Here is a 67,182-nt window from a genome sequence, read left to right on the forward strand (position 1 = left end):
GCCCTGTGCCATATTCGAATTTGAAAGCTGCCGCTCTCACTGCAGCTTCTGCATATGGCCTTTGGATGGCGCCACGGGTACCGAGAAAATCGCTCTAGAGAAAATCGCCCAGGACGCCATGTTGAATACAAACGACTAATGAGAGTCAGTGAGTGAGTTGCGGTCATGTTGCTTCTCCTGTTGGTTTGCCGACTTATAGGGTCACACTTCGTCCTCGCAGGTATGGATGAAGCCGAGTCGAGTGTCTTGAAGAGAGATTCTTGATTCTCTTATTTGACGCCATAGCCCTACTCGATGTGAATATTTCTAGGGATACCGAAAATTTCCCCCTTCGGCTTCTCGGAGACGACAGTCGGAGCCGAAGTCAGAATAGCTTGCATTTCTTCTGCAAAAAGTGCGCTCGCGTGGTTGGTCGACGGTCGCGAGATACGCGACGGCCATGACGGTGTGCACATCAGCGACGTACAGGGTATGCTCGTTCTGACGATACGCGACTTACGCCCGGAGCACTCTGGCAACTATACCTGCACCGGATCGAACACTGAAGGCGTCGGCAGCTTCAGCGCTCCGTTGTTGGTGCCTTATCCTCCTCGATGGGAGGAAACGCCGAACGAACACGTCGTAGTGGCGAGAACATCCAAGACGAAAACTCTGAAGTGTTCAGCGCTCGGCTCTCCTGAACCACAAGTTACTTGGTTCAAGAATGGAGGTAAACTCAATCGATTCATTCGCGGATTCGTAATCTCGGAGCGAGGCTCTATTCGTAGACTGTAGTCTTACCGTGATCTCTGACTTGTTTAAGCACTCATCCATGCTGGAAATAACTTGTCGTTCCGGATCGACAGCAATGACGTATCCGGTTCCTACGTTTGTCGAGCGTCCAATGAACATGGAACCATCGACCGCGAATTCCGAGTGTCGGTTTTCCGTAAGCGTAAACCATTCGATGGTTTTGCATACCTGATGGATGATTTTGAAAAGGCCGCCGCCAAGTGTGTTTCCGCACATGGCCGATACATGGCGCCACATGTATCACCGGAGACGGGCATAAAGACCTCTGTCTATGACGCCATGTTTGGATTCAGATATTGGTGTCAGGTTGAACCCTTGAATATAAGTTGTGTGGCACGGAATGGGGTTAAGAACAATCGTGCTCTCCATCATCGTGCTCGTTCCCCAAAAATGTCATGCAGGTATTTTCACGCAATTTCTTGGACAATCTTCCCGCATCGCTGGAGCGTGGGACGCTCATGAGCGACTATCTGCGAGCTTATGAGGTGTTTTTCAGGCACTCCGAAAATCGTCCCATTCTCTTTCGCCGAATCTACGGCCGGCGGCGAAACGAAGGTAGTCTGCGTTTCCATGGGGCGTAACAGCTTCTCGTGGACGAAAGATGGGGACTATCTCGCTGACGGCTCCGGGGATTTCCACATCCAGGAGCTTCAGGGGATGTCAGTGTTGACCATACAGAATCTGAGACCCGAACACTCCGGTAGCTACACATGCACTGCTCGAAATGTTGAAGGGAGCAGCAACTATACAGCTACCTTAGAAATCGCGTCCCCGCCAATGTGGGTCGAAGTGCCCGCAGATATGAGACTACCCGTCGGAACAATGAAAAAACTAACCTGCAATGCATCCGGTTTCCCCGAACCTCGGGTGGATTGGGTATATAACGGAGGTTCGTGCATTTTCAAAGAGATTCCGGACAGGGAGGGAGCAAGCAGGTTGAACCTCCCATACGAATTTTGGATTCCAGATATCATATGGACAGGTCATCTTTTTCAAATCAGCATGATCTCTAGAGCCAACGGCGGGTCGTATATGTGCAGGGCAGAAAACATTCATGGTACCATAAGTCACAACTTTCTTCTCACGACATTCCGTGAGTTCGCGCTCTCATGTTCAGAGAAATGGAAGCTGCATTGGAGTCCGATGGATGGCTCCAGGCATCGCGTGATGAGAATGGGATGGAAATTCCGAGAACGTACCTAGGTAGCTCATGGTAGCGGGTCACAGCTCTCTTCTCCTTAAATCCTGCAAGAGAGGATTCGAATTTCGTGATGATGCCGCTGCGGATTTGAACCCGACTGGCTCACCTGGTGGAGCTTCTCCGCTCAGCAGTCTCCTGATTCTCACTTCGCCGAGAGCTAGGCAATCGGCTCATTGCCGACTGGGCATCCCGATGTTCGAGCTCGGAGCAGAAATCTCTTTGAGAAAAAGCCCTTGCGGAAACCGTCACGCTATCCCGATGAACTTCACTCTCACCAGAAGTCGTTCGGCCGAGCAACTCGCTAGATGGAGATTCATTGAGGGAACCAGGTTCGGAATCTAATAAGCCACCTCGTCCTTAAAAAGCTCCCCCATTCGTGACCGTGTTCTATCTGATGGAATCGAAATGCCCGCTTTCCGAGGGTGATACTTGAAATGGCCGATGGGTGGCGCCACATGTACCGCTAACAGGGCGAACCTCGTGAAGCAAGTCGCCATGTTGGCAGCGTCCAGCTCGGAGCCTATAATCTGTATTCGTATGCAGAGGGGGAAATTTCGTCTAGAACGATGGAAGTCGGTGTTGTGATCATCTGCTTGCTGTTATCGGCGATAGAGGGTATGTAACCAATATGGACGGAGACGGAGCTCTTCTTTGGGATCGATCACGCCCGAGGATCACCCTTGATTCCGATCCTTGCAGGGAAACCTCCCATTTCCCCCTTCGCTTTCCCTGATAGCGTAACGATCGGGAGTCCCGTCAAAGCAACGTGCGTCTCAGGATCTAATGTCCGTCTGGAATGGCTCAAAGACGGGCGACCGCTACCAAATGGGCATGGAATCGAAATCAGAGATGTTGAAGGCATTTTAATATTATTGATAGCCCGAGCGCGACCCGAACATTCCGGAAACTATACCTGCATCGCGAAGACTCCCAAGGGATTCAACTCCTACACTTCATTGTTGAACGTCGCTGCTCCCCCGGAATGGCTGACGGTCCCAAAAGCTACATTAGTATACGACAGACAGGGTCCGAAAGAATTGACGTGCGATGCTTCAGGCTTCCCTGTGCCCAACATAACATGGGTTTCGGAAGAAGGTGGGGGCCGTCACCTCATTGCAATTTTTCCGGAGGATATTCGCACAAGTTTCAAGAATCCCGATCATTGCAGAGATCTTGCACTCCGGGAAACACTACGTCTTCGAGGGAGACCATAAACAGCGAAGGAGGAAGTATTCTTGCATAGCCAAGAATTTACACGGGACGATACAGCATGATTTTGAGCTTTCTCTCTTCTGTGAGTTCTTCCATTGTGGAATCCATAGTCCATAGAACCGCTGGGAGTCTCGTTCGAGAATAAGGGATGGCACCACATGTATTTCCGTTCAAAAATTTTTGGAGACTCCCGTATCGATCTGGACACTGGTGTTTCGAAGCGATACCCGTCTCCAGAATGCTGTGTGAATAGTTCCTCGGCAGATATTGTACGACAATATCCGGAGAAAGCGGTGCACGGGCCTATTTATGTCACCGGTCTCCGACCTTCGGTAGGGGCCTCGACGGATGTTGAGCGTCTCGAATCGAAAAGAGCGCCGTGCTCGTAGTTACATGGGATGGCCGGTGAATGGCGCCACATGTATCAGGAAGAAGTTTGGGTCGAGAAGCCAAATCCATCCTGAAGGCTGCCATTTTTGTTTGAAAACAGAGTGTCAGAAAGGATCATGATCCGCTGGTTCGCTCGAGCTCTATTTCTCGCCACGCTTGGCTTCGCCGAAGCAGGTATGAATCCGATATGCACATTCACGCTGAACACGGAGACAACAGTCTTCAGGTCTGCGAATCTTGGCCTAAAATTGTGGATGCTTTTAGGCTCGCTCCCGATAACGCCCTTCAGCTTCCCCGAGAGGAATATCGTCGGATCCCAAGTCAAAATAACTTGTTTTGCTGGAGGAGGTGGGAAGCTGAGTTGGCTCAGAGACGGAGTATATTTGAAAGACGGCTCGGACGATTTGACCGTGCAGTACTTCGATGGACTCTTAATTCTGTCGATCGACTCCGTGCAGCCGAAGCACGCAGGGAACTATACGTGCCTCGCTCAGGGACCGGACGGTAGCAGCAGTAGTCACAGCTCTTACTTGGCCATTTCTGCACCCCCTGAGTGGATTTCGGTCCCGGGAGATCTCGTGATCACGAAGTGGTCGAGTGATCAAGAACTGGAGTGCCGAGCTTCAGGTCATCCCCGGCCAAACATCACTTGGGCGAAAGGAGACGGTCAGTTGATTATTTCAATTAGTTTCGATGATGTTTTCCGACGATGAGTCTCAAGGATGTATCGGTGATTTGCAGAACCTTTTCATTACGGAACCGTTGTGAGACTAGATGGAACTGCGGGGCAAGGTCCCTACTCTTGCGAGGCGACCAATCGCCATGGAAGTATCAAACATGACTTTAAAGTCTCCGTGTCCAGTGAGTTTTTAGTCGCGAAATGTATTTAACTCGCCGAATGGCTCAAACTTGCCGCCTATCCCGAGTAGTTTGGGAAAATGGACGACGGATGGCGCCACGTGTACTGAGTCAATGATGGGAAGCTGCGGAGGTCGCCATGTTTTCTAAACCAAGCCGTATTAGTAATATCTGATCGAGAACCATGCGGTGGTGTGAAGTCTCATGGTCAGTCATTTGTTTCTGGCTTTGCGCGGAATCTACGAGTTCTGGTACGTGACGCCTCCTGCTTTCGAGCGAACATCAAGGATCCTATCTCGAAGCTCAATCGGAGCCAGAGTGCGATGTTGAGGCTTATTCTAGGGAAGCCCCCGATATCTCCTTTCGCGTTCCCCGATATCGTGTCGATCGGCGCATCGGTTAAAGCAACATGCGTTTCGGAGTCTCAGAGCGTGCTGCAGTGGTTCAAAGACGGAACGCCGCTGAAATCTAGGACCGAAGGTATCGACATCAAAGATTTCGAAGGCATCCTAGCGTTGATAATCAACAAGGCGCAGCCAAATCATGCCGGGAACTACACCTGCCTTGCCCGCAATAGGGAACGATCGAATTCGTTCAGTGCATTGTTGAGGGTCGCGGTTCCCCCATCATGGATTTCAATCCCCAAGAACGCCACGCTCGGTGACGTCATGAGCGGTAGGGGATTCATTTGTGAAGCTTCAGGATACCCGGAGCCGAAAGTTCGGTGGTTTGCGGAGGGGAAAGGTAAAATTAGCTGAAGCTTTGTCGTGGCGCAGAGGAGAGACGAGATCTATCTTGACGCGAATTCTCTCGCCGTAGAGGTTTTTTCCGGAAAGCGATTCGTCCCTCTGAAGTCTTCGCGTTCTAAGCCTCTGGAATATACCTGTGAGGCGGAAAATGCCTACGGAAGAATTCAGCACAGCTTCGATATCGACGCTTCCTGTAAGTTGTAAGGCCTTGCTGGATTATTGATTCCAGCGAGTTCCATGAGATTCTACATACATTCGGGGATCTGTGCTGTAATGATTCGCGACTCGGAAAGAGTCAAGACCGATGGATGGCACCGGTCGTTCTATGTTGATTCATCGTAAACCAGGGTCTCCGGACGGTCGTGGGGCGGAGGTCAGCGAGCCCAGATTTCCGAAGTTGACCTCGCCGTGGCCTAAAGTTGGGAAGAAATTGTCTTGGAAATCAAAGTGTCCTCAACGTATTGGAAATGTACGAGATCCCGTATGCCTCCTGGTTTTCTGGCACGTGCTTTTCATGTGGCCAGATATAGGCCGCGTATCACTTAGCCGCGGCCCGCAGTGTACTGACCACTGGTTCGGGGTATCGGCAGGCTATATCGAATCGAGCGACGCTTCCGAGTTAGCCCATGGCTCTCGAAGCGGGTGGGTCGCAGTTTATATTCGTGAAACTTTCTTGCGTCAATTCGATCGTGGATCACAAACGGCAACGCGTAGGAACAACTCAATATGCATACTACCTAAGCCATGAAGTGGAATTTCGAGTACGCCGCCGCTTCTCGAACATCGGCAAATGGCCGACGGATGGCGCCACCGGTATCGCGGCTCCGGCTAGCTCTTGAACACGAGCGGCGCCATGTTGGCATCCATTGCATTGAGAATGAGCTGAGCTCGGTGTCTGCATCATGTGGTGGTTCTCGATACCCTTCATTATTCTGTACTCGACTCAATTCTCAAGAGCAGGTAGATATTCGACGGATTTCACCTTTCCCATCTGACGGTGTATGAGGCATCCCTTCACTTATCGCGACAACTCTATAGCGAGGCTCTTTCAGGAGTCCCGTCGATATCGCCATTCGGCTTCCCCGACCGGAATGAGGTGGGGAGCGAAGTCAAAGCTACGTGCATATCGAATGGCGCGAAGACTTTGACGTTATACAAGGACGGCTCTCTCTTGCGGAGTGGCGTAGACGGAGTTGAGATCAAACGCATAGAGGGTATCCTGGTTCTCGCAATCGGCTCTGTCGACGTGAGGAATATCGGGAACTACACCTGCCAGGCTGAAAATACGGACGGAGTGAACTCCGTGAGTGCCTTTCTGAACGTCGCAGCTCCTCCGAGGTGGATTTCCAAGCCTCTGGGAAAAATCATTGTGTCAACAGCGACTGAGCAAGGCCTCCTATGTGAAGCCTCGGGTCACCCTAGACCCCACGTATCATGGATCTACAACGGAATCGTAATCCATCGCGGTGTTCATCTACCTTTCGGCAAGAAAGTAAAACGTCAGCCTGGCGCTTACATTTGCGTAGCTGAGAATCAGCACGGGAATATCAGTCAAGTCGCTCATGTATCGATTCAAAGTGAGTTTTGTCGGTCCCGGGAGGAACGATTGGAAACGCCTAGTTGTCATTCGAATCGTTCGATGGTAGATAATTGTGGTCTGCCAGCTTCGGCAAGCGAGGGAGTTTGCGATGTGACATTCGAAAAGAACCGCCCGAGCGAGAACCTATAGGAATGGCCGGTGGATGGCGCCACTAGTATCGGAGAAAACGAATTGACTCAAAGCTGGCTGACTAGCTTCGGCATGGGAAACGCCATTTTTGATCTGGATCCCGAGTCCCCTCTGTCCTGAGGACATGTCTCCGAATAGAGCATTCGGTTTGATGATGGTTTCGATGATTCGAATGATTGCCTCAGGTACGTGAGCTCGCGACATACACCATACCATTCGGAAAGGGGAGTAAAGCCGATATGGACGTCGAGTTTCTCTGCTGAGCGGCAATCTTGGTTGTGGTATTTCAGAGAAGCCATCCATAACTCCCTTCGGATTCCCCGATAGGACGAGCGCGGGCAGTTTGATCAAAATCTTCTGCTATTCAAGTGACGCCGAGCGGCTCCTGTGGCTGAAAGATGGGACTCCGCTCCAAGATGGCTCCGAGGGCGTGGAATTGAAAACCTTTGAGGATTCCCTCATTCTCATCATATCACGCGTTCAGCCTGAGAATTCAGGCAACTACACCTGCATCGCTGAGAATCGAGACGGGCAGAGCTCCCACAGCGCCGCTCTGTTCGTTCCCTCGGCGCCGGAATGGAAAAAACGGCCTCCGGATCGGAAGATAGTGTCTTCGAAGGAAAGTGTCGGTATTCAGTGTGAGGCTTCGGGATACCCTCAACCCGTGGTCGAATGGCTCAAGGACGGGCAACGATTCCGAACGGGTATTCAAATTGAACTGCAATTCGATGCCCACAGCCAGAGGAGTGTGGCAGGGACCTACTCTTGCATCGCGAGCAACGATTACGGTCGAATCCAACACGACGTACAAGTATCCATCGAATGTGAGACATGGTGACTTTTCAAGAATTGCGCGTCTGGGGACTTTGAAGCAAATGGCCGGTGGATGGCGCCACATGTACCGCTCCGATGGGAAGTTTTCCAAGTTGTAACAGAGCGGTGGTAATCGCCATATTTGTTTCTCGATGCCGATTTATCGAGAGACATGTCTTGTGGCATGGAATATCTGATGTTGGTCGTCGCAGTAGAAGTGGTTTACGCAGGTTGGTTGGTTTCCGCTTTATGAGCGTTCTCGCGACAAAATTCTCGCATGGCCGGCCGATGGATGCCAATATCGACCTCCCGTTTCGGAATCGTTCTAGGGAAGCCTGTCATCACCCCGTTTGGATTCCCAGAAACGAGCGCCGTGGGTAGCGTGGTGAAGGCGACATGTTTCTCGAGCAATGCCGACACGTCGATGTGGTTGAAAGATGGAACGGAGCTCAGGAGCGGCACGGATGGAGTGGAAATCGAGAATTTCAAGGGAGTCCTCCTCCTCTCGGTCGGGAGCGTTCAGCCCGAGCATTCCGGGAACTACACATGTAGGGCGAGGAATCGTGACGGATACAGTAGTTGGACTGCGGCTCTAATTGTACCGTCGATACCGCGATGGAAAAGGAGACCTCCGGATCGAGTCATTCTATCTGCGGCGAATGCTTCAGAAATCCGCTGCGAGGCTTCGGGTTATCCGCCGCCGCAGATAACCTGGCTCAGAGACGGAGACGCGTTCCAGGACGGGGATACGCTACTGCTCGGCAGGATCGACGGTTCCGCAAGAGGGACATACGCTTGCATCGCAAGTAATGCGAACGGGCGCATTGCGCAAGAAATCGCGGTTTCCGTCCAGAGTAAGCTCAGAGAGTAGTCGGATTCGAAGTTTTGCGGGGGACAGCACGATGCTGTAAATGGCCGATGGATGGCGCCACGGGTACTTCGGTTTCAACCCTGAAGTTTATCTCGGACTTCGCGACGGCGGCCATGTTTCTCATCGTTCGAACTTGACCAGGAAGATGCTGCTGCATATATTTGGAGTGTTTTTGATCCTGTTTGCACCTCAGGCGTGCTTGTCAGGTTTGTGTCGATGCGTCTGGGGACGAGACTATCAAGAATGATGCAGAATGCGGCGCATAGATCGGAACGCGTCGGAACTGATCGCGCTTTTTCCAGGCGTGCCCTCAATATCCCCTTTCGTCTTCCCGGAGAAAAATTCGGTGGGGAGTCTGATCAAAGTCACATGTTTCTCCGCTCAAGCCCAGTCTCTGACGTGGTTCAAAGACGGGAGACGACTCGTCAGCGGAATTGGGGGGGTCGATCTGAAAGACGTCGAAGGTGTTCTTCTCCTGGTCATTCAGAATGTGCAACCGGAGAATTCTGGCAACTATACATGCGTTGCCCGAAATCAGCACGGTACCGCGAATTACAGTGCCCTTCTAAACGTGACGGCTCCCCCGAAATTTCGGAACATTCTCAAAGACAGAACTATCACATCTCCGGATGAGTTCAGTCTGGAATGCGACGCCTATGGCTTCCCAGAACCAGAAATCACCTGGCGTAAAGATGGGAAAATCCTCAAAAGATCGAGACTCCTCACTTTCGGAGGGGACCTTCGATCGCCAGCCGGGCGGTACAGCTGCTCAGCAACCAATGAATATGGGTCAATCGAGCAAAGTTTCACCATATCGGTATCAAGTAAGACAGTTCCACATTGAATTGACGCGCTCATTTTGACTTTACCTCAAACGGCCGGAGGGTGGCGCCACATGGACCGTTGTTCCTGGGGGGAAATCTCATAAATCGCAGCCATATTGATGCGAATCAAAACACTTGAACATTGTTGGACCTCTGAGTGGAGAAAATGCATTTTATGATTCATGTGCTCATGCTTAACTTCTATCTACGGAGGACTCGGGCAGGTCAGTGGCCCGAATTCACTTCGATCCGACATGTTTCCCGTTCAGATTCAGTGTGGAAGAACGATCATGAAAATGACTTTCCTCCTTTTTGTCAGCTCCCCCTACGGTCGCCCCATTCTCGTTTCCCTCTGACGTCCCCGTCGGAACGAAAATCAAAGTCATGTGCTCTTCCCTCGAGGAAAGTTCTCTCTCGTGGAGGAAGGACGGCCAGAACATTCAGAATGGAATCGACCCCAGTATTCGCCTGCAGCACGTCCAAGATGTGTTATTGCTATTCATAACTGAGGTACGGTTGAAACACGTCGGCAACTACACGTGCTCAGCGCGGAATCGTCTCGGCGTCTCCGAATTCAGCGCGTTCCTCTCGGTCGCCTCCCCTCCTGTGTGGAAAGTGAAACCCTCCGACCTGAACGCGAGCAAAATCGGTCAAGTCGCTGTCTGTGAAGCTGAGGGTTATCCGCCACCCCAAGTGGTTTGGCTCAGAAACGGAGGTTGGTCTTTGAATTACTCCCGAGTGGTCACGAGTGGCATCCCGCCTCCACGGTACCAACTGGAAGACGGAATGAATGAACTGGATCATATTTCCTCTCGTTCCGAGCGGTCGTTGAGCAGAGCAAAATCGAATTTACAGAAGTCGTACGCAACGGCTCAGAGCTCATCTTGACGGATCTGAGCTCGCGGATTGCAGGGACGTATACGTGTAACGCGAAAAACCGATACGGATCCCTGAGTCATGACGTGGAGATTTCGATGACCTGTAAGCATACCAGGATGAGAAGCAAGAGACGTTGCTTTCGAAACGGTGGATTCAATTCAAGCGGCCGATATGTGGCGCCACAGGCATTGCTGGACGATTTCATGCCGGGGGCTCAGATAGTGTGCTTGCACAGACCTGAATTTCCGTTGACGATGGGGCTCCCTGCCCTGATCGATGATTCGGATAATTTTCATATTTCGATTCGACAATAACTAACCCCAAGCTCAAGAATGATCATCGTATTCCGAAAGATAATTAGGCAGAATTTGTCCCATAATGACTGATTTTGAGCTGATCGCTTCTGTAGATAAAGAGGTAGGCTTTTGGCTATGACATCATTTGTCTGATTTGAATGTGATGGTGAAACGTGCATTCATGAAAGGAAGGATTTGACCGAGCGAGCGGGCTTGCCATCGGATGCCGGTAGAGGCTCTCCACCCTGAATCGCGAAAACTGGGAGCGGTGGTAAGTGCGTAGTTTCACAGTCCAAATACAGCGAATCGCAAGCTGAGAGCATGATGGGAGGAAACACGGTGACCGAAACTTCATTCCTTCCAGGCAGCGATCAGTCAGTCCCGCTCTCGCAGGGAGGGGTTGGAGACTGGAGACGACGCGACGCGTGCGGTGTTCCATGCAAATAGGCCTTATGATAAGAGTTTCGTTTTCCTTCGTCGGTCTCTACTCGCCGTTTCGGGTGTACGCACCGTTCACGATTCCTCGCAGCTGGAATCTCTGTTTAGTTAGGGTGCTTATGCAATGCGCTATTTCGAGTGCGTTTGAACAAAGCTCGCGCGCTCTCACGGATGACCCTCGAGTGACTATTATCCCACAACCTCAGAAACACACTCCATTTTATCTGACGCCGGCGATTGGCGTTGAAGAGGTGTCTTATTCTTCCCCGTCGAGCGCACAGTGATAAAAGCGCTGTCTGCCTCTGTGTTCCAAACACTGGCATTATTCGCAAAAGCTCGCCTCCTTGTACCGGTGGCTCCACACTCTGTGCTTTTCAAGAAACTCACAAAAGTTGGCTTTCCTTAATTCGCGTGTGTTGTACTTCATGGAGCCACTTGTCCTATTCGGGCTCTGGACTTGAGGATCGCTGCTCCCCGATTGTCACGAGTCGGCTTGTCAGTGCTCAACGATGACAGCCTTTCTGTGCGTTTTTTTCCTAGTTTCCGTGGGATTGCCCCCAGTGAAAGGTTGGTACCTTTGTCCCTCCATGGTGCAGCAAATCAGCTCCGCAGGGGGAGATTTCTAATTCTGTGCCATTGCAGCGTCCGCGCCGCGAATCCAACCCTTCACCGTTCCTGAGAATCTATCAGTCAACGATTCTCTCAGTTTGTTTTGCGCGATTACGTCCGGTGCTAAGCCTGTGACGTTTTCGTGGAAGATGAACGGACGTGCCGTCATTGGTGACAGTGTGACTCAGAGCAACGATCGCATTTCTGTGCTGGAAATCAACCCTGTGACCATCGATAGCAATGGGAACTACTCGTGCGTTGTCCAGAACAGATTCGGCAGAGATGAATACACAGCGGCAGTCGCCGTGAAAGGTGAGTTTCCAATCTTCCCTGGATAGAGGAAATCTCCGCTCTGTCACCGTCGCCTTCGGAGGGGATATTCTGTCAATCTCCACCTTTCTCCGATTCGAGAACTTCACCGAGACTCTGCTTGAGGAATACTTCCGAGAATCGCGTCCTTCGCAAATCTCTGCTCTATCTCAATGTCCATGAGGGACGATCAATCGTGCGTTGACTATGCCAGCCGTAGATGCAGCAGAGTTCAGGTTCAGCGGTGGTTCAACCATTTTTGGCTAATGGGTGTAGCGGCCTCCCTGAATCGGTCCGAATGTAAACAAACAGTCATCTCAGCTCCGAACGATCTGACAGCTCAGACGACATCGGCCGAGGCGAACGGGGAGCACAATGGAACAGCCAGAGGAATGAAACAGATTCCTCTAGACGCTGCCAGAATAAACGCGAGCAAGCCCAGTAACCTATTGAATTATTTATGAGCGTGACGCTTCTTCTCTCTCCCTCGGCTGATGACCCGAAAACGACTCCGTTCCCCCGGAAAGCATTCGAGAACGAATTTCAGCCGCACCTGCGAAGAAATCGACTATTCGGACCACCTCGAGTTTTCGGTTGAGCTTCATTAGGCCTCAACTTGAGGCTCCTTCATAAAGTAATTGGTGATCGAATCCTTTTCAGTTGCTCCTTTCTGGTCGAGATCTGACATGCCTGCCGAACTGTCTGTCAACGTCTCGTCTGGTTCGCCGTTGGAAACAATCTGTTTGGCGAAGGGCAACCCGGTACCCTCGATCTCTCTGTACAAGTGCGGTCAAAACAGGATATCGGTACTTTCCGGTAAGTTCGATTCGAGACCCAATTTTTTTTCTTTTTCTTCGGACCATGTGGACTCGTCTGAGGAGCAAGTTCTCTGTTGCAGATGTCGACGTCCACTGCCGACCCGTGAGAGGTGTGGATTCGGATGGAAAATACACTTGCGTCGCGAAAAACGAGATTGGATACGTCCTCCATTCTTTCAGGCTGAAAACAAGAGGTGTTACGCTGTTAAATAAAATCGGCTTATTCGGGGTGGGGGCTTTCTTTCTGAGAATGACTCATGGAACGGCAAGACTCTCTCCGATGTACATGTGGTGCCATCTATCGGCGACTCTGAAGCTTCATGGCGGCTAGATAGCTATCTCATGTTAGATACTGCATGCTCCCCCGCAAGCGATCCCCGCCCGCGGGCATGTAGCGTGCTGGGACCGCTTCTCAAAATTACGAGGCGACATATCTAATCGAATTTCACAATTCAGTGCCACCGAAATTTGAGGAGAAGCATTCGGTAGTCACTGCTCGCAAGGGAGAAAACGTGAAGCTCACTTGCGAACCACAGGGCGACACGCCGCTTCACATCAAGTGGTCGAAAGGGAATCGCATCATCAACAAGAAACCCAATGACAGGTCAGTGGCTGACTTTCTCTTGCTCATCTCACCGGAACCTCAGACCGACGCGCTGGCCCCCTGTCGAATACGCCTCATTGAGGGGAAAAGCATATCCCAGGGTTGCTCGTTGCTCCCAATGGCGGACTGGGAAAAAGCGGTGGCATACGGAGGGGAAAGGTCTGGGTTCTCACGCCTCGAGGATCAATGAGTCGAGGGTCACACTTGGATACTCCACGATTGTTCGAGGTTTCCACAAGCATCGGAATTCTGCCCAGTTCAAGAGGCGATGAGATCGCTCCTCATCAGTCCAGAGGAGCGGTCGCGCTCGAAGAGGATCGTTCGTCGAGGCGGTGCTCGCGAGATACGGCCGGGGGCAGTTCTTCTGAATTAGCGGAGATGGAAATCAAAGTAATTAAATCATTGGTGAAAAATGAGGGTGGGACCAACGTGATGGTCAGAAATCGGGGGGTCCAGCCGTGGGGTGCGCAATTCCCACCTTGGGATGCTGCCACCCAATCTTCATCGTCAACGATAGAAGGATTGAAGCTAGATCTTCCGGGACCCTCATCCCGAATAGTCCCCGGGCAGTTTGACGAGTGTACCAGAGATTGAGGGGAAAAATGAGGGGGATTCCAGCCGGATCCAGCAGGGATCCGGGAATACGGGTATACTCGTGAACCATTCGGAATCAGGTTCCGATTACAGCCTAAAGATGGCCGCTTTCAATCGAGCCAAATCGAGCAAATTCTCGAAAAAAAAGAATCGAAGAAAGCGAGGCTCCGTTGCAGTCTCGGGAGCAGGCTTTCGTTCCGAAATGCTCACATGCTACCGAGCTTGGTCGGTCGGTTTCCCTCCCCCATGTCCTGAGAGGCAAGGGGAGAGTGCGATCGGCCTGGCTGATGCTTCACCCCGGGAGCCACTCTCGTCTCGACAAGGAGGTAGAAGCAGACCCTGGGAGCGCTTCGAATCGAGGAGCGGCGGTACAGAAAAACACACGGACACACAGAGGACAACGCCCTCAGAATGATTGTTGTGATTTTTTCGCGAGTTGAGGTCGCTAGAGGAGGCGATTTCGAGTCTCGTTCGCTCTGGGTTGCAGGCACGAGATCTATGAAACCTACCAGGATCAGAGCATGAAATCAGAGCTATTCATCAGCAACACCGATCGGAATGACGGAGCGATATACACCTGTCTGGCTGAGAACGAGCACGGCCACGACGAACGGACCATAAAACTGCTGATCATCGGTGAGTTATTCAGGAAATTCCTCTCTTTCCTGCTCTATTTCGACGCGAGTCGATCCTGAAGTGACGCCTCATTCTTCCCGTTCGTGCAGAGGTTCCCCAACCACCTCGAGACATCAAAGTTCCGGAGACATGGAGTCGATCCGCGAGCATAAGCTGGACCCCTCCGTATTCCGGCAACTCTCCGATAACAAAATACACGGTTCAGTACTGGCGGGTGTCCACTTCGCATCGATTGGAAGAAATGGAAGTGAAGGGTACGCAGAACTCCGTGTTGCTGCAAGATCTCAAGCCAGGCATCGCGTATCAGGTCAGCATCGTGGCCGATAATGCGGTCGGGAGCAGCCAGCCTTCGAGTGCGATTAATTTCACCACGAGCGAAGAAGGTACGTCGATGAATCTCAAGTTTTCGCTATGAGTTCCGCCTGAACTCGCTTGTTCAATTCTGCTTCCGGAAACTCGTCTGGAGAAGATAGATCGATGATGAAGCGGACTTTCAGAACCGAGTGCGGCTCCAACGGATTTCCACGTGGAGCCTAAGGGACCGCATACGATTCGGGTGTCCTGGAAACCGCCGCCGCGTGATGAATGGAACGGCGAACTGCGCGGTTACTACATCGGCTACAAACCCTCGGGCCACGGGCCATACTCGTTCAAAACGGCTGATTACAAAGAAAATTCGACCAACGAGTTCTTCTTGACGGGGCTGCAAAAAGGAACAGAATACAGGTAAGATCCATCTCTCCCCCTCTCACCGAAAACGTGAGGGATCTTTTTCCTCAACATCGATCAACAACTAGAAGACTTCTCCGACTTTCAGTGTTGTGGCAAAAGCGTCCAACGGAGCCGGAGTTGGAATTCAAACCCATGACCTCCATGTGAAAACTCTCGACGGAGACATTCCACCTCCCCCTCGGGTATGGACTTCCGGGAAACCGGACGCATTCTACGCAGAGACTGTCTCTTTTTCGGAAGAAATCCCTCTGATTCGATTCTCGTTGACGGCCTGCTACTGATGATTTTATTCTTGTACAGAATGGGTTCCACTATTATCGATTTTTTTCCTGATATAACCTTGTGTTCCTTCCAGGTGTTCGTCGGAGCCACAGGAACCAGCAGCATCACAGTTCAATGGGTCCAGCAATACCAGAGCAACATACGATCGTATATAGTATTCTACAGGCCGGACTCTGACCTGAACCTGGGCTGGCGAGAAGTTCAATTGGATAATCGGGCCTCTCAATTCACTCTCCAGCAACTCCTTTCCGGCAAGTTTCCCCTCGCTGTTTCTGTAGTCTTTTCGCGACTCAGTCGCGGTACGTGCGACAGGATTTCCATTGACTGACCAGATTTCTGTCTCCGGCACTGCAGGGACTCTGTATCAAATTTACGTGAGCGCCACGAACGATTTCGGCATCGGTGATCCCTCGGAAATCATTTCGACTCGAACACAGAAATCATTCTCCTCGGACGTATCGAAGATTCTCACGAATGCAATCTTCGGAGACGCCAACTCCCCCGCATACCTCAATATGTTTGTCTTGATCCCGGTTCTTGCTTCGCTGGTCACAATCGTTGTAGTGATCATCGTGACTTGGGTGTGTCTTCACAGAATCAAAGCGAGACACGCACGGTCGATGCTCGCTGGACAGGTACGTTTTCCATTGATCGATATCCGATCCTGATCTGGGGCGTCGGATCGAAGGATCATTTCCAGCAAGGGATCCGTCAATCTCTAAGATCTATTTCGAACCGCTCAGGCGATTCCGATGGATCCGAAGACTTACATGACGATAGCTCGATCTCGAATGGCGTCGATGGATGGGAATTGTGATCCTCCAAGTAAGCTGTTCCTTGTGCCAATGGGTTCAACCTATTCGAGCTCGTCCTCCGCGGGCTCGTCTGCACCATCGCCTCTTTGGGGCCCGCTGTCGATGAGAGCGCCTTTAATCCCAAAGACACGGGGGCCGCTTCCCCCAACACCCGACGACAACATACCGAGCATGAATGTTCACCAGGGTTTGTTTTGTTCGCCTACCAGAATTTTCATTTCTCCCGAATCCTCCCGGAGCCCAGCAAGCGTAGAGCAAACCTATACGATTTTCTCCCCTTGCGTACTCCCGAGCGGCGAGCGCATGCGCAATCGATATACTATTCGATCACTCGCCGATGAACTAACCGTCCGATTGTTCAGTGCAAACCGTCGTCCGCACGTTGCCGGTCGGATGTGCGGCGCAAACATTGGATGGCAAACAACTCGTAGGACCCCAGCAGACCCCCAAACAAATTCCACAGCCTGAGTACGGACAAAGGTACGTCACCCTACATCCCGATCGGGTCTAAGCCGACGTCGACAACATGATGACTTGAACTGAGGGAATCAGGGGGAAGAAAATGAAAATATTCAAAAAGTAAGTGGATGAATGAATGCCGCTTGATTTATTACTGATTGAATCGAACTTCATCTCATTGAGTGATTGACTGACTGGTTGGTTTGAAATGAGTTTGACTTAACGGCATGGATGCATCGAAAATCGACGGACACTCCTCGAATATTGTGCTAGTCCTAACACCGTGAGTTGGAGAAAATCGCGTGAAACTCTGAGAAAGGAAAGCGTGCGAGAAGTGAGGCATGGATGGTTTTGTGCGATTGGAGCGCTGGATAAGAGACTCATGAAAGCATTCAAGGTCGCGATGAGCGGCGAGAGCGGGACTGTCCAGTGTATGATAATCTCTCGTCTCAGCTCCGGCGAATTCGTCCGTTCCTGATACCGATTTTGCATTCAGATATGTGGACATACAACAACCCCCGCCGCTACCGCCAGACCATCCCGTCGGACCTCCACCAAATCTTATCCAATTGGATGACATCGAGGCGCTCAAGAGACAAAACGTCAATGAGGAGATGAAAACCTTCCTGATGAACCATAATGGCTTGCCCGGCTTGCAGATACAGCAGGCTCAACAGGTTTGTGAGTATCTGTTTCATGTGAGAGTTTCGGAAAAAAATTCTCCACTGTCATAGGTCTCCTGTTCTGCCTGATCGCGCGTGTCGGTGTCTCCCGTCGAGATTCTCAACCTGGCACTTCGGTTACTTTACAGAAAGTTGCGTTATAGTTTCCTCCAACTATTCAATTCGTGATGTACGTACACTACACGGCTACACGGTACGTACACTACACGGCTACACGGTGTGAAGCAGCAGTCGGTGATAGCACAGTGCACTTGAGCCAAATTCTGTCGTGCGTCGGTCCTTGGTACGTGGCTAAGGAGTTTGTGCGACGCATGTCAGTTCGGGGGAGCTAAATCCTCACGACACAGCTATTTTTGAATCCAGGAGCCGAAGGAATCTTCAGGATCGTGTTCAGCTCCTCTGGTGTCTCGGAATCCCTCGTTAGTGTCTCGGATAGTCACCGTGAAAGTTCCTCCCCTGACGTCTCCTGTCATAAGCTCAGACGGTGCTGCGGAAGACGTCGAGACGCCCTCCGCTTCATCATATTCCTCGTCAGACTCGCTGCACATCTACGACGCTGCCGAGGAAGATTGAGCATCCCGAGCTCATCCAATCATTTACTCCGTACCGTATTCTGGTCAACCATCGACGCTAAGAAGCACCGAGAAAAAAGAGATATCGCAATGTGAGTTTCTAGGGTGCAAATGACCCGCCGAAGTTCCAGTCACACGCGCCTCTTTCCACCGGTAAGCAATGAATGCGAGCGCGAAGCGTTTCAATGTCGAGCGGTATCCCAAATATAGTGAATGATTGAGAGAGTCTTAGCATGAGCGTCGCTGAGTGATGAATGAGGTGGAACTAGCGGTCGACCACACAATCTCGATGAACAAAGAGGAAATACCTAGTCTCGAAATCCCTGGATGAGTGGTGTAGTTAGGTCTGGAAGGTGCTTATGGTCGAACGGACTCTTCCGAGATCCGGTCGCCCGAGTGAACGATCGTGAGAGCGCGCGGAAAATTTCCGGAAAAAAGTCCTTGTTATCAACTGTGGAATGGGAGTGGAGCTTCCGGGAGAGTCAAGAATCGGAACTGTATTGGAATACTGTGAGGATCTCCCAACAGTTGAGGTAGAGATTTTACTCCCTCGGTATTCAGACCCCTCGATAGGACGACAGCGAATCGGTTCAATGAGCAGTGAGACGTTACGAAAAGAGGCCGAATATTCCAAACTAAAGGACTCCCGTATGGACGCGAGAAATTTCGGTATCTCTTCTTCAATTGTGAATATTGTAAAAACATCTTTTACAGACATCGATCCCGGAATATTATACTCTTCTGCTCAGAAATACCCAAGATATCGTGTAGATAATAGTGCGCCGTATTATAATTAATTTATTTATGGGATGATAATCTCTTATATGGGTAGTGACGAGTTGGGCAGCTTCCGTCTAGTCATCAGAGAAGCTTTTATCCATGAAGATCTCTGCTTTCTGTCATTGACATCCAAACGGGAGATTCCGGAGACCAGGCAAGAGTCTGACATTGAGAGTTTCTGAAAACGATACACTGACCGCGAGCGGCATCATTGATGATCTCTCTGGAACGATTCTGATACCAATAGAGTTCCCTGGAATTCAGTGTGTCATTGCTAGATTTTTGAATCATTCATAGGTAAGGGGGACGGATATTAATAAACCGGATGTAAGTTGAAGCTCATCCTCTCGTTCTCAATGTCTATGAATCGTAGTTTTCTCAACTCAACGCTACCCATTATTCGGGTACAGCAGGAATTACTCTCATCATATCGCCGGAATCGTCGCTCAGAGCAACGGGAGGAGCATCGACAGCTTCCGGCACGAGGAAACATGGATGAGGAAGCCCTGAATGGCAGGGAACTGCGTGATTGCCTTGAGCGAGGTCAGGAAAGGGAACATGCAAAAGATACGCAAGATATCCCTTAAACGGAAGTTTCCGCCATCTATCAACGGATGATTCTCCTGAGTAACCCCGCTTCGCCGGAGCCTCACATTGGGCCTCCATGCGAGCGGGATCCTCGGTAGTTGGGGCGTCAGCGCTGGGACGATCATAATAGTGAAGAAGAGGTAAGACGCGGACGAGGGAAAACCACATCGAGCAAGTCGAGCGAGATGCTCTAATATTGGCACCCTCGGCGGAAGGCTGCGACGGCGCTCCTATACCTTGGGTTTCAAGGTCACAGAGCAGCAATGGATGCGCATGCTATAAACTCCGCTTCGTACTAGGCGGGGAATCGTCTACTTCCGGTATCTGGAGTCTGAATTCAGATCCACAGCCTACAGAAGAATATTGGGGTGTGCGTCCGAGGAACCTAATTTGCTCGCATGGAGGAGATCATCCGTACGATGAGGCTGACTGGAAAAAGGGGAATCCCATCAGAGGGATACAGGGGATGAGATTCGCCTGTTCCACGATGAGCATCGGCAACTTCAATCACCTGTAAATGTCTGGCGGAAGAGATACCCTCAGTTATAAATGGGTCATTCTCTGAATCCGCTGACCAGTGAACTTCTCTGCTCCAGCAGCGCTTGGAGCCGAATACTCGAGAGTCAAAGCTAATTTGAGCTTTTTCCGATACCCAGAGGGAGACGCAGGAGGCATGTACAGCTCCGCTAGATTCGTCGTCGATCTCTCCGATCGAATCCACCTAATCTCTCGCGCTGCTCAGTTTCATCCCTCCAAGAAGTTATTCCAGGTTACGGAGCGCCCATAGAGCATCGTATCGGAACAAGTGGGCGGGTGGATATGGTGAGTGAGGCTCAATGAAAACTCGCTAAAGAGCTTTGAGTGGCTTCACCGAGACAACCGGCATGGGTGTAGACATTGACACACTTCACCGGGATCGGATGAGCAGCTGAAACAGCACTCGAGCTCAAAAAGCCACTACACCTGACGCGCGCTACCGCGGTGTTTCGACAGCTAGGGAGGGTACCATGGTCGCGGGTAGGTTCTGTTTGTTTCTCCATTACAAGGTTTCTAGCACCTGATTTCAGAACAGATGCGTGCACCAGGGATGTGACAGTAGTAATCACATGCAAGCAAGATGAAATGTGAAATGTTACTCCCGGATTCTGAGAGAGTCCGGAAATAAACTGAGAACAGAAGGCAATACCCATCACAAGACGTATCCCTGATCATGCTTGAGTACGTGAGGAGGCGTCACACACAGCGAAGCAGCTCTCGCTTGTTCATTCAGGCTGTCGACACAATACGCTAGTGCCAGATCCGTCCTCGTCGGGTCAGGTTCGCGCATGGTGTAAGTCAGCGACACATTTCCACTGAGGCCTGAGGCTCCGGAGAGACGGGAGTTCAGGAAGGACTCGTTGGGGAATGCCGAGTTGTCAACTCGTTTGCGCACCTTCCGACATCCTGGTGCTACATAAACAAAGTCGCATACAAGGAAATGAGCGTGATGTTCGAGAAGGCGAGATTAGCAGAGCTACCAATCCACGAACTATAATTGAAACCTTAAAGCCATTATATAACCTGAATTCTCCCTTCGGGATTCCATCATACGGAATTTCCGCAGAATCAGCGATAAATTGTAACATCTGGGAGATCTCGGAGACAGACTCCTGAATACGTGAAACTGACGGATCCATGCTCGAGTTCTCGCTCTCGTCAATGAAAACAATGTTAGACTCTTTCTTTCCGTCCGACAGTCAAGATTTCAACGCCGACACCGCTTCTACAGCAAGGCTCCGAAACCCCCGGGACCAGAGGGAGGCGGAGCCTGAGCGTGGGCGGTTCGCTCGGCTGGGCGGGGCCCTCCCACAAGTTGATTGCGAGGGATGGAGGTTCGCGCACCCACAGCACAAACACACTATCCTCAGTCACTTAACATCGGTGTTTCTTCGAGATTTCGTTCAGCTGTGGTTTGGAGAAGTACTTCGAACGGACTGTGGAGGGCACAGATTCAGGTTCTGGAAGTCATTTTGTGAGAGCTCGTAGTGCTACAGCGAAGACGACGCCACAGCGAGAGCCCAGAGGAGACGGTGGTTCGACACTCGGTCTCTGGATGAAGTCGAGATGGTTCTAGCCTTTGGTTCGACCAGCTGCAGCGAGTTCCTCAAAGGCCGCGAGGAAGACTCATTTCAAGGAGACCTCCGAGACGGTGAGTGCTCAGGGAGGAAACAACTTTTACTCAGTGAGTTATTCTCGCCACGAAGGAATTCATATCTCGTGAATTCGGTGTCCTCCGCCGCTTCGGATCGAGAGGGTGGACGGAATGAGAACGTGAGCCCGTCCGAATGTTGTTCCGAGAGCTGCGAGGCTGTAGACCACCTCGAGTTTCGGTTTTCGCGGTCTCCGTTTGCGACATGAATCCAGGCGATCAGCCGAGGGTCGCAGGCCGAATCTAAAAGTCTGTCTAGAGCCCGTCTCTCCGATCGGGACCCTGATGACTTCTTCGCTGGTCTCACCTGACCGGAGCAGAAGCCGATCCGGACCACCCGCTTCTGTGCAAATAGGGTCGGGCGAGGCCTTGATCCGATCCGTCGGTCTAAGAAGACCACACTGAGAAGCTACAGCCGTCACTTTGCCCCAATGTTGCTCTGTCGGCCGGGCCCGAGGAATAAAAATGTCTCAGCGTAGCATTCCTCCCTGGATCGATTTCTGGAGCAGACAGGAGATGAAAACGAAGACCAAAATCCCGAGGCGGGAAATCGACAATCAGTCATCTGGGTAGATTCCTAGAGTTGTCCTCTTTCTCTCATCCTAAACGGGACGATTGACGTACAGGAAGTATGGGCAGGGGAATGTTTCTCGACGACGATTCAATCTCGATTCCGTTGGTGACTCCGAGTTCAAATAAGCCATGTAGATCCCCTATCATCCAGAACCTGGGGGAGCTCCGCCATCTGAAAGAAAGCTGAGCTTGTTCTCCACAACACTGATGATAGTTTGAAGTTGCTGTTCAGTGCTTTATTGCTCCGATAGCACCACATCGGCTGTATTTGACGCACATCAGACTCGCTCGAAGCCATTCTCTGAGGAGTTTATATGACAGCATTTTATAAAGAAACAATGTGTGTCCCCTTTTGTTTTCGTGTATATTGCATGGAAGGCAGCGAACGAGCGACCGACCCACAAATTCTGTTTGAACGATCCTCCGTCGAGATCGACAACTTCTGAGAATGTTTTCCTCTTCGGTAGACTTCTTCCTCTACTCGAACCACTCGTTCGCGTTTTTTCGAGAGATGTGTTCTGTCGACTTTCCAGAAGAGCACAAGTTGCCATCCAATAAACAACAACTGCTACACCGAAACACCGAACACCGGGAGATGTGAATTTGAAGATTTAGGAGGCCCAATGTCATAATTTGTGTGGGTCTGTCCAGTGTTTGTTCGTCTGACTATTTGTTTTCGATGCCCATTCTATACGAGTTCATTAGGTTAGGATTCCTCTTCCCATTCCCGAATACATTCGGCATAAACACAGTACATCGAGCAGTATCGTGAGAACCACCGAAAACAGCTCGGTCGTTCCATATCAGCGATAGAGTACATACAACACCGATGGTGTCGTTTGTCCGAGATCTTTCGGTTTGAACCCAGCTGATCGTTTCGTGGAAGGTCCTCCTCCGGAGATGCATGCCGCGCTCAAAGTGGTTTTAGAACCACCTGAGCGACTTTATACGCGGTGACTGTGGCCTTTACGAGCAGCAGGGCACATGATTCATCCAATCGACTCCGCGAGTCGACACTGTCTTGTCGACCATTAAGTCACGGATACTCGAAATCGTTCACATATCAACGATGCTGATGACTTTAATATTGTTATCGTGAGGGAGGAAACAAGACATCTCGGTATGAGTCGATGTCGGCAACGCCGGATGCTGAGGGTAGACGCTGTGACGATTTATATTTTTCTCTAGTAGTCGGATGCAGCGAATGGCATATGGAACTAAGAGGTATTAAGGGTTCTCCCTCATGGAATGATAGTCTTTGATTGAAGGGCACCCCTTCTCGGCGCCATAGTATGCTGGTCCATGGATGAGACGGTAGAACCCTGGAGTCTTCGAGAAATGCACGGACAAATTCTTGTCGACGGGCTCTTTTTCGAATAGCTCGAGAAGTACGGGCGAACCCCTCAGTCAATGGAAATACGGTCCCCACATATTTTCGATGACGCGGTTCCGTTCTACTGTGGTCGTCGAAACGAGATCCATCGGAAGCTAATCCGTCGTGCTGCACTGTTGGGCAAGTCACCCCAGAGAACTTGGTCTCATCTCGTTGTTCCCAGTTTGCTCCTGCTTAGAAAATGTTTGCGTAGCGCAGTTATGCGGCGGCACGTTTCTCTGCTAAAGACGCCGGCGCCTCTCGCTCGCAGGTATTCGGCTTCTGTTCCGATCGTGAGCGCTCGCCTAGGGTAGTCGTTCTAGGATTCCGTGTCTGCAAGATCACCAGACGCTTAACGCTTTGTACGTGCGATGATGTTCCCAGGGAGAACGATCCTAAATCAACAAACTGAGTCTTACATAACCAGACGGACTTGGTTTCAGAACGCGACGACAACAGCTCCTCGTCGTCCCCACTCTCGTATTCGGTGACCTCTTCGCCCGTTTGTGGAAGATATTCGAAAATGAAGGAAAAGTCGAAGAATGCCGCACGCTCGCGACGCGAGAAAGAGAATGCCGAATTTGTAGAGCTTGCGAAACTTCTACCGCTCCCTCAAGCGATCACAACGCAACTCGATAAGGCGTCTGTCATTCGCCTGACGACATCCTATCTGAAGATGCGAGCTGTATTTCCTGATGGTGAGTCTCTTCGATACCTTTCCCCAATTAGCTTGCCCTATTCTAGCCGTTTCGAACCTCTGCAGTCAAGTCTATGCATACGAGACCGCATATCCATGAACGCGATTTCTCTCCCTAAGTCAGTGGAGTGGAGTCAGCCGATGTCGTGCTTGTACCCACTCCGAACGAGGACGTGTTGTTCCCATGTGTTTGCCATGACTATCTCTCCTGTTCACACTCGGCAAACGCAAACCCCAAAAGCAAAGAACGCGGTCCTCCGCGAATAATCCGAAGAACCGAATACTGATTGATGAGGCTTCTGTCAATAACCGAGAAACATCGGAGCCACGCAGAACTTCATGTCCCAGGATTCGAACTCGAGAAACTTTCCAAGTCTCCTTTAAAGTTCCTCGCGGGCCTCCCCATCATTCGATGAACGTCCCGAGCATCGGAGCGGAGCAAATTGTCGCTTCCGCCCTATCGCCGTCCACGTCGATCGTCCGGGAATCAAACTCCGCACTTGATCGGAATTTGAATATTTCAATTGAATCAAGACGGACGCAACTCGATTGATGTTCTCTCACGGACTTTCGGGGCGCGCAACATCCACACAACTCTCGAGGATCCCCCCCAATGACGGAGAAGGGGCCATGGATTGCGGGATTTCAACTTTTACGAGGCGTTCGATGTCTGAAGCTTAAAGCAGCCGAAATTATCAATCATTGTCTTGTACGGGTCCTCTTCAAACACAAGAACAAAATGAGCCGCGGCACCTCACCGAGAACTCGAACTGGGATGTCACCGCGTGCTTCTCTAGTGTGCCGACTGCGCTTCGAAAACTCCATAGGGAAGAAGCAGGCAGGCTGATAGAAAAATCGAGAGAGAGAAATGGTCCTACGAAACGCGATGTCTCCAAGCCGAGGCCAAATACAGCTGCCACGGCTCCTGTTCTGGTGCGAGGATTAGGTAACAAGCCATTAGGAAGAGAAACAAATAAAGTCGGTCGGAGGTTACTTTAAGAGAATTTTTCGCCTCTCATTCAACTGAGCTTTGCGGCGAGGACGTGGCGACGGAGTTATCGAGAGCCTCGCGCATACGACGATCCGATGTGTCGCAGGGCATCGTTCAGCCCGGGGTGAGTGGCAATTGACGACGCTTTTTGTTGCCAGCGATCGCGACATCGGGAAGCCATCCCTCATGTGAGGGGCTTCCTTATGAAAGAACGCGTCCGCATTATCAAAGAAGAGATGGTCACCACCCGCGCCATACCTGTTTCTGATCGCCTATATCCCTAGTTACTCATTGATTCAGCCGCTCAATGAACCGGACAGTAGCCGGCATGGGTCATGGGTAGGTTCGGGCTTTTTCTCTCCGATTGATTCTACTATCCCACGTACTTCGCGCGAGATTCGTACGCTGCCTAGGTCTCGGAAAACCTGAGCGTCAGCGCGACAAAAAAATAGAATACCGAACAATCTGCAGAAATATCCTGTAGTTTGCGGTTGCACAAAGCCCAGAGCCACAGAGGCAAGGATGTTTGCTGACTGATTGGCGAACCCACAGCCTGCTCGTCTGGCTCCCCGCCTGCTCGATCGGCTGCTTTTCAACCCGCATGAGAGAAGCTCTTATCAGGAGGCATGCTCCTTTTCCCCACCTCATTCTGCGCCAACAAGTACCGTCTGCTCGCAAGACCATGTTTTGTCACGTTCCACTACTTTTCAACTCGCCCCCAATTTGTCCCTCAGGCGACCCTTCCGATTCGCTCCTCACGCGATAGCCATTCCCGAGCTCCATCCTTCTCCAGAAGTTATCGACTCCATCCGATTCACACAGCTTCTGCAGGCAGTTGGACTTCGTCCGCCGTCGAGTGGGAAAATTCCCCAAAAACCTCCTCCGACATTTGAGCCGTCTCGTCGCATCAGAATAATGAGTGGAGAAACCTATTGATGTTTCTTGATCAGGTTTCTCCTTAGCAAGCTGAGTTCACATTCTCTTGCTTGAGAGGGGACGGAGTGGCAGTATCTCCATCCTGGATTAATCATGACTCGGGAGGCAGAAAGATAGTTTTTCGAAGGGGCGACCGAAGCTTGAATTCGTTACAGCCCATCGCTGCCGTGTACCCCGAGGTGTGGCCCTCTGTTTTCCGCCACAGCTACCGAGCCTGATTCGCTCGATTGTTTTGTAGAACGATATTGACGTAGGGCCGGTCAAATACTGCACCCAAAGATGAGAAGTCCACGGGAATCGTTGACGAGGCAGCGAACGGAAGCCGGTAGTTAGCGAAAGTGGTTTTGCTTGAGAAGCATCGAAAACACGATTCGCTTTGCCTGATGGTCTACACGCTACCACAATTCTCCGAGAAATACGTTCACAACATTTACTTTCAAGACTTCGACTGTCGATCGGTTTACTCCGAGAACCGCTACGTCCCTAATACAATAACAGTCCGAAGCACCCAGAAGAGTCGGAACGGGTCGGAGCTCGAGGCTCAATAAAATGACCACGGATGGAAAATCGTCGAGTAATGGAGAGCAAACCTGAAAATGAGATATCATTCGCGGAGCTCGGACTCCGGGCCAATATTGAAGTCTTGCCACACTCTCCTGTTGAAACGTCGCTAGCGAGGTTCCAAGGGTGGAGGAATATCTTGGTGGCGGGCATCCGAGTTTCGCGGTATATTAAAGTCAAGTCCATTTAAGAATTCTCCGAATGACAAAGACACGCACCCTTCGCAACAGATTGCCTTTCATTCTTTGTAAACAGATAAATTCCCCGGGCTTTTATCATCATCACTGGCAAAGTTGAGAGCAGAGAGGATCATCCTCTCGATGCGGAGAGTCTGCTCGAGGTTGTAAAATTCTCGGAATCAGAGAGAGCTTTGTCTCAACTCGCCGGAGAGCGATTCTCGACTCTGAGTTGAAAATTTAAATTATGCCCTGTTTGAAGATCTGTCTCGCCACCTGCTGGCTTATGATCGCGCACGTTTACGATTGTGCCAACAAAACTCCGAGCGGAAAGACTTTCGGGGAGTGTCTAATTCGATAGGAATCGAGGACCGTCTCCGAGAAGATCTCAACGGCTTGAACTGCCTCCGGAAGTCCCTCATGGATTTCTCGCATCGAAAATATTCCTCGAGTTTTCTCGAATCAATCAACCGCGGGGAGTCACCGCTGCTCTCCGGGAGCGACTTGCTCCTGAGAGAAGACTAAAATCCAGAGGACTCATTCCCATGCGATTGCATGCTAGGTGAAGTGGAGAGCGAGGGACCTCTCAGCAGGCTCTTCAGTGGCCGCGTGTGAGCCCTTGCAACAGGCTCCGCTGAGAGACCCGTCTCTTCTTCACGAGGTAATTATTGCGTTCAAAAGAGTCAACAGCTTCATTAGGGGTGGATAGTTCGGCGGATCGGGGAATATGACGGCTCGTGGATTCCGGAGTCTGAGCGGGGAATTTCCGGAGGAACGGCCTCTCGATGAGCTCCTTGAGATAGCCGAATAATGATTGGCGATCCATCCGACAACAAGTCGGGAACATTTCCGATGTCGACTCGGTTCATCATCAAGTAATAAACCACTGCGCACCTTCTGGTCGATTGTGGAAGACATTCAAGAAGCGGGATGAACAGAAGAAGTTCATAAATCTCGATGGAGATAGCTCCCACATTGATGAGGCATATGGTGAGCTCAGTCCGCTCTGCTCTGCCGCTCGCTGCTGCTCCCCTCCCTCGTCGCACGGGTGGTTTTTGGTCGCGTGGCTGGCTCCCGGCGAAAAGAACTCCTGTTGATTTCTGCGATGATGACTTCATAATTGGGAGTGAGATGGAGCAAGGCGAATCACAGTTCCCACCATAGAGAACTGCCCGGGGTGTCCGTGGAAACGCTCCCAAAGACGTTCACAGAAGTCTCATCTTGCGCTCAAGGAACGAATGTTCCAAGAGCGGAGCCTCGTCTACTCATCCCTGAAATTTCCATCCCGTCCCGAAGGTCTTCCGGACCGTCTCGCGTATGTCTCGAACAGAATACGTTCCGAGTTCGGTGCTCCATCACAATCAATTCACCAATCAGGCTCGAATCAGTCATCCGGTAATGAGAACAACACTTACTAGCGTGGACCCGAGGCGTCCGGCCACATGTTCGTCGGTGTCGGGTTACCGTCGAAATCGACACTCTTCGAGCAGATGGGTATTGCATACACTCCAATGATATGGGAATGGAGGACGTCTAATAATTTACATGGACGAAGTCTGAGGACCGACTCATGATGTTTATTCGACTGAGCGATCGGGAGGATCGATGCGAGTGCCAAACGAAACACAAATCAATCACGGATCGCATTTATCGCAAGCCTCGCCCGTTCGTGTCCTTGGATTCCAAAAAAACGCGATGGAGACCGTGGAGGGCAAGGCTGTCGTAAGAGCCGAAAGAATTTCGTACGGAGCGCAGGTCCTGTCGGAAATTTCGTGGGTGTAGCTGCGCGGTCGCCGTCGGTTCATTTCTCGGTCCGCCTGTTTGTCCGTTACCCGGTCTCCGTGGGCCGAGTGAGGCGCGGACGCCGCTTCGGCCACCGCTGCTGCCACTGCTGCTTATGCCTCACCTCTCTTTCGCTCGAGCACGTTGCCCCGGAGTGGAGCGACTTCCAACTGACGGCGGTACGGTTCGCCCCGCCGAGAGAGCTTGAGCTATGGTACGGAACACTTTTACAAAAATTATTTGGACCTCCGAATTCTTCGCCATTTCTCGGTGTTGATGATGGTTCTGTTTTAGGCCACCGGCGAAAATATGATTTGGGATCCAGATGGTGGTTTTTGTTTCTCGATCCTGGGTGGTATTCTTCTCCGGGGCGGCGCCGCGGTGTCGAACACGTTCTCATTCCTTTTTTCGGACCTTTTGTTCAACATACTCTCGCTGCCGAGTCACCTACGTGGACCGCCGAATAAACACTCCTCGGAGGATGACGCTCGGAATCGAAATCGACGATGCTCCTGACACTCGTCTCCGACCTTCGAGTCTGAGAGCTGAACGTCCAAGTCGGAACGAGTCCGACACCTCGTATCCGAGCCCTACCGGGTCGCTCGAGGACTCCAATCGTGCGGACCTGAAGTCTAAGTGAGAGAGCCTTCTCGACACTAATCTCCGCTTTAGCATAATTAGTCGCTGAACTCGGTCTCGAATCCTAAAGTAAATATGAGAGATCGAGGATGGATTAACAGTTGGATGAATTCGATATGAAGCGTAGGACTCCGAAACCCTTTCAACACTGTCCGCGACGATCCGAGCGTTTTGGAAACTCTGTCGAGTGCTCGACCATCTCTATGTATTCAACACATACATGAATAATGCTCACTCAGAATAGTGGTACAGCATTCCTGGAAGCCGGAGAGTGCGAAACATCATCGGAGCCCAGACTAAAAGCTCACAAGCGAACCGCTGGTGCTTTGGGGCCTTAAAACGGCCGTCGTGAATCATCGGGATGAATCTGCGAATATTTCCTTGGCTAGAACTGGGTGCCATGAATCTTGTAAAACGATCGCACTTTTTGATATCTCTCGCTCAGAACTCTCAAAGCGTCCACGGCACGTAGATCGTTGGGTTTTTATGTGTTTTTAATCGCATCGCCGCCGCCTTGCTTTAAGGGCTCGGAGACAAGTGGGGAGCTGAGGTGGACCGCGAACGCTCAGACAGCGCCGGAATCCGAGAGTTGGGATCACACCTCTTACAAACGTTGGACGGTTTCGTGTTCGTGGTTGCCCCGGATGGCAAGATCATGTACATTTCCGAAACGGCTAGCGTCCATTTGGGTCTTTCTCAGGTAGGTCTGAATCCGGATGGTTGATAACTGAGAGTGTTGGCGCAACATTTGTTTCTACCATCTAAGTCAATTTCGTCCATCAGGTGGAACTGACCGGAAACAGTATCTACGAATACGTACATCAGAACGATCACGACGAAATGGCTTCGGTGCTCTCATGTTCGTCTCCTCCCGAAGGGGGTCAACCTCGAGGATCGCAAGGGGAGCTAGAAATCGATCGTTCATTTTTTCTAAGAATGAAGTGCGTTCTAGCGAAGCGAAACGCCGGCTTGACTTCTGGCGGATACAAGGTACACGAGTGAGCAGGCCGATCTGTTCCCTCCCACGGGAGCGAGAGTCTCGGCTCGTATTCCGAAAGGCTCCGATCCCCAGCTGTATGAAGAGAGTACCGATTGAGCTCTGTCTGTCTCTCGCGTTCAAGGTGATTCACTGCAGCGGCTACTTGAAAGTGAAACAATACTCACTGGAATCCGCGCCCTACGAGAGCTGCTATCAGAATCTCGGGCTCGTTGCCGTTGGGCACTCACTACCGCCGTCCGCGGTTACCGAAATAAAAATGCACACGAACATGTTCATGTTCAGAGCATCTCTGGATTTGAAACTGATCTTCTTGGATTCGCGAGTGAGCGCCCTGACCGGATACGAGCCCCAGGAACTGATCGACAAGAGCCTTTACCAATTCGTCCATGTTTCGGACTGTATGCATCTCCGTTTGGCGCATCATCAACGTGAGTCTATTTTCACGAATGACTCTAAACGAGCTTTCGAATATCGAAAGAATACGAAACGACGAATCCATGAGCCCCGCATCTGAGGGGTCGTATTTCTTGTCGCAGTGCTGCTCAAAGGACAAGTCACCACAAAGTACTACAGATTGCTATGCAAAGGAGGCGGTTACGTTTGGATGCAGAGTTACGCCACAATCGTCCACAACAGCCGTTCTTCGAGACCTCACTGCGTCGTCAGCGTGAACTACGTTCTCAGCGACATTCACGAACGAGACATTGAGGTTGAGATCCAACAAGGAGTCTCGCTCAAAGAACCCAACGGAGCACAGCAGCCGGTAGAGCAGACTTCCAACGGTGTCGGAGGATTCGAAGAGTATCCCTCATCCCACAGTCCGGGCAGCAGGACTAAGAAACGTAAGCGTAGAACGGCGTCCCCGTACGACGAGGCAGCGGGTGGAGCATCGTCATCGCTCATGGATTACACTGTCCCTCCAGGTAAATGACTTTTCCCACCGTTCCCGCCCCAAGTTCGGCGGAGCCACGGTGCCTCCTTCGGAAGCATCGAATCACCCAGTGCCTGGGCTTTCCCAGGAGTATTTTCCTCCCGTTTTATTCATAACATCAACTTTTCTAACAGTCGCGGCCCCATCCGATGGTCCTCCCCGCGTATCTCCGGCGCCCTACGACGCCCAGACGGTGTGGTATCCGGCGGAAGCCGATCGAAACTGGAATTGCTACCAGTTTCTACCCCAAAGCAAATATCCTCTGAATCAACTGACCCCGGCTGGTTACTACCCTCAATTCGAGTCTGTGGCGCCATCTGTCGTTCCAATCGAGCAGCTGTACCCCCCGATGCAGCAGCGACCGTATAGGTGAATATCCCGTCAGCTCGGAATACTTTTCTTGTTCTCGGACTCATTCGTCTATCCCAGCGTCCGGGCAAATCCCCCCTTCTTCGACAATTTTCTGATCATCATCCGCAAATGACGGAGTTTTCGTTCGACTTGCAGTAATCACTCCGATTCCACCACCCAATCATCCGATAGCAGCGGATATCCTCCTTGTCCGGTGTACCCATTGTACGGCTCGCCTGGCAGGTCGTCCCCCAGAGGCGCGGTCGTTCAAGATGCGGGAATGTATCGAGAATATTACGACTCATACGTCGTCGAATATCCGCATGAACCGACTGAAGAAGCCGCAGAGACGTACACGGAGTACCGCAATGACTACGTTCACTCGTAACTGGGAAAGTCCCGTCAAGATTCGAAATCGCCTCCCGCGAACGAGGATCCTCTCGGTCGGGAACGATCGATTGTATCTATAAAATGTAAATAGACTCTGTGCAATAGGCGGTTTCGTGTATCTGAGTTCAAGCCAGATTTGAACTCGAGGAACCTACGCCAAATCACCCTAATACGTCTAGAATCATGAATACCCGCTCCCAAACACACTCTGATGGGAAAGATCTGCAGAGTAAGCCCTCCATTGTATGGTCCGTGGGCATACCGATGGACGCTTCCGAATTGGGTGAATAAAATCTCGAGCTGAAATACCGATTGTCGTGAGTGATCAAAAATGCTCTCGCATGGAAGTTGTGCTGGAAACTAGACTTGGAAAGGATGGACCCTACCGCGATATCCGTACCTATGTATGATGGCGAGAGAAAGCACCCCGATTCAATCCTCACCTCATACGACGGCACGTAGTAGCCGAGTTTCTCTCGGGTCGGTCGGAAGACAGTCTCTTGATGAAAAATGCACTATGGAACTTACGTAATCGTGTTGTCTGGTGACGGATATCAACCTGAGTCTGTTTCGTTTTTTGTATGCCGCGCTTCTCTAAAAAATGGTTTCCTCCTCTAGCTGAGCAGGTCCTACGTTCTATGAATCCATTTCGGATGAGTGGCAGGGTGGCAGAACTTTTTCTTCCGCGTAGATCCCAGGGGGCTAGAATCTCATAAATTATTGACCGTCCCACTGATCATTCACGTTTATCCCATCCGCTCGGGAGCATCTTGTCGGTTCGGACCCCGTTGTCCATCAGGCGATATCGGTCTAGGTGCTCTACAAGCTCGAGATTCAGCGATTTCCGTCCGAATGTCTGGAAGACATCCCCTACCGGTTCCTTGACGCCCTTAAGATTGACGTGAGAGGCTGACGTGAAAAACCTTGGACAACGCTCTTAACTTGGTCGGAACCGCAAACTAACACAAGCCATCCTTGTAACGTGTTTCTTTGTCCTCCACCCACACGCTCCACGCGAAGGTTAACCCACATTCTCGACGTCACGGCATTCCCATGTGGCAAACATCAAAGCCAAGTTGACGCGTCAAATGCATCCGATGGACTCCCTCCAGGTGGAACAGCGGGACCGGGCATCGCTCCGATGATGATTGGTGATTGAAATGAGAATATCCAGGGATCTATGGGTGATTCAATCAAGCTACTTCTGATCCCAAGGGGGATCCAATTATCTATTTCTCACCTCGGGCCCCTCACGCCGGCTTCCCACCGAAATGAGACTGGAATTCTCCCATGAATAGTCGCCATCGCCCCAGAGAACAGAAAGTGATCGCAGGCAACTGAGCTAATCCCATTGTAAAAACTCTCGGGACCGTATACGCACTTAATCCTTGGCAACGGAAAGCGTAAGAAAACGACCTCGCACGAAAGAGATCCATCCGATCTCCGCGAGAGACAGCTCTGAACGGAAGGCAAGCAGTGAGCGAGCCAGGGATTACGGGACAAGCTCGTATCGGGAGCTCCCCGGACCAAAATGTGGTCTCTTCTGCTGAAGAAGGCCATTTTGTGTGTTCTGTACGTGTTATTACTGTATTGCGACGTGATTGTACTGTCGCAGCGACTCCGTGTCTACGACATCTTCGAGAGCAACGATATATTGACGGATTACAGGTGGGTACATCTAATTGAGAGCTGCTTAAGATTTCGAGCTCCGTTCGCGATTCTTTCTTGATTTGGTTGATTCGCTCCCGTTGCTAAATCACGGTCCCAAGTACAAGTCTGCTGCACTAGCAGCGTCTCCAATAGGGAAGTGACGCGTTCGGGCTTGAATTCCTTCGATTTACCGCTGTGGTTTTCTCTTCTTCTAGATCTCAGTCCTCGAGAAACTCCCCCGCAGCTCTCTCAGGAGCGAATGTCACTACGAGGAGTCCCCTTTTGCACAGAACAAAAGCATCCGAAGATTCCCAATACATCCATGGGATGACATACAAGGAGCACAAAAAATTCGCTGCCGCGTCGGAGACGCAAAACCTGTATAATCGGGGTTCTGGGTCGTACGCGAAGGCTCCGAGTCTTGCATCGTGGAGAATAGCTAGCACTACTGGAGCTCCGACTACCGAGAGCACAACTGTTGCAGAATTGCCGTATTCTTACTTTGGGACAACGCGAAAACCCCCGAGCCTCGGATCCCAAAGCTACTACCCTGATCGCTATGGCTCGGGAACCCGGTCCAAACCCACGGCCCGAGTCGAGTCCGTTCTCAACTCCGCCTTCGGACAGGCACGCATAGAAATAGGACTGAAGCCGCTAAATCCGTGTTGCGACAACGACACGGAAACAAGCGCTGACGCTAAAGGGAAATTCCGATTCTACAACAGCTTCTCCAGGGAACGCGGTTATGCGCCCCATCGTGCAGTTCAGTACGTGACAACGACCACGACGAGTACCACCGAACGTCCGCGGTATAAGTTCGGTGATCGATACAGTCCGTCGCGGTCTCAGTACTACGATAGGGCTTCGGAGATGGGACTCGGCTCGTCGGGACGGGTCGTCGGCGCTCGGGAGAACAACGCAGACTGGTGGATTACCACGAGAAGTCCGAGACGCCTCTACACAACCACGTGGGTTCCGCGGACGACAAGAGACCGAATCGACAATACGGTACTGAACTCGTTCCGAAACAGACATTCTCTGTTGGACGTTGAACCTAACCCTACGGTGAGATCTTCACCAAGATCCGGCTTTGACGGAGTGCGTGGGATTCGTCCGTGGGACGAACGGCCCATTCCGACATCGACGACGACTACCACGACAACGAGAAGACCCGGCACTCTCGGCGGAGCGGATGAATACGACTATTACGACGAGTTGGAGAAACGTCAGACATCCACCGCGACTTACCCGTGGGCTAACCGTTCCTGGAGGACAACGGAACGTCCGACGACGCAGAAGATTCTCGTCACGACTGCTCCTCGGACGATGGCGTACGATCGGTGGATTTTCCAGAGTCCCAGCACAACGAGCACGTCGCCCTCTCCGTACATCGAGTACCCGCCCGGGCCGATATACAAGCCCTATGAAGAAGATGATGACTTTAAAGAATGGAAATCACGGGTCGAGAGCAAGGTTCAGAGTATTCGAAAGCCGTCGAGTAGAACCCACACTTCTGGGAGTCGGATGAGGGTGACCGGTTCCCCTTCGCTGGAAAACGATCTCGTCTCCCTTTTCAAAGTTAGCGGTGTTGAGGAGGAAGATTGGAAATTCGTCCACGAGACGAACAGTCTCGAGGACGCTTTTCAGCCTGAAGCCAAGCGAGACCACGGTAGGTATAGGTCGCGGTGGAGCAATAATATGAATGCAGCCTGGGATATCGACCGTCGTGATTCCAAATACGACCAATTTGACACAACCCGACGCAGCACGAGAACCACGGCGTCGTCGACCACGACCACCACCACCGAATCTCCAACGACTAGGGCTCGAACCTTCTCGCAGACCCCACCAAGTACTTCTATGGCCGAAGCCACTACGTCCGCTCCAAAAGTGTTCGTGTTACCAACCAGACGTATCGTTCCGAGGAAACCGAGTGCTTTCCGACGACGTACGACTTCTAGACCGAGAAGCGGCCCGAGTTACAGATACAGACTTTTCACCCCGTCCGAAGCTCCGACGGGGTCTTCGACTTCGACGGAAAAAACTTCCGTGGGGCTGACCGGAATCTCTGCCGCGGAAAAAACCCACGAAAATCCAAATGACGCCGTCCCGGGAACGAAGCCTGAAGAGAATCGTGTGACTGCGTCGGAGTATCCCATCACCGATGCTGGTCCTGCGATCGCTATGATAACGAGTGGAAGCACCACGACGAGTACGCCGGCTGGACCTCACGGATCAACGTCGGTCGGAACTCCCAGTTTCACGACGACAATTCCGGTATCGACCTCACCAACGAGTACGACCACTAGTCCATCTCCACCGCTACTCTCACCGACGGCGAATCCCCCACCCGTGGTGAATTGGTATACAACGAGGAGGCCGGTTTTCGGAGAGGGAATGTCCATCGAAGAACAACTCGCCGAAGCCATGCGACGTCTCCATGAGAGACAAAAGCTCAAAGAGCTCGAAAGGAAGAAGATCGAGGAAGAAGCCGAAAGGAGGCGAGCCGAGAAGCCGGATCGCTTCGAAGGGAGCGGAGATTTCGAAAATGAGATCATGAACGATGCCCCTATCGTCGTGGAAGCGGTGCCCGAAATCGCAGATCTGAACCTACGAGAGGACTTCAATGTCGAGCACAGGGTGCGCGAGAGAGTCGCAGAAGACATGGGAGACGCTGAGATCTACGGGGAGCTCATCAACGAGCACGTGATGCAGGTGAATCTGTGAACTTCTTCCTCAACTCAGTATGAAGCATTATATACAGACATTATTACAATTGATAATGTGCGCATACGCTTTCTTCATGAACTTATAATCATGGCCGATGACCTAAATTGAGGCGCCCAACATCCTAACAAATCGTTCCGCTGAATTCCTTGGCGCAGGTGGGGAAACCGAAGAAACCACGGAAGTCAATCACAGAAGGTGGAATTCGTTGAGAATCAAGCGGAGACGCCACATCCGGAGCGCGGGATCCCTGCGCTGCGCCGAAATATTTATCACCCGACCTAGGAGGAGGGTACTGTCCCGTGACTGATCCCCTTCGAGGCTTCACCAGAACGAGAGTGTAACCAAGTCGGAGCGAATCAGTAGAACAAGACCAAAAGGAGTCGATATTATGATCATTTATTTTACATTGTTATACACAAGGAATAGACGCTTCGTGTTCTTTGCAGATATTGTTCAGTACAGGTTCTTTCCCAGCGTGTTTGGTCTGCATCGGAGAGCTTTCTTGTTGGAATGAACTTCCGAAGGAACTTCGGAATCTGGACCTAGCTCTCTCATTCTGGCTGACTGCCTCACTACCTAGAAAGGTCTCCTGGAGCCCTGAACGATCGTTTCTACACTTATATGCACTTCGGCTACCTCCAATCTGATCGTTATCCAGATTGTTGTCGAATGTCCTCGCTACACCAGATGTCCCAGAATACCGGCAAGTCGAGACGGGCCGCTTTTAATGTACTCGATGAAATGCCTTGAAGATTGACTTTGAGCAGCTGACAGTCATCGGAGCTCAGAGGTCGGTGCAGTCGAGTCGGTTGACCACGTTTCGGATGGTCTGAACGGTTTTGTCGTTGTCCTTCGGGCACGATTGGACGAACTGGAATATGTGCTCCATGAAGTGGTCCACGTTCTCAACCGAGAGCTTCATCTGCCAGCCGGGGATACTGATCTGTAATGTTAGCAATAAAATTATCGATCAACAAGTATGTCGGGATCGAGGCTCATCTTGTCTGTTGACGCCTATCAGGAGTCATCGAATGCTCCCGTGAAAGCTCAAGAGTCGCGCGACGGCGGAGTATGATGGCTCACCTCCTGGAAAGTATCGACGAGTCGCGTACGCAGTTTCGCGAGATACATTTCCAGCTGTTTGTTCGAGTTGCGGTGTTGCTCGGCCTCGGATTCCAGTTTGCCGATGGCGTCTTTGAAGGAATCGATGTGTTTCACGAGCACCGAGTTGTGCTCTTCTAGATCGGTGTTATGCTTCCGTAGATGACGCATCTCAGCCTCACGTGCTGGAAAGAAATTGACGAATTTGGAAATCTGCACGGACTCGGATTCGCGCGGATGTCCATTACACTCAAGAGTCAAGGAAATGCGATCAGTACGGTCGGGCGTTGTAGCGGATGATGCACTCACTTTTATTGTGATCCAAGAATTCTTCGGTGAAGATTGGGATGTCGAAAGTATCGTCTGGGTTATGCCTGATGTTGGATTGATGCACGACTTGAGGGGGTGTGACGCTCGGAGGAACTTCATCCATCTTATTATTCGTTGTTCTCAATGTGTTATTCGCGCTCATCTTCAACTGCTGGAAATTTTGCCGGTTAGCTTGTCATGACGGGACATCGAGATCGCATCAGCCTAAAAGAGAGTCTCGTTTCTCATATTATACCTTCTCTGAAGCCTTGGATTTCTTCTTCTCCGATTCTTTAGCTTCCTGGATAGCTTTTTGTTTTGCAGCTTCTTCCTCCTCGATGTGTTTACGGAACTGCTTATAACAGTCGGTCTGCTGATACTCTTCCACCTCCTTCATGTAACGCTCTCGGTCTTTCTCAGCGGCATCGAGATATTTCTGAGAAGATGGAAATTCCAACTCAGAATAATCAGGAATCGTCACTATTCCGACTTCGATGGTAGATAGAGGTACGTAGCCCGATGAATCATCCATAATTCCCCTATCGAATTCGAACGCTGGAGGCAGTCTCATCACAACAGACCTGTTTATCCTCCTGCTTGAGCTGACTCCATTCCTGGGCGAGAAGTTTCGTGATGTTGGCAAAAGCCACTTCGGGATTGACTTTCCTGCACCGCTCCCGGTTCTCGTTGAGAAATCGAACGTAACCGTTGATTGGGGCTTTTGGAGCATTGACATCTTTGGCTCTTGGTCGTCGCTTGCGCTCGTTCCCTGGTTTCGGGGGACGACCTCTGCGTTTTTGCTAGGTAAAAGAATTTCCACAGTCATGGCCAAACCCATTGAGCGTAGAGAATCTAAAGTCGTAGGTCGGTAATTGATTCTTCCGTACCCCGGGTGTCGTGTTCTCGGTATTCCCGTCAGGTTCCTCCGCTTCGTCTTCTGGCTCAGCTTTCAATTCAGGACTACTCGGGCTCTTCACGTCCATTTCGTCCTTCACGGACGGAGATCCTTTGCTTTCGCTCTTTGATGAATTCGACTGTTCGATGGAGTCGGCCTAGAAAAAAAAACGATAGTGATTCTTTGTCGGGGAAGCTCCTGGCATTAAGTGGTGAGAAGAGATGGAATGGATTTAGGTGCACGCTTCATTATTGCTCCGCTTGCGACGCGTTTCTTTGTCCAGCCGCTAGCCTCGGATTTTGCCTGCGGAGACAAGATCCCACGGCTTTGGAATCTAGGATAATGGATCGGGACACGTGGAATGATGAATCCTGGACGGCAGGAGCTGACTAATTAAGGACCCTACATAGAGTTAGAGAAAATCAGGCTCAGTCCAGTCCGCCCGGACCAACGACGCGGCTTGCGAAACCTCGGCGGAGTTTACACAATTCAATGATGAGCGGAGGCGAGAACAGTCCCCCGGACACTGTCCTTCGGACAGACAGACAATGGAAATTCGAAAATCGCATTCAGGGTAATCACTGATAGCCCGCTGTGCAATCAGCAATTTTATTTACATTTCCAGAAACTCGATCACATCTTGGACACTGTATCTTCCGACTTCGTCGGTCGATCGATCAATGATTCGAGACACCCTTCCAGAGTCTTTCCAGACTTTCTGAGGAGGATATAATTTCTCGTACTTTGGCGATCTCTTTCGGTTCCAGGAACATGAGGATTGTGTCGAATCGACCGACACTTGGCAAGATCTCCATTAGCGACCACACTTGGGACCGCAAACTCCCGTCCTTCCGGAGAGCTTCGTGTAGAATCGAGATGAAATCCGTGAAAATATCAACTTCAATGGAATCTTTGAATATGTCCTTCACGGCGTCGGCGCCCGTCGCAAGCAGATATTGGAGCCGCTTCTCCGGGAATCTTTCCAGATGACGCCAGTCCGCATAAAATTGGAAGGCGGTTCTCGCGGGCTGAGGCATCTTGACCTCGAAGTCCAGCTCCATAGCCTCGGGTTTGATTTTCGGGGGTGCTTTCGGTGGATCTGGTACGTTTCTCTCGTCGATGCGGATCCTCTTCAACTCTCCGACCCAATCACATTTGTCGACGGGCTCGACGGGAATACTGCTGTACTCCGAGAAAAAACGTTTCTGGTTCGGTTTGCTTGTCGCCAATTCCGCCCGTAGAGCCTGCAGCTCTTTTTCAGCGACAGAGTTCTTCGGTTCCAGCCTTAAAACGTTCTCGAAATCGAAAATCGCTTCTGATGCCATTCCCATCGCTTTCCGCGCCAGCCCTCTTCTGTAATAAGCCTTGACGAAATCCTTGTCGAGGCGCAAGGCTTGGCAACAGTCCCAATCAGCGGCTCGGTAATGCTCACGGGCCCGCTCGGGCAGAGGATCGCTCTCTGAAGCTTCTCCGCGATGTTTCTCGGCGATTTTGAGCAGAGCCATCGCTCTGTTGGCGTACAGTGTGGGGTTTCCTCGATCCGCTTCCACCGCACACGAGTAGCTATTGACGGCTTCGTCATAGTCTCCTATCTTGAAATGATGATTCCCACGCTCCTTGAACATATTTGCCTTCAGGGGATCGTGATAGATTTCCATGTCCTGATCCTCCGCGATATCTTCTTCCGGCAGCGTATAAGCATACCGCTCCTCTGGGACCATCGCGAATGTTCTGAAGCTCGGAGACCTGAGTCGATCGGAGACGGCACACGGGGACTTTCACGAGTTAGTGACCGCTTCTGTCACGCAGGTCATTCCACAACGAGAAGATGTTCCCGGATTTCTCCTCCGGACAGCTCGAGCCGCAATTCGAACGCAGAACGAAGGCTTCCTAAGCGTCGGAACGTTGAGCGGTGCGATATCCCAGAGCACGAAATCCCATAGACAACCGCCCTCAATGGCAAACATCGAATTCTCTATCGGATCCTGGTCGATTTCCGATCGTTTCCTCCCTGATCGGGGGGAGGAATGGAGTGGGCGCGATCGATTTGAACCGAGGGACAGAAGCGTATACTCGGGGTACTTCGAAAAAACTGAGCAATCGAAGCCGAGACCGCATGCGATTCCAGAAGAATAACCGAGTCCGCCCGTCACTCAGTCGGCTTTCGGACGAACACTAAGGCCACTCACCGTTTCGTCCACTTCCATCTTCTCGGGTTTTGAATCTTCTTCACAGCTGGTGCTGTCGGGCTTATTCTCGTCGCACATGATCTGCGAAAAGTTCACAAAAATTAAATCGGTAGCTCTGCGGATAGTAATCTCAGCGATAAGCTCCTTCTGGAAGGTCCGAAAAGCACAAGGAAACCCGACGGATTCACTGTAACGGGACAACGACGGGAACGTTCGGTAGCAGAGTTCAGTCCCCGGAAAGCCCTCTCAGGCCATCCAAGTCTCAGTTTCTGTACTCGAAGGTTCCGCGGACAGGAAACTTGCACTGATTCCTCGATCATCAAGATCTACTTTCAGCGCGCTCCTCGTTGGATGGAGCACCGACCAAGGGAGTCCGTGATTCACGATGGAATCCCGAAGGTGCAAACCTCGAGGGCTCTAAGGGCTGATCTTCGCTCTAGGGGAAGAGCTACCATTCCCACTTCTACTCACGAGTTTCCGATGGGATCGCAGCGGTTGTTCCAGTGGAATTGCAAAATATCAAGTATTTCTATCTCAAGGGAGACCCTAAGCGTGTTTTGGTTGAGACGCTACTCAGCGCCATCTGGTGGTCACCGGCACAACGATGGAGTTGTCGGGAATACATACAGCCGCAAATCGGGCTTCGGGGCGCTTGGATGTAATCTCCGTGTCGTCTTCGATATGCGGGGAACCATGGAGGGACATGTCGGCATCGCATAGCCGACATCTCGGACTAAATGAAATCCAAACCGCGGACGGAGAAATTCACCGTAAGCGCCATCCCGCCGAGAAGTCGAAAATTGTCTCCTGAATTTCAGCCGATCAGGGAAAGCTCTCTATTTTCGCGGCGCGGCGGAGCTTCGTCGGATAAGAATAATTCAGGTGTGCGAGTTTAGAATCTTTTATCCGTGGAAAGAAGCCCGAAAATTTCAACGGACTCATCCGCTGTCGCAGAGGCCTGTGTTCTAGCGTAAGACGATGCATGGAGATAGCTATGAGCCCGCGAGGATCTCGCGCGACCAAAGACAGTTTCCCTTGCGCCGATCATTTCCCTGATTGCAGTGGGTCAATTTGTTGAATGAAGAACTTCCCCATCGATCGTAGAAATATCTAATTCGACAGCGGCCCCGTCTTGCTCTTCGTTTTGTGAAACGCGGCTGGTCCAGGGTGGGAACCACCCCGCTCGCCGGAGGATCCTCCCCCGGGGTTAGCGAGTGCCTCGGAGATCCAGATCACTCATATGAGTCTCAACTGAATTTCGAGAGGATTGTCGGCCGAATTTTGGAACGGGTCTCGAAGCACTGGTTTCGGTCATGATTCCGGGGTCTTTCTAGTCATGCGAGAGATCGCCGCTCGGACTCCCAATCATCTTGCATCTCTTAGAGAGCCGACTAGCTTGGGATCCATGCAATGGGTGAGCTCTCGGGTCTTCTTCGTATGGGATATCCGAGGTTTTTCTCCCCCCTGCGTTCAGAAAGCTCGAAGCCGAAGCCGCGTTTCCTTCAGCACGGTTGGGAATATCTCTTGATCTCTTCTCGAGAAGCTATTCCTTCTCGGGTCACCTCTGGTGTTGGGACGCCATTTATTATTGCAAAACAAGCATTTATTAACAGTACTTCTCTCTAGAGAAATATCGCGGTCTGCTCGTATCATGTACTGACCGGGGTAGATCTGAATATTTACATTATAAACACAAGTCGGGAAATCCTCTCCCCACAGACTGTACAGCTTGGGAGATGCAGCTGGATGCTGAAGGTTTCAGCTCGTCTGCCTGTTTACGTGCTCCCACTCCCTGAACATTCGTATTCCAAAGCGAGAACTAGTTTCTTGAGTTTCGACTTGGGATTCAAATTAAATATGACACCTTGAGTATGCTGCTAGAACCTCTGTATCGGCGGGCTGCATCCTCGCGGGTTGAACTCTGTTGCAAATGCCTCCTCAGGGTAGATAGGGCTGTTTTCGAGCTTGCATATCATGCGCTCCTCTTCTATCTTGATAGTCGATCCCATTATCACTGGCGAGCCAACCATCATCATTCCCGGGTCGTCCATTGGGTGAGAACGTCCTGCATGATACCTGATTAAGACATTAGCTGCTAACACAGAGACCTAGCTGCCGCTCCCAGAAAGTCCATCTCACAGATCGATCGCCGAGGCTGGGAGTTTCTCGAGGCCGAGGAAAGCCCGAAAGGACCCTGGTCCGCCCAATCCGCTCGCGTGGAAGTTGAGACTCGAAACATGACTCGATCCCTGAGATTTTACGATCTTGGACCACAATCGTAAACACCGATTGGTTTCGGAGCAAGTCGTCGCGTTCATGTCTTGGCAGCATGACCGAAACAAACTCCCAGCCGCGGCGATCAGCCTGGCCTTCGCGGGGGCTCCGCAAGCTACAACATTTGCTCGATTGCGATCAAGCTACTCACGCATCGTAGGCAGGCGGCTGTTGAACTCCTTTCCGGTTGACCTTCTTCGCTGGGACAGTGGCGGAGTTCTCCGCCTGTTTCCGTCGTCGCCTCTGCTTCACTACTGGTTTTTGAAATTCTGCAAATATTCACACAATCATTTGATTGACGACAACCGTGCATCATGAAAGTTATCTTGAAGCCATAGGGACGCTTGCTCACCCGCTTCAGTGATTCGATCGATTGCGGGTTTCACGTCCAAGACAGGAGGGCTCGGTCTTCCGTTGGGCGGGCGTTCTGAAAAATGAGAAGTAGTAGCTGCATATCCTCGCGAGCTTGATCCTGCGAGATATACATTCGAGGTGGGCGAGCGAATTATTTTCTTCAACCTACGGGCTTGATTTGAGATCTGTTGGAACCTGTCAAAAACCGCGGTCCTCAGAGTTTCTTGCGGAGACAAGTTTGTCTGCTTCTGTCGCATCATCAACTCTTGCATCGGGCCCAACGTATTGCACATACGAAGAAAATTCACCACGGGTGTCGGGAAGCCGCCCCGAGTCAGACTGGTCTGAAATAACCATGAGCTATGAGGAGAGCTCCCACGGGATACATATATGTGCATGAATAGATATGTAGAATGGAATCGCCAATGGCCGAGAGCTCCGAGGATCTCAATGGACCATATTGCGGAGCATAGATCTTTTCGATTCACCGCTGAACTCCGCGGGGATCCGCATGGAGATCTACTCAGGCGGTCGAAGGTGACCAGGATCACTCACCATCGGTCCAGAATGCCGCGCCACATGACGGGGAACGTGTTCTCGATGCGTGTGGACCACGAAACTGATGCTCTTGAATCTTTGAGAGAGCATTCCTATTTCGACGAGGAAACGACCGTCCATCCGGACCATGGCGACGAATTCACGATTTGGCGGCTCTCCTGGGGTACCTACAGGGACGAATAGGTTGGCTTGAATTTGTCCGATCCACCCTTTCACCCCTCCCTTCGTCAAAACGCAACCCCCATTCATGTTAAGGTATCGTGGAGTGATATATTCGTTCCTATCCCCTTGAATAGATTCTTATTCTGTAACTCCCCCGTTCTGTAGCCGGGACCATCTAGGGATTCCGCTCACCTGAAGCGCTCGGGTGACCCAGAGGCATTAAAGTTGACAAGTTACCGCATGGGCAGTCGAAAACCGCCGAATGCGCGTGGTTGTTCACGGATATCAACTTGAGCTGGTTCAAGTTGAACTGGGGTTCGATGACGCTCTCGAAGTAAGTCATGAAGAACCGCGGTATGAGAGCTCTTCCGATCCTTGCACGAGTTACTCCGTCCTCGAGACAGAAGGAGAACGAAAAGAATCCGTTCGGCTCGAAAAAATCATCCGTGAACGCTTGCCATTGAGCTAGATCGCACCACTACATTTCGGGAAGGAAAAAATCAGCAACCGATTTGATTTTCATTAATGTATGTCTCCCCAGGGTCCGGAGAACTTCGACTCACCTTATTCATTGCCAAGAGCCTCCGATTCAATTCACACATCCGGAAGTCCAGCAAGTGCGTCCTGTGGAACGGGGAAGAAACTCAGTGCGTGATCGCTGGGGCAAATTCACTGGGGGGTTGGGAGATGGTTTCGAGACCTGATTCGGGTATGGGCTTTCCGCTCTGGGGAGCACTATCTGGGTGTCGAATACCGAGGGGAACGATCTTCCAAAACGAAATCGAGCCATCGCAACTGCTCGCTCTCGAATCCCTCGTTCCTGATTCCTCTGGGATTCTCGCCCCCGCTTACCGTGGGACTGGACCCGCACCAGGCGTTCCTGGCTCGTGAATATCTGGAGAATGTGGACCGGTTTTCGGAGTCCATGGCGGGGCGATTTTCCTCTGGTTTGGAACTTCATTTTCATCAGTTCGCGCCTGTGCGGCCATGTTTGATCACGACTCACTCGCTTATTGCTACTCGAATCCCGTTACGCTGAAACGATTGTGCCAGAGCACCCTGAATCCTCGTCAAGCACTCGCTGTTCCTGGGAGCATCGCTCACGTTCCTAATCCACTCGAACACGAAAGAAACAATCCTTGTCAGATCATCGCAACGAACTTATTTCGTCTCATCGCGAAGATGTTGTTGGGCCGCTTGATGTTTGTTTTCGAGTATAAGCTAGCCGGAGCGGTAGAACTTCGGGGTTCGCATTCTGCTGGTTCGAAGATTAGGGAAGGGGTCAAAATGAGTGAGAAGAGGCTTCTAGTCCCGTGCGCTCTCTTGTGGTGGCGATCGTGGCGGCCGCGGCCGTCGTCGTGAAGATGGTGTCGACTCTCTTCGCCGCACGCGTCTCAACACATCCGACGCTCGAGGAATCGGAGCGTCTCCGAAGAATGCTCGTTCTTCATGAGGCATCAATTTCGAAAGCATCCATTCGAATGCGCTGCTTGAAGCCGAGCAATCAGAGGCCGGCGAACTTGGAGGTGTGGAGTTGAACTCGGGTTTGGACCTCATGCCAATGAATCGATCAGCTCCGAGAATGTCTGATATGGATTATCTTCCGGACGAGAGGGTAGACGGGGGGGAATCGATCGAAGGAGATCCCAAAATTCAAGATTCCGTGAAAAAACACATTTCGGCGCTAGATTTCGTGGACGGCAATCACAATCGCGGGGAAGCATCGCTTCCTCAAATGCTTTCTTTTGTCCAGATTCGAGAAGCCGAATTCCGCGGGGCCAACGTAGCAAATGGATACCGAAGACCCAAACTTCAGGCGAGGGCTCACGATTTTTTGAGCATCAGCTCTCGATTCAGTCCTCCGAGCTCCTCCGGAAAACTAGATCATATGAGCGGGCAACGTCGATTTTGTGGGTAAGTGTGTGGATGTTCCGATTCGACAGGATTCTGAATGAGGCTTTCGTAGTCAAACGCTCCGCCGTGCTTCTCCGAGGATGAGTCCGGGGCTTACCCTTTACTCCTCATCCATGATCCATGTTCTTGTCTGTGAATTGAGCCATGGTCGAGCGACCGCCGATATTTGACTTCATGCGGCGACCGTCAACGCTGAAAGGGGGAAACGAGGACTTCCGATCCGGAAAAATCTGAGCCGCTGGTCGAGTCTGTCTCAGCGGCTCGAGGGCTGATATTTTCGGGGTACGACCTTTTATCTCACCGAGTCCGGAAATCGCGGTAGCGCGGGCCTCATTCGTCTCACAGAATCATCATCAGCCTTTCCGAACAGTACGGGATAGTCGAGATTCCGTTACAGCGGAGAGTCACGCATCCTTTACCTTAAGATCCAACGCTTCCACCCGCATGCTTCGGGCCTCAAGTTCCAGAGCTCTCGCCGGACCGAATCGAGCACCTTAGCCGCGTATCCTGCTGAGCCTACTCAGGATCCGTTTCCGCGGTCTTGGCGCTTGCATAGGGTCGATCCAAAGGCGTTTTTTTTGCAGGGATCACTGCGCGCAAGCGAGTCGCAGTCTCGGCTGTCGATGGTGGGTTGTCCGATAAGTGTGGAACAAGCCCGTCCGGGGGCCTGGCAGCCAACAAAAAGGGTCCTCCCATATGTGGCTGCTAAAGATATATTTGCCAACGGAACGTTCCGTTTGAGGGATATTTCCTCAGAGGAGTCCGAATTCTAGCTCGGAGCTAATTAATTGGGAACGTCCCTTTTCTCGCGGACCGTTATGGGTCGGACGATGATAAATCCAGACGATGAGTTCCGTGGGGCATCCCCGTGGTATTTCTGTTTCCAGACCGAGCGCGCCTATACGATTTCCAAAACCTACTTGAAACAATGCCATACCTTGAGTCGCATGATTCGAACCCCCTAAGATTTCTTCTCATTTGGCTTGCGTGCTTCGCGTCCCCGCAAATAGTCCCTAATTTCGCCAATCCATCACATTCTGAATACGGAGGTCGAGGATCCAGGTTTCTCAGATCCGTGAATTCATTGATTGAAGACATAGCTCCTTCAGAATCTGGGCTCGGGGGAGGTCCGGGGGAAACCGTCATACGCTCCATCAGTCTATCAGGCGAAGCTGGTTCGTCTTTTGGAATCACTATCGAAAATTCAGCTTTGCGTTTCAAGCGGCCTGGTCCTTTCTTCAGCTCCCAGATGACCGCCTCATCTGAAGAATTATATGAGATAGATTTAATCACTTCCGCACCTCATCCGGGAGATCTTCGATACACCGCTCATTTCCCGATTGAGAGATATGAGGGTCCAAAGGCGAGCGCCGAGAGTCACGATTCCCCTGAGATTCGCTCAGACGGGATGAGGAGGCAATTTTGATGCAATCATGATCTGAGCAGAGTATGAACGAAAGGGGAGGAAAAATATCGCATGGGCCCTACCAGTACACGGAGCGTATACTCCTTGGCCGTGTCGAAAACGCATTTTTAAGCCCAACAACTCAGGATCAGACTGGTAAACAGCACACACCGCTGGAGAAGCACTGCCGTGTTTTCGAATCAGGTTACGTAGACGTCACCTCGACGTTTGGCCCGAATGCAGCAAGCATCCAAGTCCCTTCGCCTGCGTCCATGCTCGAAATGTAATAATTTCTCATATTATTCGGAATTGAATGCTTTGTTTCGACTCATGACACCGAATATTTGTATCTCCATCGACATTCCCTCTGAGCCTCCGGTCTTCTCTATTGGAAGTTCGGACTCGCCGGTTGGGCGGCAGGTTGCGTCCCTGTAAGTGTCCCCGCTGGGATTCCCATCAAGATTTCCTCTGTGATATCCGTCAGCGACTCCATCGGGGTTGCGTGCCCCGAGAGGCAAAGAGAGTGCTCGGGCCACCGCACCGGTACCGATCCCGTCCGAAAATGACCGGTCCCTTTCTATGTAGATTCTCAAATGATATCAAACCAGCCGTTCGAATGAGTGGCTTCACCCCTCTCCCAAAGCGTTCTCTTCAAGATTTCTCGGAATCACCTGCGGACTCGGAATAGGTTCCGCTCTTAGCGGTTCGGCCGATCGGGTGAACTCTCGATCTCGTCAGCTGGGCACATGTGGTCTTCGGGGCTGCAGCCCGCTACCGGTGCAAGCATTCGGAGCGATAGGACGCAATTCTTCCCAAGGAGCGTCGGGCGTATTGTCGACCGCTGAGCCCAGGCGACTGTGGAGCTGACTATCTCGGCAGATAGACGCGCACAAATCAGTAGAAGAAAGTTCCATGTCCTTGTTTCTCTCTCTGTTCGACGGGACTGACGCATGAGATCCAGGGGTCGACAAAACACACAACACTTACCCGGCTTATTCAACTTTGGTTATGGATATGGTCTGCCTGAACGCGGAGCCTGTCCCGCGATTTCCGAATCGACACAGAGTCGATGTTCACGAATGAATAATGATGCTCTTGAAAACTAGAGATACCTCAATTCGGAGATCAGCCGATTCTCTGTCTCTAATCGGTAAGTATCGCGAATCGAGACGCGGAAGAATGCGCGAGGAATACGGGTGTTTCCAAAGCGATTAAGTCAGCGCACACCCGAGCGGGTACCGCGCTATGTCGCTTACAATCGTCTACGGAACACACCCTGGGGAAGGGGTCTTAGCCCGCACTTGTCGCCTGAATCCTGCCTGCTTTCAGCTGGAGTATCGACTCGGAACGCCCCGTCGAGCTCGAGAACGAGATATCGTCTGTCTTGACGTCTCCAGACCTGCAATCACCAAACGGTCCTACATGCCACGGAACTACATGGAACTAATCATATCCTCGGCCCCATTTCTCAGGCGGAGCTAACATGGAGCCTGAACCGCATAGGCTTGCCGAGCTCTGCAGGGGTGCTAAATGAGTTGACAGTAGGGACTGCATTGCATGGATACTCATCTTTCGGTGACGCGAGCCTTCACCAAATTATAGTCCTCGTCATACGCCCAGCTCGGGCGCTTGCTTTTCGGTATTGTGCAAACTTGGGAAAAAGTCCGTCGCAGGTCGGAAAACATTTCCCATCCTCGCTCATTCGCGCAGCTCCCTCGAAGTCCATGGTATCTGTCCGCGATTCTAGGGAATGAAAGTCATTCAGTTCAGATATCGCGGATCATCGTATCTATACTCATTGAGCGGGCACTGCGGCCGCACTATCATTATTGCCAGCAGTGCGACTGTACCCGACTGAAGTCACTCAAGACTCATCAGCTATAGGAACATCAATCTACGAAACTCTAGATCGCCTTCTTTCCGATGTTGGATTCTGGCTCCAAGATACCGTACCGAGGGTCGGATCCCCGTTAAACCTTCACAGAAGCTTAACGAAACCTATTGTTTCTACTCCTAGAGTACGTTCACGCTTATTCGCTCCCCCTCTCGTGGCCGGCCTCCCTACTGCGTGATGGAAGCAGGCTTCCAATGTGGCATAGCTACATCTTACGGCTAGCCGAGGAGAGAGCACTCCCGCTTATTATCAGGGTTGGGAACTCCGCTTGGCAATTCATCCGTTTATACATACATTCGATTCCCAAGGGATTCTCCCGGAATGTCCCGGAATCCTCCCAGAAAGGAATCGATCGAGGTTTCAGAAGAGACTGCTTGCATGGAATATAGAACACAGGATACTATTCGACTCGAGGGATCTCAGTGAGACCTCCTGAAGGGCATTTCTAAGGGCCTTAATCGTATCAATCGATACAGAAAGCTTTCTGGAACAGAAGCGGAGACCGCGTCCTCAAATGATTTCTTTTCTAGTGATTGTTCCAGGGAATAGGCTGAGTGATTCCCTCGTCACGGTGAGTGTACGCAACTGAGGGATCGGTGAAGGATCTACATAGGGCATGATTCGATCGCCCGATTTATTACGAGACTCCCGATGCGAGTAGAATACAGTTAAGCTTGGACGCTCCGCATTGGAGCACGAGCGGTCGAGCTCGAACTCATATGAAGAATCATATCATGAGAAGTCTCCAGGAGCTAATCCAATATTGCGGTTGGAAGATACAAAATGAAATTTTCCCCGGCAGAATGAGTTTCTTCGCCCGGACAGCTGCGCGAGACGGGGGAATCGGAAGCATTGTTCGGAGTGAATTTGATATCTTAATACGACCGCGAATTACGCGGACAATACTCGGTGTTGGAGTCCCCCGATCGAACCCTTAGCTCATGCTTGCGCTGCGCCGCGCCTTCGAGACCTCTGTGCTGTGATCGAGGAAGCGCGGAAAATGAATTTCACCCCGGGATGAGCGCTAGGAAACTTGCAAAGACTCCACTCGAATGATCAGGAAGCGGATATTTACCACGAACTTTCAAAAAGGCGGACAGGATCGGTCGAGAGCAACATTTTCGCGTAGATCGCGACTATCATTGCCGATACCTTGATTGTGTCATGGATACTCGATGACGTCGGACAACTCATGAGCTGAGGACAAACGAAGGTATGTTCCGAAACGGAGTCAGCTTCGGGAGCTCCGTGCCAGAAACCAAGAGCCGTCCTATGGACGAGGCCTTAGGCGCCTTCTTTGCTGGGATCATCCTGATTCCGGACGGCGCTTCGAAGAATCGTTCCGCCTCATACTGAAAAGGGTTCGATGACAGACCACCGCTGAGATGAAAGACTGCTTCGGGAATAAATGTGTTCATGGTCTACCGCAGGGGTGGCCTGGTGGGGGTCCGCGGACCCCTGGGGGTCCGCAGCAAGATTTTCGGGGGTCCGCGACGGGGTTCCTGAGTCAGATTTGGAGTCAGATTCCCCAATGGAAAATATGATCATTGATAATATGAAATATGATCAACTGTCTGGGAGTGACTCAACGCTGCACGTTTCGCAGCGAGAATATCAAGTCTGCAGACATTGCTGACAAACACGTCCAATTGAACGTCGACTCTCGCATTCGGAGCTTGCCAAAAAAGGCACTATGAGAAATAGGGGGTCCGCCGACTCCAGCTCACCCGGTCAGGGGGTCCCCCAGCTCAACCGGTCAGGGGGTCCCTCAGCTCACCCAAGTTGGCCACCCCTGGTCTACCGAACATATGTATATTCTGCTCGAATCGACTTTTTCAGACTGTCCGCAATCGAATGCATGATATCGGGGTCGTGCGACGCGGAAAAACGGTCCAAACGGACCGCGACGATAATCGTTCTCACGCCAATATTGGGGTAGCGGGTCGCTTCCCTTGAGCTTTGCCTTTGAAGTGAAGCACTCACTGCTCTCGAAAACCTTTCGGCTCCTTTATTGCCCAATGCTCGAGGACTCGGACCTTCCGACGGCGTAATTCAGTCCACTTCGGAAGGGATGATTAGTCAATCGCAATCAGAATTAATTTCTCGGCGAGACTTGACTGGAATCGGCGTCTGAAAACAAGAGCCCAGCGCTTGCGGATGTCGCGGCGACTCTTTGAGGTCTTTGATCACCCGCACGCGGTAGAGGCTGTTGCTTCACACTTGACCCACGTCAAAGCGAACCCGATTCCCTTTGATCATTTTGAGTCGCTGAGCTCCGAACGCGGCGCTTCCTCGGTCGCCTCCGGAGCTTTGTCTCGAGTTTCGCAAGAGAGCAAATCCGGTTTTCGATCGTCTCTCCTCAAGGGGACTTGACTCGTTTTCCTGAGAAAATATTTCGTTCGCCGAAGGACCCTACACTCGCGAGGGCTGAGAGGCATTCCAGATTTTGCTTTTCTCTCATCTCGATCGGAGTGTCGATTCCAAACCACCAGCGAGAACTCGTTCAGTGTTTAACATACGCTTCCACACCACGGGCATCACCCAGAAACAGGGTGGACGTATCGCGATCCTGAAATGGCCTGGGGCTCGAGCTCAGCGTCGGAGACTACGGGATGTCGTCGGAGTGGTAGCCTCTCTCAGATATTCGAGAACGGACGATCATGCGAGGCCTGAATTCGCGAGACAGATGAGCTTGATACCATACGGGACGACTTCGAGGTCCCGTCCGCTCTCGATCCTCGGCCTCAACTCTTACATTTAGAGCACTTATACATATGTTTTGAGCTAGGTGCCGGGGGAGACTCGTCGCGAATGCTGGTAAGTCGAATTATTGAGACGCAGCATTCGAACTCAGTTAATAGTTCGATCCGACCATCGCTCATGTGATCAGTTATTAGTCTCGCTCACCGTTATCCACCGATTCAAGCCGCAGGAGCCTTGTATCGTATCCGAAGAAGTGCGGACGGACGCACAGATTCCATCTTTTCTTGGAAGCACAAGACTCAAGGCTCAGGCTCGACCGTCCGTGAATTGGAAAAGCTTGCGCGGGTCCCCTCCGGCTTTCCCCGACGGAATAGGAAACCTACGTGACTCCCGCCTCTGCAGGACCCGACAGCTCTCTCTCCCACTAGAAACCGGAGGTATCGAAGAAATTATTCTAGGATGATGCTCATGATCAGCGTCTCACCCGTGAGCAACCCTCTCAACCCTAGGGTGTGAGTTCATGAAACTCATCAAAACGCTCTCTTATTTGTTATGCGCATCTCGTCCAGATCGGGTAACGGAACTGGAGCTTTCGAAGGCGATGCGGAGGGAGCGTTGAAAATGATCCGCAGGGATAACGATGATTGAAAGAGGAGAATAACTCATCTGGAAGGGTAGGAAGAAACGGTCGGGGGAATCATTTTAAGGGTACTTTCACAAAGTTTCTGGAGCCGGCCGTGCGACCGGGAAATGTGTTCTACGGCGCTCGACGCGTGACATTGTGAAGTCTCCCTCCGCCGTAAGGAATTCGATATTGGGTGAATAAGGGGCGAAACTTGAGACGAGAATAGCGCAACCGCTTTCGTGAACCGCCGGCTGAGCCAAATCTAATGATCCCGTCACCTTCAAAGATCAGTCAGTATTCAGAGTTCGATTGTCGGCGGCTCCTCGATTGAAATATTCGTCCGAAGGTGTGCGTGCGCCTGTGAGAGATAATAATAAAGTGCGGTCGGCTGAGTGGCCCACCGTTCCAGCGGTGACCCGACTCAGAGACGGGCAGGTATTTACTTATGTAGGCTCGAGCGACAGGAAGTTCCCCGTGGCTACGAAAGTCGACAAAGCCGTCAGAGGAATGAGAACGGAGAATGTGTTGTTGCTTTGTGTACGCTTGCGGGATTTGCTCGTCGTTCGGTCGTCGCTGGTCGTCGTCCAGCTCGTCAAAGTGAGCAGGCAGTCATTAAAGGAGTGTCAGGAATTTGAGAAATGCAACGCTGTCTGCGGAGAATCTCCACGCGACTAACCAGCCAAGTAACAAAAGCGGCGCCACGACCGGACGGAGGTCACCTCCGACAACGGAACGAAACGAGAGATGAGTGCTAGTTTTTTCTTCTCCCTGTCATCAATTCTCTCGTCGCTCATTCACTAAACTCTCGCGTCTACGGTTTATGACTTCGATATTCAACAACACTTGTGCCACGAGACCGAGCCGGCAGGGAGTACCCGTGTCTTGTTCCGGATTGTTCCGTCGAGTGCGTTCGGTCCGACTGTTCAGCAACCGGAAACATTAGCGTTCCCTGCTCGAGAGCTCCGATGGATATGCAAGACACGCGAGAGCCTCGAAGGGAATACAAGCTGAGAGCATACGAGCTTCGGTGTGGCTTTGCTGAGGAATTTCGATGCCGTAAACAGGGAGTTGCGAATGAGAAACCAATGACAGAAAGCGGCTCGATCCTTCCCAGATCGATTTCGGCCTCTGCGGAGATCACATCTGGAGCGATGTTTTGATGAGGTACACGGACGTGATTTGTCAGGAAATCACAGCGAGCGTCCCGCCTGATTTTGTTCCCTGTCGCCCCCTCCAGGAGCGGAGAGATCCTCAGATCGAGCATGCATGCCCAGTGTACGAAATGATAAACTTCACATCTACGATGAGCTGTGTCGGTCTCGTCGATTCGCAAAAACATATTGTCGAGTAACGCATTTCCCTGCCGTATAACTCCGACGATCGAGAAACTGAGATTGAAGAACTCGGCCTTCCCCGGAACGCTCCGAAAGAGAGCAAAACTCGAAGAGACTTACAAAACGGCGGCATCGATGTGACACCGGCCGCCGAGTTAGCTTCGACCCGGAGGAACCGAATGCGTCGGAGATTAAGCTTCTGAAGGAACTATCTGGGCTCCTGGAAGCCCCCGCCGAAAGCTCCGCTTTCAACGTTCCCGACAGGAATACCCTTTCTTGATCGGGCTCCAAGTTCAGCGCGAGACGCCCCGTCACTTCTATCCACAGACCCGGAGCGCGACGACTCAGAATCCGAGATTTCTGCTCGGAGCTGCTGGGGGGGATGCAGTACCGGAGAGAAAACTCGACGTACGGAATTCTGACGACATGCCGTGAATTCCAGCAGGGCATCGCACACAAAAGAGTCTGTTTGTCATGATGCACAAGCCGGAGGATGTTCATGACATTTTTTCGCACACGAGACCAGCCCACAACACCAGGTGCCGACAAGAAGATGGACGACATAGATAGTCATTTCGTCAGTCGTCAGCCGGTCGGTTCGTCCGCTCGCGCGGCGAAATTAGGCCCCATTGGCGTTAAGAACAAAGGTGATTGATTCTATTGTCGCGCGGCATGGGACTGGTCGTCGCATTCCAGACTAAACCGATGATGATGATGATGGCTGAAATCAAGCGGCAAACAACGGAGCGGCTGCCGCCGCCGAGAGACAAGTGTCAGGTCAAAGCAGGCCCAGATAGACAATAGGCCCTCCTTGTTCCAACTCCAGAGTTGTTTTTTCTTCAAAACGAAACTCTGGTTCACTGTTCGGGCCGCCGTGTGCAGTTACACAGGTCTTTCTCGAGCACCTCGGACGCATTGTGTGACGTTGTTGTGACCACGCCTCGAGCATTCCTTCATAATCTACTAGAGCCGAAGTGTGTCGATGATTATCTCGACTGGGAATTCCAAATATTTGTGTGGTGCCCGCGCTCCACTCAGCACTGACCGAGGGGAGTGAGGGACGAACAACGTAAATTACGTAGGCAGGTGCGATCTGCCATTCACGTAGCCGAGGCGGGGGTGAGCCACTCAGCCAGCCAGTCAGTCAGTCGGTCTGTCTGCTGAGCCATTGGATCACTCGTCAGCTAGCCATTCCTCCGTGATCACTAGTTGGTTTAAACTTCGAGGAACGTGGTGAGTCGAAGAATGGCGAATCGGCTCGATAGGCAATTCTCACTCATGAAGCAAGGAAGGCAGGCATGACGTCCAGCATCATTTCATGGCGAAGTGGTTCATCATGCTCGTTGCGGTCTCCACTCATTGACCTCAGTCTTCTGATCGTAGATTGAACGGTAGTTTCCTCCCCTCTTCCGTTTTCCTCAGAATCTCGCTCTTATTCTTCTTGACGAGGATCGCGCTCGATACAGTCGAGGAAGCTCGACGAGGAACCGGTCGAGCCCCTCGACGAGTGCACGGAACTTCCCCGTCAGAAGGTGACCACTGGATTGCGTTCTTGCGATCGATTGATTCGATAGAGGGATATTCATCTGGGATCAGCTGACAGATCTCGTGATTCTCGATCCGAAGTCGGAAGTCGCCATTTTCGCGCGAAAATGAATGGCCTCTGAGCGAGGCTCCCTTTTGGAAGACTCATTGAGGCGGTTTCTCCACGGATTGGTCCTCGGGCGACCGACGATCGTCAACTCCGGCGACCGACGCGCGAAAAAAAATGACGGCGGAGAAGAGATCGCAGCCTTGAAATTCTTGTGGCATTTTCCGCTGTGCTCGTGGATGGGCCAGTCGTCCGTTTGCTCGACGGTCAGACGGACTTCGACACACGGGCACAGGCAGACAGACGGACGGACGGATAGACGGCCGTCGGACAGGCGTACAGACAGAGAGACCAAACGATGGATAAGTACTTGAAGTACCTGCCAGCCCTCGAAGGGAGCTCGTTGAGAGACGTCCCGTATTTTTTCGTGAGGAATGCGAACCCTTTAGTGGAATGCGGCAACTGCCCCACCCAGTTCATCTTCTCTACTTCAGAAGGAAAATACGAGAGAGAAATCCGTCGCACGCGCGCGTCTACTCACGCACGCACGAGCCGATTATTACGTCAAATAACTCGGGAGAGGCGTACCTACTACTACGAGCTCCGGCCGTAGGTCGTCAACCGAAGTCGTCAATGATTGTTGTTTTCGATCGATGATGGAATAGCTGCACGTGATCGACCCTGCCTGTGTCTACTTATGCTTCGGCTATTTTCTGCCGGCAGTGATGACGAGTCCCCCTGATTTTCAAAACGAAGACCACTGCATGGACACGGTCTAGTAAGGGATATTCCGGAACGGGAACGATTCGGGAGACGAAAATAACGAGAGAGCCATCTCCCGAAGGGTGCCCGGCAGTTTCGGGAACGGTGCAAAACTCAAATTGAGGCCTCCTGTCGACCGCCATTATTCAGTTTAATCGATTTATTGACTGCGGTACATTGCGTCTGAGCGGAAGCGACTGGCAATGGAAAGTAGTCGCGGGGCGGCGGCACAACTTCTTAGGTATTGTTTTGAGCCGGCCTCAAAGAACTCCGTATACAAATAGACCTTTGATCGGCGAGCTCGACCGGTAGGTAGGTAGGCAGACAGGCAGGTCGATCAGTCGGTCCGTCGGTCGCTCGGTTGGTTGGTTGGTCGATCGATGGATCGGTCGGCCAGCCGGCACGCTGGCTGGCTGATTGCTCAAACTGAGTGAGTGAGACAACACGGAGGCGGAATAGAATCAATGCGCAAAAATGAGGAGCACCGCTTTTGATCAGAAGCTTTCACGACTTCATACGTCCGAGGCGCCGCTCGGCCCAAATTCAAAGAGCTCTCGGTCCGTCGATATTGGAAGTCATCCACCGGACGGGATTGGAATCCTTCGATCTCGTTCCGACTGAGCCAATAACCCTCAGCAAAACACTCGAACCTCATAGGATTGGCGTCGTCGTCATCATGGAGCGACGACGACGACGATACCTGAGGTAGACTCGCCGTCAGACCAAGCCACGGATCGACGGACAGACGGACGGACAACCTCTCCACAGAAGATTCTTCTCTCCTGAGCGACAAAGAGCGCCGAGCCCGGAGGCGGTGCTTCCGTAGTCTCCCGTATAAATGAGCCTCTCGCCGAAACGAGCTCCATTCGAGCTTTTTTAGGCTTCCAAGCGTACGCACTTGTCGTTGTTGTCCTACCTTCTGTGGTTTCCGTATTCGTGGGAGGGAAGTTCAAGGACAGGAGTCCACGGAGCAACTTGAAGATTTCCAGAGTGCAACCTCTCACCGTCCGTCAACGAAGATGATGTCGAAAACTCTCTCCCGAATCCCTGCGATTTTGGCCGCAGGCTTCGTCATCTGCTCGATTTCGGGCCGAGTCTCCGCTAAGCGTGTCCAGTTCCAGGAATGTGGTGAGTGTCCCCTCAAAAATCCTCTCAGATTCCCCTCAGACACGGCCGGAGTCTCTGATGAGAATATTGCATAATTTCCCTCATGTAGGTACGTAGACTGGATTCCTCCCGAAGTCGAATATTTCGCATTTTTTATTCATTGGGTAGTTTATTGTTCCTAGACGTCAAGACGGCGTGCCTCCGCTGAAGGATCTCGCCAATAAATAAATTCGATCATTCCTAAATGCTCAGAGATGGAAGTCGATACGTTTTTGAGCTAGAGGGATCGCCTGATTCGACGCAACAATCGAATGATAAGGCGTCTGGATGGTTTTCGTGAAGCCGGGGTTGATGAAGCTGTACACTGCAGGAGAATCTGCGGCCACGCTGACAAGAGGAGTTCCGCGGTACGAGATAGTTTTCTGAACTGCGGGAGCGGCGGCGTAGGTCGCGACGGGAGCGGCTCCGTAAGAAATCCTCTTCTCGACCACGGGCACGTGGTAAGCGATGGGAGCGGAGTACTCTATCGTTTTATGGATCACAGGACCAGCATACGTGAGAGTCGTGGCTGGAGCAGCATAGGTGATGGCGGGTATCGTCGAGATCGTTTTCGTGGAATACGAGGACGCGGAGGAGGAGGGCGAGGCGATGGTCTTCACGAAACCTGGAGCCGACACGGTGTTGACACGAGAGATCGGAGCGTGGTAGCTGTGGTAGTTTCCGTAAGCATCGCTGACTCCGAAGTTGGTTGTGAGGACACCTCCCACGGCGCAGGTTGCCAAAGCGGCTACGGAGAAGACGGTCTGAAGGCAGAAGAGAATTCTTGTGAGAACTCGGCGCTTGAACGGCAAATGATGGCCGTATGCATCCTCAAGGTACTTCCGAGTTCATTCGGAGAGAACTCACCAGAGCGTTCATGTTGGAAGAAGAGTTGTTCCGAAGTGATGCTCTGTCTGGACCTCGAGCGCCATTTTATACGGGAAAAGACGCTTCGCTCTTCTCCATGGAACTATTGGAGAAAGAATTCTTCCAACAAGTTCATCCAAGGGATGAGAGCGAGAGTATCTTGTGGCTTCATCCTGGCACGTGCTTCACGTGGGCTGGGTCCCAGAGTGCCTTCGAGCCCGGTGACCTCGTTGGATCGATAAGCAGGCAGCGCGAACGGCAAGGATAGCCGGGATAAACAAAAAAAAAAGTAATGCTCTTCGATGTCATCGAATTCACCTCCACGCATGCATCGAAGCGTTCAAGAGGATCCAGATAAATCTTCCAGAGCGACCGGTGCAGACCGCGGACCGTTAGCGGCTCATCGCAGCCGTCCGTAAGCCGTCTTTCAGACAGTTGATACAAAAGCTCTCTGCGGAGTGATCACCGGATTGATCCGGAGGCGACGCGGCGGTCTTTCAAAATGACGGCAATACCTGCAACGATATTGTCCAGAATTTGTTGCATTTGACCGCCCGTCCGCTCGTTGGTCGGACACGTTGTTACTGTTGGCTGTCTTATGTTCTATGTTCCATTTGATGGGAACTGACACAACAACAATCCGTAGTACGCGTTGATGTTGAACGAGAGCCGCAACTTATTGTTCATATAGTTACATAAGAATAAGGAAAGCCCGCGAATCTTTGTTGTGATTTTCATTCCGTGCCATTTACAACTGGTCACCCGGTGACCCTTGGCTCGCTTTGACAAACGTGGCCCCGCTCACTCAGCCGACGCCATCTCGGCGTTTGGACCCACCGCAAGCAGCTGCGAAAGCCGAACTTCATCAAGTCATCTAGCAGCTGGCAATTTACTCTGGGATTCTAAATTTCGAGAGTTTGCCCCTGGGTTGTCGGTTTCCATTTCGGGAGTTCCATCCGTCGGGAACACCTCAAAATATACTCAATAATATCATAATGTATCAACGGGTAGGATGTTTCCTTTCCACGGTGCATTAATCGATCGCTATCTGTCTCTATGTACATAGCTCGCTCGTTTGTCTGACGGAGCGTTTATCTGCGGGAAAGCGAGTCAGCCGTTCAATCGGTTCGTGTCCGATTTCTTCAGATTAGAAACACGATCCTCCCAGAAGTGGTCTGGAAAGTACCATAGATATCGGTCGCATTTACGGTCTTTTATTGAAGAGTCGCTGACCTCATTCCCGAATAACGGTAGATCATCATCATCCAATAATAATTAGAATTATCGTAGATTTGATGAGCCCGTGCCGGAATCCATTTTTTGGAGCTTTATCTAGAACTGTCGTTCCGTCAGTTAGTCCCCGACTCGATTGGATGGGTGGCCCAGTCTCCTATCACTGTGAGCATTAGCCTATGCATCGAATAGTTCCCCACCTAAAACCGTGTTCTCCATTCTTCCCCAGGTCCTGAGAGAAATGTTATCGCCGTCAATGTTTCCGGATGCATTGTTCAACCTTGCCGATTTGCCACTAATAGCAGCGTGACTTTTTCCCTCTTAGCGAACGCAAGTAAGTGTCACTTGGAACAGCGACAAGCTGGTTGAGATCGGAGTAGATAGTATCAGATTTTCTTCGGGAATTCGGCGACTCATTTCGATTGTTCTACTCTTAGCACAAGCGTCCTCCTCGGTCAACCACGAGGTTCGGAGTTACATAAACGGACGAGCTTTTGGCCTGCCTCAACCCTCAGTGAATGCCTGCGCTGATGGCTTGGTGCAACCAGACTGCCCAATCAGACCCGGTCAGTTATATCGTTTCGTTCAAACGATCACCATCCAGGATAGCCTTCCCACCGTGAGTAGATACCCCGCTGTTTCTCTCCTGATCAGCTTGCAATGTCAGCTGTCTGATCGATGCAATGAGGATCCATTTTTCGTTTGCCACGCATGGAAACTAAGAGAAACTATCGACAGGTCCCGACGACGCTGCAGTTTCTGATTAGAGGCGACGAAGGAGTTGTTCTCGCCTGTGTTCGGATACACTCTCTGATAAGTGATCCTCACGAGTTTTAACCACGGCCCCGCGGTTGCTGCATTTGTTCCGAAAGAACCCGCTATGTGTACATATTTAAATAGATGAAGGATGAAATTGTAAATATTAAGCGCCCAGATTAAATAAAGTTGATTAAAGTTGTTTGAAGTCTGAAATTCTCGCTTGTCTTCGCTGTTTGCTCTTCGTCGCGAATTTCGCCCCCAGAACGACAAGTGGGGTCTGGCTGCGTTTGGCTCGCAGAATTCTCGCATTATCCATCCTGATGAAGCTTGGCGCCTACGACGAGATTTTCGGACGGCCTTCCGCTCCACAATCTAATATCTTGGATGCAGCAACAGCAATCTGCGACTTCAGTAATGGCGCTCAAAGTTCATTCCCACGCAACTGTCACGGTCGTTGTGAGGTGAGAAGCTTTCCCAAAGCAGAGCCAACCTCTCTTGAACATGTCCTCAACCTCTCGCTGAGCATTGAAGCTCATTGAAAACGCTCTGAGAAAATGAGGTGGATTTTCGGGTGAGAATCGAGACTAGAGCTCTAGCATTCCCTCCCCGATATCGGTCCGAGGTCAAGTTGTCTTCCTGGACTGTCTCAATCGACGGAGCTACTCTACATATCATTTTGGGACTCGACCGAACAAAAGCTATTGTTTCTCATCAGTCGAAAAGCCGCAAGGACCGATTCTGCTCGGAACGTAAGCATCTCCGTTTGGCGAAGCCATTCCAGGGAAGAACTAATCGTTATGGATGATCCCATACGGACTTGAACGACCAAGCTTCTGATCGCGTGCTTGGATTCTGATGAGCTTCGAAAAGAACTCGACAGAGAGATGAATGGGCTCACAGTATCTCGAGGAAGCGTTTCCGCGACAGCCGGCGGTAGGTTCTGGGTGCGCGTACGGGCTTCCAGGATCCAATGGGACCGTCGATTCCGTTCCTCAGGTGCCAATGATCCCAGGATCTGTATCACTTACGAAAAGCGTGAGACCTTGTCTGCGATGTATGGATTTTTTCTCTGGAGCAATCGACTCTGATCGGGGCCTGATCGATCGGAATCGAAGCCGTCGTGAAGAGTGATTCCTCTGAAGGCGGATTGAGAATCACAGCGGGCGACCTCGCCGCGTCTTCTCCATAAAAGTGTAAAACTCAATACTGCGACGTAATAGCATCAGAAGAAGACAATGGCATTCTAATCGGAGTTCGCACGCTTCTTGACTAAGTAGTGCACACGCATCTGGAATCGCCGCCAAGGTATTCCAGCTTTACGGCCGGCGACAGTGCTGGGCCAGCTGGCGACACGAGTGACCGGCGAAGAAGTCGACAATTAAAAAACAGCAAGTCAACGGAATCCGCAATGACACAAAGAAGAGGACAACGCGGTAACAAACAGCGATCATTCATATTTCGAATCCTGAAGCCGAAGACCTTCAACTCCGCGAGCTGTTTCCGGCTCGGACACGATTCTGGATGGGGAAGATGTCTGAATTTTCTGAAAATATCGCAGTATTGTTTGGATGATAAGCTTTATCCAGCTTCTCACACGACAAGCACCACCGCTCGCTAATAACGGTCGTGGGTAATGGTAGCTTCTTATCCTTGTCCATTTTTCGACACGATGGCGGAACTCGCTCTCTTTTGTGGAACTAGAACTCGATTGGTTCTGGGCTGAAGAAATCAAGGCTCCTACTGCTGAAGCTTCCGAAGATTCCATCTCCGCATCATTTCGATCGCAAACTCCGCTCCGAAGAGTCGCTCTCCGCCGAGGAGACGGGTTCTCCTCCCGTACGGTTCTCTGTCAGTTTCGTAGAGTCGTAGAGCTTGAATAATATGCTAAGACAGCTTACAAGTTTCATCAGCTGCTCAGGAAGATTTTCGCGCCGTGCTGATAAGGAAGAAACTTGATGAAGATGATGCAAATTAAGATGCCGTGGACAAGGAATTTGTCATGAGGGTTTAGCAACTAGAGAATCGCGATGAGCGCGTACCGCGAAAATGGCTCTGGGGCCGGGTCCATTCTTGAGCTTGGAACAAAAGAGCCGCAGCTTACATAACGTCCAGTCGACGCTCACTTACTCATTTCACTCAAATTCGTAATCCTCACCGGCTCACCGACTGACCGACTAGAGGGCCGAGCTCTGCTTCCCCGACATCGCGTCGCATCTTTTCTGCATCGGTCCGCCGGCGGATGAATAATTACGTGTGTCAGCCGTTCAAGCAGCCGATTGATTCTCGGGGTCAGACCACGAGAGCGATTGGGTAGTTTTCCGCTCCTAATTGTCCTCCCGCCCACCGCAGCGAACTGAAGACAAAAAGATTATGTCACCAAGCAAGTAACCATCGTCCACGTCGGAATCCGACTGTTCGAGCGAACCATTTCGACGACCGAAGCTCGCTGCTTCTGCCCGACAAATGTCTCGTTGGCTGAACAAAGGCAAACGAAACCTTGGTCTCAATTGAAGAACCGCTCCAGCAGCTGCCCCTGCTCTTCAAACTGGTCGCAAAACGGCCAACATGGCGACCGAAACTTCACGTTTGACGCGCCGAACACTGGTCTGTGTGTACATGAGAACAGCAGTGAAAGAAAACAAAAGCGAACGATCCGAGATGCGATTCCAGCCGAGGAGCGGTGACAGTATACCGACGGGGGCGTTATGAAACGAAAGGCGAAAACCGTTCAGAAACAACAGGGGAAGGCATTTATGTCGTGAAGAGGAACGTGGCCGACTTCGACGGGAACAGAATGTCATAATCCTCGGTTTCCGTCGAATTTCGTCGGACCGCATGAGCCACGTTCCTACTTTTCATTCACAGACCACAACGATCAAACGACGGGCACAAGCGTCCACGACTGACGAAGAAGATCCGATTCGGAGGTTTCCCCGGGCCAGCGACAGAAGCGATCCGAAAATCCAGTCAATTCTTCGACATGACTCCCCCATTGTCTCCGAGAGCGTTGACGAGCTGTGAGCGGAGTTCGTCAACCGTGAATTTCTTCAGTCTGTCGCTGTGCCTCCTCTGAGTCTGGATGTCGTGATAATGTCTGTTCACGATGACGCTGCCAGATTTGAAAATCTTCATCTCGACAGCGAAAGCTGGAATGAGGTTCGTCGCCGGCGGGAACAACTTCAGAAACTTGTTGATGGCAAAGAGTTCCTCGTAATCAGTTACATGGAACACGATATTGTACTGAGGGTTCTCCAGGTCCTTGAGTCTGTTCTGTAGGTCGCGGAGGAATTCACTCGCGAGCTGGTACTCGAAACCTTTGACGATCTCCCTGACTACGGCATTATAACAATAGATGATATCCTTGATTTTCGCCCATCTCGGAAGCTTATCACCAGCCGACCAGAAGAACTGAAGCAAATCCATAATGTTCGATCCGCCTTTCAGATCCTCGACGTAGACGCTATCCTCGGCTTTGCGGTTGAGGTAACGAACGAATGAGGCGGCGTTCCGATTTCTGCACGGTACGGTGTAAAGATTGGCCTCATTGTGAGCCGCCATCTGATTCCGAAGGTTGTATCTTTTCATTCGATCATCGTCGGAAAGTTTGAAGTTTGGCGTCGCCGTCAATCGCGTGAGTCCATAATAGCCGATGTACATTTGTTCGGCCGACAGAAGAAGGTTCGAAACCTGAGGCGCGTGAAACACCGATCGGGAACAGCGCGTGCTGTGTTCCTGCGCCAACGCTTGAGCGATTTTGATGATTTTCTTTGATGCGTAGTCTCCGATACGGTGCTGATAGTGGACCGTATAGAAGCGTGACTGCAGAGCTGGCACTACAAGAGAGCTATCCCGTCCTCGGGTGAAATTATGAGACATTGGGAACGGCACCCGGATCGCAGGAGTGAAAAACACCACGCTCAGCGCGAGATTCTTCTCGGGCATCTGCTCGACCACCAGTAACTCCTTGTTTATCAAGTCCGAGAGGATCAGAGCGAATCCGATCATTATTGTCGTGTAAACGAGTTTCCTGCTCGTAGGCACTGCCGATGACTGGATCAGAGCGTTCACTGGTGCGCGCAATAGCTCGAGTCTCATCCATTTCGAGCTCGGCGGCGCAGTATCACTCAGAATTTGCCGGGAGTCGTCCATGTGTCGATTTTTCCCAGGAAATCTCGTCCGCGCGGACTATACCTCTGAGAGATCCGCAGTCTAGAGCCACCGAACGCAGGAGGACGGAGCCATGCGGCGAAACCGAGCACAAAATATTTCCCGCGATACGAGACTGTTTCGAGCGGAGTACAAAGAGCACTGACCGAGACAGTCGAATCAATCAGGAAGAGCGAGAGTGTGCCTTAAGTTGCTCAGAGAGAGGCGTGAGACGTATCGCGTGAGACATGGCTGACCAGAATATACCTTCGGTGAGTTTTCAACTCAGATATTCGGTACTACTTGATGAGTCGATACAGAGGTCGAGAAGCGTCCCAAGGTGTTAGAAAGATTCCGTTGTGGACGTTTTCCAGAATTTCACCTCGCTGCTTCGTTGAACTTGACGCCCCATCCTATCGGTAGCATTGGGCTCTCACCGGGTAGAAGACGAGATGAATGCTGAAAAAAATTGCTATTGCTGAAACCTCAATGTTAGCCAAATGCGGAGCGGCAGAAAAAACTCACCCATAAGACATCATATAGAAGACGGTGAGCATTAAGTGATCACTTGTAGAGCGTTCGCCCGCCCTCTTGCCGGCTCGCAGGCCCGTTCATCTGTCCCAAGTTTCAGTGGCAAACCTTGTGATACACTTTTTCCCCCCCACAAAAGCTCCTTGATGGTGAAGAACACCATCAGCAGCAGCCGCCGCCAAAATAATATAGCTGCCGTGTCAGAAGACGAACCGAAGAATTCTTCGTCTCCTTCTTTTAGAATCGAGGGTGACTACTAAGGAAAGGTCAACTTTTGTTCGCGGGAAGCCCGTCCGAAGACCGAACATTCCGGATCAAAATCAAATCGCGGGGCTTCCTTTAGTCACTGCTATCATCAATCGAAAGGGGACTTGATTAAACGCTACGCTGCCGAGGACATCCTCCTTCAAATGCAGCCGACACTGCATTTGGCAGAACGTCGATTCAGAAATAGCTCGTGAGAAGGCTTCATGAGGAGCTATTGCCGAGGAAAACCGAGATTCGAGTCATCATACGTGGTTGTTTGGTCCTCTACCCAATCACCCAGCCGAGAACTCCGCCGAATTAGAATGAGTCCAGTGTCCGGGTACCTGCCGGAGGATATCTTCGCGCACCTAGCGCTCTGGTCACAAGAGCGAGACATTTTTGAATCCACCAAGTTAGTTTCCGAACTTTCGAAACCCTGGATCTGCATGAGTGTGAACACGGTTTTGTAGGATGAAAAAAAATTATGTATGACTCAATGAATGCCCAAACTTCCCCTCATGTCGAAACGTCGCCGGGGTTTTTAGCCTAGCGCCAGCGCCTGACTCGACAAGCAGGCGCCGCCGCCAACTCAATTCATGCTTCAGAAATGCTCTGGAAGCGACGTTTTTATGAAATAAATTGTCAAATCTTCCGAGCACCAGAACGAACTACCGATGAACTAATGCAACGAATCAACGGCCGACACCAGGCGATGATTTCAGCAAGGTGAAAACCCACGCATCCTCACAAAAAACATCAAATTTGGGACGCATGCCATTTTTGACGACGGAGGTATAATTTGGGACTTCTATCATAGCCCAACTCTGGCGATTCCCATGAAAACCACGCCGTGCCGGCCGCGCTTTCGGAACAGTAGATACTGTTTTCACGCGAAGGAGAGCTTTCTCAAATGTTAGCGTAAGAAAAAGGGATGATCGTCGCTACGTAAGCATTATGGACCTGAATCTCGCGTGAACTTAGGTAACAAGGTAAATGAGCTTGACGAAGTGGATTGCCGAATAATTAATCTCACGACCACGACGGCATTGACTGTTCCGCGACATTTCGGCCATGGCTGATGAACTACAACGTGGTCTGGGGGGGAAACTTTTCACAGATCTCCCAACGGTCACCCACTCGAGGCTTCACCGTCGTGAGCGAAGTCAGGCAAGGAGAGCCGTATCGTACGCTCAAGGCGAGCGCGGATTCAAACTTTTCTCCAGTAGCTCAGGGTGAAATTCGGTGCGGTTCCTCGACTTCGAATACCCAACCGGAGATCATTCAGCGTTGAAATATTGGGACTTCCGAGAGAAAAGAGCTTTCACGAGAATGAGTCCACGGATGAGAGGCTGGCCCGTGAACGACAGAAGTTTTCCGCGTCGACGGATGGCTGCGGATAATTGGAGTGCGGGGGCCGTGTCATTGAGTCTGATTCTAGTTCCACGGATATGTGCGTAGTATTCGTCTCAAGTTCGCCATGGCGAAACGGCCAAGAGCGAAGGAAAAATCGTCCGTCATCCCGCTCGAGTGAAAGGCATCAAACGTTCTCGTTCGCGCTGTCTTCCTATGTATAGCATGACAAGCGGTCAGACAGCGATTTTAACGGTGGAATACTCGCTTATTATGTTGTTAAGTTCCTCGCCTCCACTTTCTTACATCAGTGGCATGCGGCACAATAAGCGCC

General features: G+C 51.4%; 9 protein-coding genes across 9 annotated transcripts; 5 read left to right on the forward strand and 4 right to left on the reverse strand.

The window, feature by feature from the left end:
• The first annotated feature begins 1,132 nt into the window (after positions 1–1,132).
• On the forward strand, positions 1,133–5,211 carry LOC114828428 (hemicentin-1-like). Its single transcript, XM_029112573.1, has 5 exons — positions 1,133–1,193; positions 1,289–1,681; positions 2,693–3,088; positions 3,860–4,261; positions 4,796–5,211. Exons 1-5 carry the CDS (start codon positions 1,133–1,135, stop codon positions 5,209–5,211), a joined length of 1,668 nt encoding a protein of 555 aa, XP_028968406.1.
• An 893-nt stretch (positions 5,212–6,104) lies between these two features.
• Positions 6,105–18,381, forward strand: LOC100905797 (Down syndrome cell adhesion molecule-like protein 1 homolog). The gene is made up of 20 exons (XM_029112599.1): positions 6,105–6,162; positions 6,255–6,779; positions 7,222–7,755; positions 7,891–7,974; positions 8,074–8,598; positions 8,918–9,439; positions 9,759–10,154; positions 10,352–10,420; positions 13,245–13,392; positions 14,474–14,622; positions 14,712–15,005; positions 15,120–15,348; positions 15,440–15,536; positions 15,710–15,887; positions 15,991–16,271; positions 16,380–16,461; positions 16,814–16,931; positions 17,407–17,591; positions 17,722–17,786; positions 17,957–18,381. Coding segments are annotated over exons 1-19 (4,476 nt in total). The 3' UTR covers positions 17,724–17,786; positions 17,957–18,381.
• A 3,255-nt stretch (positions 18,382–21,636) lies between these two features.
• On the forward strand, positions 21,637–32,118 carry LOC100905945 (single-minded homolog 1). Its single transcript, XM_029112631.1, has 8 exons — positions 21,637–21,721; positions 24,110–24,364; positions 29,973–30,148; positions 30,232–30,438; positions 30,570–30,876; positions 30,985–31,371; positions 31,514–31,748; positions 31,887–32,118. Exons 1-8 carry the CDS (start codon positions 21,637–21,639, stop codon positions 32,116–32,118), a joined length of 1,884 nt encoding a protein of 627 aa, XP_028968464.1.
• Positions 32,119–33,593: 1,475 nt separating this feature from the next.
• Positions 33,594–36,497, forward strand: LOC114828443 (mucin-5AC-like). The gene is made up of 2 exons (XM_029112644.1): positions 33,594–33,788; positions 33,986–36,497. The coding sequence occupies exons 1-2, from the start codon at positions 33,652–33,654 to the stop codon at positions 36,495–36,497; spliced, it is 2,649 nt and encodes an 882-aa protein (XP_028968477.1). The 5' UTR covers positions 33,594–33,651.
• A 521-nt stretch (positions 36,498–37,018) lies between these two features.
• LOC100906238 (high mobility group protein 20A) lies at positions 37,019–41,566 on the reverse strand. The gene is made up of 8 exons (XM_018641632.2): positions 41,466–41,566; positions 40,995–41,075; positions 38,798–38,962; positions 38,492–38,710; positions 38,167–38,346; positions 37,911–38,082; positions 37,584–37,786; positions 37,019–37,443 (listed from the first exon to the last, which is right to left on the reverse strand). The coding sequence occupies exons 2-8, from the start codon at positions 41,070–41,072 to the stop codon at positions 37,285–37,287; spliced, it is 1,176 nt and encodes a 391-aa protein (XP_018497148.2). The 5' UTR covers positions 41,073–41,075; positions 41,466–41,566; the 3' UTR covers positions 37,019–37,284.
• On the reverse strand, positions 39,456–40,691 carry LOC108865021 (RNA polymerase II-associated protein 3-like). The gene has a single exon (XM_018641637.1). The coding sequence runs from the start codon at positions 40,524–40,526 to the stop codon at positions 39,483–39,485; it is 1,044 nt and encodes a 347-aa protein (XP_018497153.1). The 5' UTR covers positions 40,527–40,691; the 3' UTR covers positions 39,456–39,482.
• A 1,064-nt stretch (positions 41,567–42,630) lies between the features above and the next one.
• On the reverse strand, positions 42,631–47,838 carry LOC100906382 (LIM domain-binding protein 2). The gene is made up of 9 exons (XM_018640735.1): positions 47,745–47,838; positions 47,194–47,518; positions 44,906–44,966; positions 44,535–44,820; positions 44,178–44,347; positions 43,792–43,966; positions 43,621–43,695; positions 43,420–43,537; positions 42,631–43,070 (listed from the first exon to the last, which is right to left on the reverse strand). The coding sequence occupies exons 1-9, from the start codon at positions 47,785–47,787 to the stop codon at positions 42,872–42,874; spliced, it is 1,452 nt and encodes a 483-aa protein (XP_018496251.1). The 5' UTR covers positions 47,788–47,838; the 3' UTR covers positions 42,631–42,871.
• A 9,751-nt stretch (positions 47,839–57,589) lies between these two features.
• Positions 57,590–60,784, forward strand: LOC100906528 (NPC intracellular cholesterol transporter 2). The gene is made up of 4 exons (XM_003737058.1): positions 57,590–57,698; positions 60,046–60,150; positions 60,254–60,435; positions 60,555–60,784. Exons 1-4 carry the CDS (start codon positions 57,590–57,592, stop codon positions 60,651–60,653), a joined length of 495 nt encoding a protein of 164 aa, XP_003737106.1. The 3' UTR covers positions 60,654–60,784.
• Positions 60,785–63,542: 2,758 nt separating this feature from the next.
• On the reverse strand, positions 63,543–64,724 carry LOC114828464 (uncharacterized). Its single transcript, XM_029112732.1, has one exon. It carries the CDS (start codon positions 64,722–64,724, stop codon positions 63,543–63,545), a length of 1,182 nt encoding a protein of 393 aa, XP_028968565.1.
• Positions 64,725–67,182: the final 2,458 nt, after the last annotated feature.

The sequence above is a fragment of the Galendromus occidentalis genome, unplaced genomic scaffold (genome assembly GCF_000255335.2).
Source record: "Galendromus occidentalis unplaced genomic scaffold, Mocc_1.1 scf7180000075389, whole genome shotgun sequence".
NCBI lineage: Eukaryota > Metazoa > Arthropoda > Arachnida > Mesostigmata > Phytoseiidae > Galendromus > Galendromus occidentalis.

Bases quoted from the DNA above. Each gene is read 5' to 3' on its own strand.
- LOC114828428 (XM_029112573.1), top strand. From the start codon at position 1,133: ATGGGGTTAAGAACAATCGTGCTCTCCATCATCGTGCTCGTTCCCCAA. The intron at 1,682-2,692 runs GTTCGTGCATTT...CGATCCTTGCAG, and splicing joins GGATTGGGTATATAACGGAG to GGAAACCTCCCATTTCCCCC. The intron at 4,262-4,795 runs GTCAGTTGATTA...GGCTTATTCTAG, and splicing joins CACTTGGGCGAAAGGAGACG to GGAAGCCCCCGATATCTCCT.
- LOC100905797 (XM_029112599.1), top strand. From the start codon at position 6,105: ATGTGGTGGTTCTCGATACCCTTCATTATTCTGTACTCGACTCAATTC. The intron at 9,440-9,758 runs GTAAGACAGTTC...CCTTTTTGTCAG, and splicing joins TTTCACCATATCGGTATCAA to CTCCCCCTACGGTCGCCCCA. The intron at 15,888-15,990 runs GCAAGTTTCCCC...CCGGCACTGCAG, and splicing joins TCTCCAGCAACTCCTTTCCG to GGACTCTGTATCAAATTTAC.
- LOC100905945 (XM_029112631.1), top strand. From the start codon at position 21,637: ATGGTTCTAGCCTTTGGTTCGACCAGCTGCAGCGAGTTCCTCAAAGGC. The intron at 21,722-24,109 runs GTGAGTGCTCAG...ACTTGGTTTCAG, and splicing joins TCAAGGAGACCTCCGAGACG to AACGCGACGACAACAGCTCC. The intron at 30,149-30,231 runs GTAGGTCTGAAT...TTCGTCCATCAG, and splicing joins TCCATTTGGGTCTTTCTCAG to GTGGAACTGACCGGAAACAG.
- LOC114828443 (XM_029112644.1), top strand. From the start codon at position 33,652: ATGTGGTCTCTTCTGCTGAAGAAGGCCATTTTGTGTGTTCTGTACGTG. The intron at 33,789-33,985 runs GTGGGTACATCT...CTCTTCTTCTAG, and splicing joins GATATATTGACGGATTACAG to ATCTCAGTCCTCGAGAAACT.
- LOC108865021 (XM_018641637.1), bottom strand. From the start codon at position 40,526: ATGGTCCCAGAGGAGCGGTATGCTTATACGCTGCCGGAAGAAGATATC.
- LOC100906238 (XM_018641632.2), bottom strand. From the start codon at position 41,072: ATGTGCGACGAGAATAAGCCCGACAGCACCAGCTGTGAAGAAGATTCA. The intron at 38,963-40,994 runs GTGAGTGGCCTT...TTTTTTTTCTAG, and splicing joins AGATGGAAGTGGACGAAACG to GCCGACTCCATCGAACAGTC. The intron at 38,711-38,797 runs GTACGGAAGAAT...TCTTTTACCTAG, and splicing joins CCGAGAACACGACACCCGGG to CAAAAACGCAGAGGTCGTCC.
- LOC100906382 (XM_018640735.1), bottom strand. From the start codon at position 47,787: ATGCGTTTTCGACACGGCCAAGGAGTATACGCTCCGTGTACTG. The intron at 47,519-47,744 runs GTAGGGCCCATG...ATAATTCTTCAG, and splicing joins AGTATACGCTCCGTGTACTG to ATGAGGCGGTCATCTGGGAG. The intron at 44,967-47,193 runs GTATGGCATTGT...CCCGTTCCACAG, and splicing joins TTCGAATCATGCGACTCAAG to GACGCACTTGCTGGACTTCC.
- LOC100906528 (XM_003737058.1), top strand. From the start codon at position 57,590: ATGATGTCGAAAACTCTCTCCCGAATCCCTGCGATTTTGGCCGCAGGC. The intron at 60,151-60,253 runs GTAAGTGTCACT...TTCTACTCTTAG, and splicing joins TTCCCTCTTAGCGAACGCAA to CACAAGCGTCCTCCTCGGTC. The intron at 60,436-60,554 runs GTGAGTAGATAC...AACTATCGACAG, and splicing joins TCCAGGATAGCCTTCCCACC to GTCCCGACGACGCTGCAGTT.
- LOC114828464 (XM_029112732.1), bottom strand. From the start codon at position 64,724: ATGGACGACTCCCGGCAAATTCTGAGTGATACTGCGCCGCCGAGCTCG.